The sequence below is a fragment of the Physeter macrocephalus genome, chromosome 21, assembly GCF_002837175.3.
Source record: "Physeter macrocephalus isolate SW-GA chromosome 21, ASM283717v5, whole genome shotgun sequence".
NCBI lineage: Eukaryota > Metazoa > Chordata > Mammalia > Artiodactyla > Physeteridae > Physeter > Physeter macrocephalus.
In genome coordinates, this window is record NC_041234.1 from 85,931,071 (window position 1) to 86,003,159 (window position 72,089).

The 72,089-nt window shown below is 43.9% G+C and overlaps 2 protein-coding genes across 2 annotated transcripts in view; both read right to left on the reverse strand.

Annotated features, from left to right (window-relative positions):
* Positions 1-8,238: 8,238 nt before the first annotated feature.
* On the reverse strand, positions 8,239-33,910 carry CAPN6 (calpain 6). The gene is made up of 13 exons (XM_007106405.2): positions 33,775-33,910; positions 26,844-27,023; positions 17,865-17,996; positions 16,613-16,821; positions 15,906-16,098; positions 15,203-15,396; positions 14,858-14,935; positions 14,572-14,758; positions 12,430-12,552; positions 12,087-12,289; positions 11,389-11,510; positions 10,676-10,812; positions 8,239-9,842 (listed from the first exon to the last, which is right to left on the reverse strand). The coding sequence occupies exons 2-13, from the start codon at positions 27,006-27,008 to the stop codon at positions 9,660-9,662; spliced, it is 1,926 nt and encodes a 641-aa protein (XP_007106467.1). The 5' UTR covers positions 27,009-27,023; positions 33,775-33,910; the 3' UTR covers positions 8,239-9,659.
* Positions 33,911-68,200: 34,290 nt separating this feature from the next.
* The window catches only part of DCX (doublecortin), a 111,590-nt gene continuing 107,701 nt past the window's right edge, over positions 68,201-72,089 (reverse strand). Inside the window, exon 6 of the mRNA XM_028482750.2 lies at positions 68,201-68,285. Within this exon, the coding sequence (XP_028338551.1) occupies positions 68,229-68,285 (57 nt within the window). The 3' untranslated portion in view covers positions 68,201-68,228. The remainder of the gene's footprint in view (positions 68,286-72,089) is intronic.

Consider the following 72,089-nt stretch of genomic DNA (forward strand, 5'->3'; position numbering starts at 1 on the left):
CTTTTGCACCATCGTGAAGTGGAAAAATTGTAAGTGGAAACATCATAAGTCAGGTGCCATCTGTATATGATTTTGAGTGTGAGAGTGTGTGTGCGTGTGTGTGCATTTGTGAATATATGTATATAAAATCTGACCACATTTACCACAACCAATCTGATCCAAGGCATCTTCATCTCTTGCTTGGATTGTTACAGTAGCCTCTTAACTGGTCTCCTTGCTTCTATGCTTGCCTAACTATAGTCTCAACGGGACATTCAACATAAATCAGAACTCTCCAATGGTTCCATATGCCTCTCAAAGTAAAGTCAAAGTCCTTATCATGACTTACAAGGCCCTCCACTGTGTGTACCCCCACCTTTTCATCCCCTTCTATTCTCCCCTTCACACGTTCTGCTCCAGGAACACTGGTTCCTTGCTAATTCCCAAACATTTCAGCCATGTGTTTGCCTCAGAGCCTCTGTGATGACTGTTCCTTCTTATTGGAAAACACTTCCCTCAGATAGCCACACATCTCATGTCTCACTTCCTTTAGGTCTTTGCTCAAATATTTCTTTTTCAGCGAGGTCTACCTGATTACCCCATTTCAACTGCGTTTCCCCCACCAGAATTCCTGATATGCTTTCCCTGGTCCTTTTCCTCATAATATCTAACAACTTCTTTCATGCTCTACCATTTCATCTATTTCTTCTATCTGTTGTCTGACTCTTCCCAGTTGAATGTAAGCTCCACCAGGGCAAATATTTTTTTTAATTCCGTGAGGCATCTCCAGGCACACAGCAGTCATTCTATAAGCCTTAGTTGACTCAGTGAATGTTGGCTGTTCCTTTCTTCTTGAAACCCTGTCTTGTCTTGGCTCTGTGACCTCTCTTTCCCGATCATTCTCTTACTTCTCTGTTCTCCACTTCTCCAGTTCCCTTTTCAGAGTCCAACTTCCAACCATCCTTCACATGTAGGTGTTTTCCCAGGATTCTTTCATGGTTTATTTTATTCACACCCAAGTCTCCTATCCCCACCTATATCATGATTTCCAAACTAATATCTCCAGCCCATATGTCTCCTCTACGCTTCAGATCCTAATTGTAAATACATCTACCTACTTGAAATCTCCACTAATGTGTCCCAAAGTTACTCGATACTCAAACTGTTGCAAACTGAATGCATTAGCTCATATTCATCATATCAGTGCCTCTCCCTGTGTTCTGTCTCCCATAATTACCCGAGTCAGAAATCTAGGCATAATCCTTGAGCTTCTCTTCATTTTTATGTACCCCTACTGTCTCCTCAGTTACCAAGTTCTTATGAGTCCTCCTATTAAATGTCTTTTAAACTATCCCTCACTCTTTACCCCCAGTATTTGGGGAATATTGCAGCAAAATAAACAAGGAAGGCCTGAAGGAACCAGTCTCCTAGTTTCCATTCTTGGCACTCTTCTGGTTCACACTGCTGCTAGTGTTTGTTCAGAAAAGAAAACCTGACCATGTCATGACCCTTCTTAAATCCTTTCCATGGACTCTCTGGCACCGTCAGCATCATAGACCCCTTGCTCTCCATTATATGCCCTTCATGTGGATCCTCATATCAAGTTCAAAAGCTTGTCTAATACTTTCTAAACAGAAGCCATTACCCCTGCTTATAGATCCATGGAGAGATGTGGGACTCACATAACAAAGTCACATCAATAAATCAAAATTAATGATCCCTATGACAGTAGGGAGTGGAAAAAAGATGCTGAAGAACATTGACTGTAGTTCGTGATTGCAAACTCTCCCTGTATGATGATCCCGTAGGAAAAGCATATAAGGCCAATGATATAATTAGTTCTGAGGCTGAGAACGCACAGACTGATAAAGAGGGGAGGGCATCTTTGTACTGGGCAACATTCAGAAGAAATCACACCGTGTTCTCTATTTCGTAGTGTTTGGATTTGCCCTTCCCATTGCTGCAAGCCAGCCTCCATCCAGGAAGGTAAGCTAATTCTCCTCTCTCCTTGATGCTCAAGAAGGTATAGTCCTTCAGGGAGAGCAGACTTGTGGTTGCCAAGGGGGTGGGGGTGGGGGGAGGGATAGAGTAGGAGGTTAGTGTTATCAGATGTAAGGTATTATATATGGAATGGATAAACAACAAGGTCCTACTGTATAGCACAGGGAAATACAGTCAATATCCTGTAATAAACCATAATGGAAAAGAATATTAAAAATAGAATGTGTATATGTATAACTGAATCACTTTGCTATACAGCAGAAATTAACACAACATTGTAAATCAGCTATACTTCAATTTAAAAATAAACAAATAAAAGAATTTTTTAAGAAAGAAGGCATGGTCCTTGGCCAATAACCTGGATGGGTTCAATATATTCAGAATCCTTGGAAATGGTCTTATAGTGGTCTAGAGCTAGACACAGAAATTTTCCATTACGGAGTAAAATGGGTTCTTTACCCAATTGTCACTGAGACCTTTAGCCCAAAGGTTTTACCAGGTGAGAGGTCTACACTAAAATCCAAAAGTATGAGTGTTGTTGGTTTGTCTATAAGTCCAGCCCTGGGACAAAAGGCAATGCCCATCTCTGGCCAGAGCTCCTCTGCAGAGATGTACTGTGCCAGAGTCCGGGTTAGCTGGGATAAGAACACTGGCACAGACTACAGACTTCCCTTGTGACCCTCGACACTGTAAGGAGAATGTGGGAGCAACTCAATAGCCTAGGAAGGTCCAGAGAAAGGAGGTGACACCCCTCTGCTAGGTCTGGGAAGCAGGGTTAAAAGGGGTTTGGACAGATGTTTTCATACTCTCAGTCGTCTCAGGGCATGGGAGCAGTGGGACTATCAGAGGCTCTGGAGTTAGAACAACCTTGTTTCAAATCCCACCTCTGCCACCTAATAGCCCTATGAGTTTGATCCAATTTCTTAACCTCCCCAGGCTTTCACTTCATCATCTGTAAAACTGGAATTGTCATACCCATGTAAAATGTCATTGGAAAGATCGAATGAGACCATGTTGTGGGAAAATGCAGGGCACTGGACTTGGCAAACAATATGCTCTTGATAAATGATAGTTTTCCTCTTCCCTTGGGAGGAAACAACAATATTGGAACTATACAACAGAGAGTCTACAAAACCAAGAATTCTCAGGGTCAGAACTGCCTCTTTTTGATATGCCCCAGTTCTAATAGCAAGGTCTTTGTTTCTGTTTCTAAAGGACCAGTTAGAAACAACACAAGAGGGAGATGGGGCACTTGCTGAGAGGGGGCCTTAAATGGGGTTAGTGCACCATTTTATAAACAAATAATATTAGTTTTACTTTTAACTAAAAAGTAATGCATGTCCCATGTTCATTTTGATGTTGTGAAATTAAATGCTATTTAACATTGTTAGATGGCAATATTACCCAATTTGATCTACACATTCAAAGCAATCCTTGACAAAATACCAGCTGGCTCTTTGCAGAAATTACAAGCTTACCCTAAAATTTATATGGAAGTGCAAGAGAGCCAGAATAGCCAACACAATTTTGAAATGGAAGTACAAAATTGGAGGTCTCCCATTCCTGATTTCAAAACTTAACTACAGAACTACAGTAGCCAAGACAGTCTAGTATTGGCATAAAGACAGACTTATAGATCAATGGAATAGAATTGAGAGCTCAGAAATAAACCCATACATTTGTGGTCAACTGGCTTTCAGTAAGAGTGCCAAAACTATACAATGGTGGAAAGAATAGTCTTTTCAAGAAATGGTGCTACGACAACTGGATATCCACACGCAAAAGGATGAATTTGGACCCTTGCTGTACATCAACATACAAAAGTTAACTCAAAATGGGTCAAAAATCTACATGAAATAGCTGACACTACAAAACTCTTAGACGAGGACATAGGCATAAATCTTGTGACATTCGGTTAGACAATGGTTCCTTAGATATCACACCAAAACTATAAACACCAAAAGATACAAAAATAGATACATTGGACATCACCAAAATTAAAAACTTTTTTGCTTCAAAGAACATCATCAAGAAATAGAAAAGACAACCCACAGAATGGGAGGAACTATTTGCAAATCACATATCTATTAAATGAATTAGATCCAGAATATATAAAGAGAAACTATAACTCAATAATAAAAAGACAACCCAATTAAAAATGGACAAAGGATTTGAATGGACATTTTTCAAAAAAAAAGGTGTACAAATGGCCAATAAGCACATAAAAAGATGCTCAACATTCTTAGCCATTAGAGAAATGCAAATCAAAACCACAATGAGATATTAACTTCACACCCACTAGGATGGAAATAATTAAGAAGACAGATAATAGCAAGTATTGGCAAGGATGTGGAGAAATTGGAACGTTTATACACTTCTGGTGGGAATGCAAAATGGTGCAGCTGCTTTAGAACACAATCTGTCAGTTACTCAAACAGTTAAGCATACAGTTAGTGTGTGATCAAGCAATTCCACTCATAGCTACATACCCAAGAGAATTGAAAATATATGTCCCCACAAAGACGTGTACACAAATGTTCACAGCAGCATTATTCACAATAGCCAAAAAGGGGAAGCAACCCAAATTTCCATCAACTGGAGAATGAATAAATAAAATGTGGTATGTCCATACGATGGAATATTATCTGGAGATAAAAAGAAATGAAGTACTGATCCATGCTACAGTATAGATGAACCTTGAAAATATTGTGCTAAATAAAAGAAGCCAAACACAAAAAGCCACACTTTGTATAACCCTATTTACATGAAATGTCCAGAATGGGCAAATCCATAGACACAGAAAGTAGATTAGTGGTTTCCTAAAGTGGAGGAGAAGGGGATTAGGAGGAAGTGGGGAGTACAGGGTTTCTTTTTGGAAGTGATGTAATTGTTCTAAAATTGATTGTGGTAACGGTTGCTCAACTCTGTAAATAAACCAAAACCCATTGAATTGTACACTTTAAATTGGTGAGTTGTATGATATGTGAATTATATTTTTACTAAAGCTGTTATAATAAAAAATGATACATGTCCATTATAGAAGCATGAGAAAATTCAGAAAAGCAAAAAAGAAACTCCATTCAAATTAAAAAATTTTTTTTCTGTTTCCCAGTTTTCCTCAGGATTGGTTAAGTCAAAAATGCCTATCCTGAAATATAAGACCTCTCATGATTCGTTCCGTTTACTGCTTGAACGTCATCTTTCATCATTCCCACATTGGCACCATATGTTCCAACCGTAACGAATTGTTTTTCTCCAAACATTCCATGCTCCCTTGCAAGTCCCTGCACTTGCACACGTCATTCTCATCGCCTGTCACTGTTGGTCCCTCCCTCCTTCATTTGGCCAATTGTATTCATCCGTCAGGTTTCAGCTTAGATATCACCTCTTCCAGAAAGCTTTCCCTGACCCCAGGGATTGGATGTACCTCCTTGGTGTCTAACAGTTCTCTGTGCTTATTTCTATCAAATCATTCACTCCATGTAGATTTCTTTAATTAAAATTAAATTATGAACAAAGCTTCCAAGATCTCTGGGGCAATATTAAAATGTCTAATAGTCATGTCACTAAAGGTCCAGAGGGAACAGAAAAAGGAATTGGTGCAGTAAGTAATTTTTGAATAAATAATTACTGAAAACTTCCCGAAGTTTGATCAAAGACATATATTTACACATTCAAGAACTCAGTGAACTCCAAACTGTATAAACAAAAGGAAAATCACTCCTAGACAGATAATAGTACTGCTGAACACTAAAGATAAAGAAAAATTTTGAAAGAAGATAGAGCAAAATGAAACACAATATATAAAAAACAAGAATTTGAATACTGTGGATTTCTCATATAGAAACCACAGAGGGCAAAAGAGAAAGGAATAATGTCTTTAAATCGCTTAAAGGGAAGAACTGCCAAACCTGAATTCTATATCCAGCAAAAATATTCTTCAGGAATGAAAGCAATATAAAGATATTCTCAGATAAAGAAAAACTAAGAGAATGCATCAACAGCTCTAAAAGAAATGCTAAAGGGAGTTCTTCGGGGTGAATATAAATGATACCAAAGAGAATCTTGGAACTTCAGGAATAAAGACGCAAAACAGAAATAGTAAATATAAAATACTATTTTCCTCCCCTTAAGTTCTTTAAAATATGTAGGACTGTTGAAAGAAAAAATTATAACATTGTCTGGAGGAATTTTTAATCTATTCAGATATAATACCTATGAAACTTTAGAAGCTTAGAAGGGGATGATAAAGTGGTTATAAGGCTCCACTTCTTAAAAATTTATTTATAGTAAAATTCAGTTGAGTTTTGAGAAATGCACACAGTCGTGTAACCAATGAGACAACTAAGATACACAATAGTTCCAAAATTATGAACCTAATCATTACTCCCCAAATGTTCCTCTGGTCACTTTGTATTTCTTTCCTCTCTCCCCTCCCCACCTCCCCAGCCAACCAATGAGAAGTTTTATGTCACTACAGAGTAGTTCGCATTTTCAAGGTTTTATGTGAACGGAACCAGGCAGGATGCACCCTTTTTTTTCTGCCTTCTTTCAGCCAGCATAATTATTTTGAGAGTCATTTATGTTGTTATCAAACAATACATATTGATACGTATTAGTGCACTGGATTCCTTTTGGGAAGACCAAGTCTACTGACACATTATATGTGTGCATACGTACATATACGCATGCGTATGTAAGTTGGAGAGGTAAAGATTCTGAGCGAAACATTTGGTATTTGTACAGTTCTTGGTACAATATTATGGATACACAGCTGGTACAGATGTAGGGAAGATGTTACCACTTTCTGGGGGACAGCATATTTTTATGGAAAAGTTCAAGGTTTAGGAGTCGAATAGACATTATTATCTGATTAATAATCGTTATATGATTACTAACAACCTTGTTACTTATTTATGTGTTACTTATCCTCTCTGATATGTGTGATAAATGTTATTTATCCTCTCTGTTATAAGTGTGATAAATGTTATTTATCCTCTCTGTTCCTTCATTTCCTTATTTTTGGAAAACAGAGATAATAACAACACTTCATATGGTTGTTATGTGAATTAAAATGAGATTACATATACAAAGCATTGAGCATAGAGTCTGACACACAGCAGACAATCAAAAACGTGTTAGTTCTTTTCTACCTTTTTTTTTTTAACATCTTTATTGGAGTAGAATTGCTTTACAATGTTGTGTTAGTTTCTGCTGTACAACAAAGTGAATCAGCTATATGTGTACATATATGCCCATATCCCTTCCCTCTTGCATCTCCCTCCCACCCTCCCTACCCCACCCCTCTAGGTGGTCACAAAGCACCGAGCTGATCTCCCCGTGCTATGCGGCTGCTTCCCACTAGCTATCGGTTTTACATTCGGTACTGTATATATGTCCATGCCACTCTCTCACTTCGTCCCAGCTTACCCTTCCCCCTCCCCGTGTCCTCAAGTCCATTCTCTACGTCTGTGTCTTTATTCTTATTTGGGGAAAAAAATTTCTCATCCTTGAAAAGTGGTAGAGCGTTTGAGCTTAATCATAATATCATAGTGCCACCTGGTGACCACATAGAACTATTACATTATCTGTATCAGAGACTTCATTTCTGAAAAAGTTCTACCACATCTAAATGCCTGTCTTTAAGATGTCATCTCTAGTGTGTTCTGGCTTAGTACCGCAGGGACAGGGAACGAGGGCTGCGCTTGAGGTCAGTTCTGCTGAGCTTGGAGATGCCTCCCCTGTCTGGGCATCCTGTCCTGTCAGGAGGAAGAGCTCAAGGAAAAAGGAGAAGAGTTTCCCTCCTAGCCTAACCCTAAAATGGGCAGATGACAAATTAAGTGTGGAAGCAAGTGAATGAAGTCTTCACATCCGTTCTGCTCTCAGGGATGTGGTGGGAGGGAGGATGGTACTGTCTCCTGTTGGAAGGCCTGCCCTTGAACGATCTGGCCACTGTAGCTTTGGTCTTGAGTCCAGTCTCACAGGGGTTTCAAAATCACGTAACCCCTGATATCACACAAATACCCCTAAATACCTCTCCATTCTACAAGCCCCTCCCCCACCTGGATGAATACAGCCAAGGCCTCTGCATCCATCAGACTTAAGCCTGGGCTCCGGTTGCAGGAAGTACCCCTCCTCCCACCCCCACCTCTAACCGCTCGCAAAGGAGTCTCAGCAGACGGCCACTCTTACCATCTCTCCTGTGCCACCAAAGCAAGTCAAGACAGGTCAATTTATTAAACGTGAACTTTATTGTGGTTTGGATTATGTAAGGCAGTGTGGTGAAGGCACTGCAGAAGTTAGACTGAAAAACATGGTAGGGAAAGGAGCGAGCTAAGAAAACTACACAAATTTTTAAATGATCGCGTGCTGGACTAGACTAAGTATACTACAACTATGTCATATTATTCATCATTGCAGAAGCGTTGAAATATTCCAGGAGGTGGAGCTTGGGGGATGGGGAAAGGCTTCATGGAGGAGGTGGCATTTATGCTGGGCCTTGAAGGGGGGATAGAATGTTGACAGAGGAGATGGAGGGAAGAACATTTCAGGATGACTGACTCTAGAGAAAATTCTATAGAAGGACTGAAAAAACAAGAGGGCAAACAAACACCCCCAGGGAGTGAACGTTCCCAACTGGGAGAAAAGCCTGAGGGGTCTCAAGCCCCCCAGATGGGGTCTTCAGTACCAATGATATTAGGAGGCACAGGACAACGGGCTTGTTTGTAAACCTAGCAGCAGCAGGAGGTTTCACATTTGCAGTCAGGGGCCCCAAACTGGCTGGACTATGCCTGGATGGAGTCTCTCGTCCTTTTATCCTGCGTGGTCCTTATTCATCCTTCCTCTTGCCCGCTGACTGCCTGAATGGTAGTTCGTGCGCGCCCACGTGCGCGTGTGTGAGTGTAGGTGTGTGTGGATGCGTGGGGGACCGAGGCTTTGTCTCCCACTGCAGCTTCTTCCACTTTTCCCTCTTGTGGCACACAGCTGGCTTCCACGGAGCTGGAGCTCAGGCCCTTCCCACTGTCTGAGCCTCACGGAACTCCAGCTCTTCATTAAGCACCTAGGAAGCTTCCTCAACATGAAGGTAAGACCTACCGTGGGGGGTGACTTGGGTCAGGGCAGGACTACACTTTCCAGAGGTGGTGGTTGGTGGTGGTGGTGATGGTGGTACTGGCGGTAAGGGCTGGGGATGTATAAACAGGCTCTGGCTGCTGGGTAAAAGGCTGCTGGGACACCTGTAGTGCTCAGTCAGGAGTTGGGATGTCAGGCTAGACCTGCTTGGCCTTGATCACCCCTCCCCCTCCCTCAACATGCCCTACAGGGGAGACATTTTGGGCACCTGAAAACAGCTACGACATCGGTAGGGTATCCAGGCTGTTGTCGTTGTCCTGCATGAATCTCACCCCCCGGAAGCCCCAGAGATCTTTCCTTGGCCAACATCTGTCTGATCTCCAGATAGGACTGTCACCTCCCCCTGTCCAGCTGCTGGAGGTATATAGGTTACGTAGCTACTTACGCTACTCGGATCGGGAGGTACGGGGAACTTAACAGAAGAAAGGAAAAGTTAATTACTGTGAATTTCTTTCTTTCAAAAGATTATGAATCCTAGATAAGATCTAGCATCTGACAGAAAATAAAAGGATGGGAAAGCTCTGTCAGGATTCCCTGGAGCTGGAGATTTAGAGCTCAGTGAGATCATCACTGGAAATAACCTTGAAGCTGATGTGGCCTTGTTTAACTTTGGCAGTTGGGCCACCCTTCTTACGCAGGTACAGGGACTTCAGATCACGGCAGTCACTGGGGTCAGCATCCAGAGTAACCTGCCCCAAGAACTGATCACAGAACTTTCGTCTGTTCCAGACCTGGAGAGACAAGTCAAGAAAGTGAAGATGAGCAACCCTCTGCAACATTGGACTTTGCCGAGTGGCATCTAGAACCTAATGCCGGGCTTTGAAAGGTCTGTTTAAAAACCAAGAGACTGGGGCTTCCCTGGTGGCGCAGTGGTTGCGCGACCGCCTGCCGATGCAGGGGAACCGGGTTCGCGCCCCGGTCTGGGAGGATCCCGCGTGCCGCGGAGCGGCTGGGCCCGTGAGCCATGGCCGCTGAGCCTGCACGTCCGGAGCCTGTGCTCCGCAACGGGAGAGGCCACGACAGAGGGAGGCCCGCATATCACAAAAAAAAAAAAAAAAAAAAAAAAAAAAAAGAGACTGTATTTCCTGATACCTCTCTGGCTAAGGGGAAAGTACCTCAAAGAGTAGAGACGAAAAGCCACCAGTCAGAGTTCAGAATCAACCTTAACCTGTGAGGTGGCCGCCGAAAGGCAGCTGGTCAGAAGCATTAAGTCAGAAAAACCGCCAAACCACAGTGCTCCATTCTGAGTAGCAGGGCGAGGGTCATGTGAACCGGCATATACTTCCCCACATGGGAATTTACAGTGCCTGTGTTAACGTGCGTATCTGCCAGCATGCGGGCTTCTGCCCACAATGAAAGAAACAGAGGAGAGGAGATTTAGGACGGAGATTCAGAAGGAAGCGAGTGATTGTGCCTGGTGGGACGTGTCTTCCCGTACAAAACAAACAAACAAAAGACCAGGATAAGCCTTGCTCTGTATCCTAGACATCTGTGAGGCACTTGGGATCATCCAGTATCTGGTACTGAATATGAGCTACCTGAGGGTCCCTGTTCACATCCTTACCTGCACTATAATAGGAATGTCAGTGGTCCTTCTGTAGAAAATGGCCTGGGTGTCAAAAATGGCATGAACAGTATTCTTTTGGACAGGAGAACGGACTTCCTCCTTTCCACACTTGATGACCAAATATGGGTTTACAGCTGGAACAAAGAAACATTTATTTTTAACACAGTGATTATTTTTAACACAGTGATTAACACTATCTCTCTAGAGAGTCAAGAAACTATCTCACTAAGTCTATTCTGAGACTTTTAGCGTAACACCTGGGTACTAGAATGACCTAGGACTTTGGTTCCTATTTCCCTTTTCTTTTCTACACTTTATATAGGGATATAGAAATGAATATTAGATAGGCCCTTGCCCAGAGACTTTTATATCCCATTTTCTCTTTTTTTAAATTGAAGTATAGTTGATTTACAACATGGTGTTAATTTCTGCTGTACAGCAAAGTGATGCAGTTATACACATATACATTCTTTTTAAAATATTCTTTTCCATTATGGTTTATCACAGGATATTGAATTATGTTCCCTGTGCTCTGGAGTAGGACCTTGTTGTTTATATATATCCCATCTTCCTACCACGGTTGACAGCCATTCTGACTCTTCTACACGGAAAACACCACTGGAGAGAATCATGTTTGACCATCTTTTGTAACCATATATGCAATAAATGAAACTGCATTTTGCTTTCCCAGACACCCCTGCAGTTCTTACTTTCATTGGCATACTTCTTCTCCAGGCCCTCGGCACAGTGCACCGTGATCTGGGTGACAACCTTCGGGTAGCCACGAGCCAGATTCCAGCAGGACATCTTGGGCATGTCCAGAGTCAGCTCCCTGGAACATCAAAAAGAAGACATGTCATCCATGATGAACGCCCTCTGATGAGGAGATAGGCTCGCCAAAGCAGACCCTGTTGTTGAAAAACATGAAATGCCAAGTGACCTAGCCCATTCCTCCTCAGACATGGCTTTATATTTTATGAGTATGTTTTCCTTTCCCCTTGCTTTAAGGCCCAGCAGATAAAGATCAGAGTAGGCAGGGCTGGGGTGAAAAGGTAGCTTTGGTGACCCAGCACTCAGCACATAATAGAGGAGCGGTGAGGAGTGCCAGCTGTTTAAGAGAAGAAAGAGTCAGCCAGAGAACAGAAGATAAAATATAAGTGGAAAAGCTTAGGCTATAGGCCTGTTCTCCTTAAATGGCAGCTCAAAGCACTGAAGCTCTGACCTCCACAGGGAACTTCTCACAACCCACACCACTTTGAGAAATCTTTCTCCTGCCATCACTGCAGTGAAATCGGACTTGAACAAGTTGTCCCTTTGAGTGTCCACCTAGGGGAAGAGGGCCAAGAGGGTTAGGACTGGAGGCAAAGCACAGAATGGGAGTTGGCAGGGCTGGCCAAGGCAACGGCACCTGAGCTGGACAGGCACTTCAGAGAAGATCCTCAAGAGAAACTCGCTGGTGCGGCCATGCTGGAACATAGTTGGGACAAGCACGTAGTTGCCCTTCTTCAGGTACTTGCTCAGAAACACGGTGCGTGTGTCAATATAAGTGGAGGTCCCCGCACGCTCCTGGATGTACAGGTGGTGGAGGCGGAATTTGCGGTTCATCTCCACCTGGAAATGCGAGAGAAGGAGATGCTATAGCTCTTCTACTTTCTTTATCCCTCGACCTTTCTTAATTCCCCTAACCTCAAGCCGTCCCAATTTTGACACTGTTTGCCATCGTTCTCTCTGCTCCAAAGGCCCATTCTTACCTTGAAGAGCTCAAAGCCGATGATGTAATTGTCGGGTCTTCCCATGCGGCGGTAAGTGCGCAGGTCCTTTTGCTGCAGAGACATGATGACCTTGTGCCCATCCTCGGGCACGGTGAAGATGTACTAAGGGAAAGAGGCCAGCAAGGAGCTTAGTTAGCGCTTCTGTTTCAGATGAGCCAGCTCAAATTTCAGGGAAGAAAACTCTACCTTGCGAAGCAGAGACTTGGGTTATGTTCTGGGCTTTGCCATTGACTTGCTAAATGCAGATCCTAATGTTTGCTTCTCCCTATGGCATTCAGCATGTGTTGAGAGAGCCAACTTCATACCTAGGCCTTTGATGCCAAAGAGGGTATGCTTTGTTTCAATAAGTTCTTGGTAGGATCTTGGGTTTTTAAAAACTGTCCCCTCGTGGGCTTCCCTGGTGGCACAGTGGTTAAGAATCCGCCTGCCAATACAGAGGACACGGGTTCGAGCCCTGGTCCGGGAAGATCCCACGTGCCGTGGAGCAGCTGGGCCCGTGAGCCATGGCCGCTGAGTAGCTTCACTTTCATATATATATATATTTTTTCTTTTTAAATTTTCACAACTACTGAGCCTGCGCTCTAGATCCCGCGAGCCACAACTACTGAGCCCACGTGCCACAACTACTGAAGCCCGCGTGCCTAGAGCCCGTGCTCCGCAACAAGAGAAGCCACCGCAGTGAGAGGCCCGCGCACCGCAACGAAGAGTAGCCCCTGCTCGCCGCAACTAGAGAAAGCCCGCACGCAGCAACGAAGACCCAACGCAGGCGAAAATAAATACATTAAATAAATAAATTTTTAAAAAATCTTATAAACTGTCCCCTGTTTTTAAAAGCTGTACACAGGAAAATTTGAGAATCAACAAAGACAGAAAGCATCCTTGCTTGACTTAACCTGACACTGCAGCATTCCCCTAGGCTAGCCTCCTATTGCCAGCCCAGATGTGTGACTTGTGGAAGGGGCCGGATCCATTTCCTTGGTGAATTGATGCTTTGCTCTCACCATTTTAAGGATGCTGCAGGCCTGTTCTAGAGACTTCCCAAACATCATCTGGGGCATCATGGTGCCATTGGGAAGTAAGACTAAAAGGCATCAGATTTCTCTCTCTCTCCCCCAACCCTCCCACGAAGAAACGGGAAACAGATGCAGAAACATGCGCTCACGAGGCCGCCGTCGGTTCATCCTGCACAGACACTTAAACAGTGAAGCCAAAAAGCCCATTTCCCCAGGTTGGTATATGTTCCTGATAGTTAAAGCGTCTCCAAGGCTGTAAATGAAGGGGGGTGGCAAGAGGAGTTTTCTTTTCTTTAGGGACAATTAAGGTGGAAGGAATGGAGAAAACTATGAGTTAAGTAAATCAGCCCACCAGCTTTAGTATCCTTCCAAATGGCTGGCCAATGAAGCTCATGGAAAGAAAAAACACACTCATGTGTAAGGCTGCAATATAGTCAGAAGTCTCGTCTCCGGTGGGTTAGCTCATCGGCACATTTGCAGATAAAACCATCAAGGTTATTATAGGTTCAGGCTTTGGATGTTTGGATTTTTTGCTTTGGGGTGTGCCTGGGCTTGACCTCTGATGTGTCATCTGGAATAGCATTGTAATGGGAGATGGATGGAACGGGGTCATTGACAGGGTAGCGATTCAAATCCTGAGAAGAATGACCTGCTATTCTAGATGAGAAAAGGGAGGCCTAATGATGGGGTTCAGAAGAATCACCTGCATGAGAAAGAGGACACATATAGTAAATGTGTACCCAAGAGAGCAATTAGGCAGTAAAGAAATGAGAAAGAATTGAGAAAACGTCAGGGAGAAGATCCTTTCTCTCTAACGTGGGACCATCACAAGGAAGCAGGGAGTGTCAAAGCATACCCAGCAATATGGTCAGGAGAGAGGCAGCCAGAGGAGGTGGCTTGGATTTGATAATGTCACCAAGTCACGTCTCTGCAAAGAGACACAGTCTGCTTTACAGGCATCTGAGCCAATCCCTATGCATCTTGGTTGATGAATATTACACAATAGCTGCAAATGGGAGAACTGATGCCAAAGAAATACTCCAGGGTGAGACCTGGCTTCCTACTGCCTTGATAACTCGAAGGCAAAGAAAAAGAATTTGATTTAAACCTGGGGATTCTGCAGGAAGGTATCACGGTTGTTATAGCAGCCTCCTGAACGGTTCATCAGGGGATCATCATCCACAGTCCAGCATCCCACCACCGATTCCAGCTCCTTGCGGCCAAAAATAGGGTTGTTCACATTGCGGCAGACATTCAGTTCATGGAAGTTGCGGCAAAAGTCCTCCAGGCTCATCCTGAATGGAAGGAAAGAAATGAAGATGATACTTAATACCTACCCCTGCAGTTCCATGTGGAAGCCCCAATTCCCTTTAGCACAGAAAACCTCTACTCACCAAAACTCTCCATCATCAGACATAACAAGCCCCAGGTTCTTGCGATCTGCTGCCGTCAGTTGCTGCCACTCTTCAGAACTAAAGGCAAATGATCAAAGGGATGAGCCATTATGTTTGCCATTGACTTCCATTTGCCATTGACAGTAAGCAGGATGCCAAAGGAACAGAATACATGAGGACTGGGACAGCTCTGCCTCACCACCAGCTAAGCCACAGGCCCCATGTCCGAGAAGGACCCACAGATGTCAACTAAGCATTGACAGCCCACTAGCAGTCTGGAGGGATGGGATTGGGAGAACGTACAGGGCTTTGGGGATGCAGCAATCAAAGCGGAAAGCCACTCACATCTCACTCCAGGGCCCACTCCATTCTTGTCTTCCCAAGGGGTTCCTCAGACGAATCATGTACAGCTTCTCAGTACTGAAGACCTCCACGAGTCTTTCTCCGAGACGGATCTTGCGAATATCAGTCATGGTGTACGTATGGCCCTTCAGTAGGCCCCAATCAGTTTCAACTTCTTGTTCCTCCTGACTGGGAAACTGAGAGCAAAGAAAGATACATAAGGGCACAAGAACTGGGAGATCCAAGGCTTGGCTCTTCCTCTTCCTTGATTGGTTTACGCGAGTATGGTTGAAACTAGTTCTCTTATGCAGATAGAAATTTGATCCTGCCACCTAACTTGACACAAAGCAAGCCAAGGAAAGGAAATAAAGAATTTAATATAACAACTCAAACAATTCAAATGACCCACGGTAGTACATTGATATGAAGAGCATTGAAATTCATTGGGCTATAACCGCCACACCCAGGAGCAGAGACTGTTTACATCAGCTCGGATGCTACATCGGCCTCCAGGGGGATGACTGGTACAAAAGGATAACAGGTTAAAGCTCCTTAGCCTCTGCGCCAGGGCTCAGTGCCTATTGTTAGCTTTCTGAGTTTCATAATGACTTGTCCTGGATCTCCAGGGTAAGGGTGATGTTCTCCACTAAATGTCATGGTCTCCTCTGCCAGAAGCGAGCGAAGAGTGGTTTTGGTGAGTACAAACCTCAATGGAGCAACAGATCAGACCTCCTTTGGTAAATGTTTTGTACAGTTCTCCAAACAGCTTGTACTTCTCCTCAACGAGCTCAGTGTATCTTCCCTTCTGCATGTCGACAGTTTCAGCCAACGTGCCAGTGAAGTCCACGATGATATCAGTAGTGGTCAGACCATCGAGGGCTTCATAACAGCCAAGCAGCCTGGGGGCAAATATGCAAAGTTATCTTTGTAAAAGTATTTTTCCAGGTCAAGGACATCTTGTTCCCCCAAGTTAAAACAGTCCTTGCCCAGCCAGCCTTTACGGGCTAGCTTTTCTCTAGGTAACAAAATGAGAGATATTTTGAGAATATTGTCAGATTTCTAGGTTTAGGCTATGTTGATCTAGGACGGTCCATGCAGAAACTTCTTTCTACAGGTAAATATTAGACGAGGAGAAAATCTGCGGCCATAATGCCATGTGATCTGTAGATCAGCAGCAGGAAGAGGGCACCTGGGAGCAGTAAGGGTTCAGTGGAAACTGGAACAGCTGATTTCTTTCTCATCTGCAATTATGGAGGGCCGTTCCCAGGTCCAAAGCAATGCCTTGGATCTGACTGATATCCTACCCAATTTAAAGCCCAAGGCTAAGCTGGGAGAGCATGAGTTCCCAAGGATGAATGTGACCTTCCTTTCCTTGTGTAGCCTGACCACTGACTAGCCAACCCCCCTACTTACTTGGCATAAGCTTTTTCCAACAAAGCATTCCAAAACTCATTCATGGAGGTGGAGAAGGAGAAAACGAGATCTCCATTGATGGTGGGCAGCAAGTCATCAACCACCACCTCGGTCCATTCTCCAAAATGCCAGAAACGGAAGCGAAATATCCCAGCATATTTATCTAGTTTTCGAGGGTCCCATTCCTGTTCCTTATGGTTGGGAATTGTCTGGAAATATAAGAACATTCAATCAACTGTTATTCACCAGACCATATCCAAATATTGAGATTACAGTCGACTTCTGGCAAATCCCATGTGGCAACAGGAAGCACAGCAAATACATTTGGTTTGGGTCTAGGTAGGAAGTCCCTGGTAGGGCATTTTTTTCTGCAATTTTTGCTCCCCGAGTTCAGTTTTGCCGAGGATAGTATTACCATGCTTGCCCCGAATACACACAGGGTGACTGGGGGCAGCAAGTTATGGGTTAAATTATTTATCACAGTTAATCTACAAACTCGATCATGAGAGACTGTCTACACAAACATATTCGTGGTTGCATATTTAACCACATAAACAAGGCATTTTAAAAAGCAAAATCAATCAAAACACAAGGCCCCCTGTGGTTTCAGTTGTTAAAGGTCCATCCTAGAGAGTTCGTGCAGATTCTATAGACTATAGATTTTATTCACACCTTGAATAAAATTCCATTTGGGAAAGTCTCCTTTTTAAATACAATTACACATTCATCTTCTAAAATTGTTATTTTCTGAAGAAAATGCTCTAATTTTTCCCAGGTCAACACTTCATTGCCTTGAACTCTGACTAAATGCCAAAGGAATTTTTGTACTCTTATAATTTATTAGAACCTTTTCAAGGATCTAGCTCCACCTTTCTCACCTTTTCTTTTGTTCATATCTGTCAGTGGCTTCCTGGCCCCCAGTGGCTTTTTACCCCAGTAGGTACTGAGAATGCAAGTATGCAGAGCTACTGAGTCAAAGCACTGCAAGTGGCAAAAGATCACCTAATATGTGTGACAAAGCAAATAGAGTAAAACGTTAATGGTAGAATCTAGGTGAGTTAATGGGTGTTGACTGTAAAATTCTTTCAACTTTCTGTATCTGTGAAAATTCTCATAATAAAATTGAGGGAAATCACCTTCAATCATTAATACTTCTGACTTCAGGAATTAAACAATCTGAGACAGGTACGAGCTGACTTTTCCTAAAGTTACTAAAGAAGACAAGAAGGTGGAAGCCGAGTGAGGTCGGTACCTTTGTCCAGTGAGACTCCTGAACAGCCAAACAGGAAAACGCAGAGACCATTGGCTTGTGCCCCAGTCTCCCTTGGGTCAGCTGGTGGCTGCTGACATTGCCCACAATCAGACGGGGGTCATCGCAGATGTCCTGTGGATACAACAGTTGGTTCTAAGAGTCTGGGAAGTGTTCCCCACGGGTCAGTGTGAGCTCAGCTAGGCAGGACAGACTTCACAGATGAGGTAAGGTGGAAAGATTACCAGGACTTCCCCAGGTAGGAGAAAGGAAAGGTTGGGGGGTTGTGGAAACAAACACAAAGCAGTAGCTCATCAAGACACAGGAAAAAGGGTCACGTGGGAAGGTGGCAGGAGAAATGGAAGGAGAGGATGCGACTGAGACAGGATGAGACGTGCTGGTGGGAGCCCTCAGACATAGCTATCATTGAGGTTTAGAGAGTTCTCACTGCAGCAGTGAGCTTGTAAAAAGGAGAATGAGGGATTGGCACATTACATTCTGATCCTATTTGTCAGGATGAGATTTTCTGAGGCGCCTGTGCTTAGATGGGTGATTGCACTTAAAAGACAAGGCCTGATAGAGGTGGACATTAATGCTTCTCCCTCTCCAGAAAAATGAGTTAGGAGACCTTATATATGAAGCCCTTTCCTAACAGAAAGCAAAGGCAACAGCGGTGTCCATGCAACAAGATTTCCCCACATCTCTGGATGAATACAGATGGCAGCAGCACTAATAGCAGGTGGTAATAGACCGCGTCTAGGAGCACTTCAACAGATACTCTTTTCCCACAGCGGATGTTCAGAACCTGGACAGAGTGGGGGAAGTATTTGTTTGAGGTGTATGCGTGTGTCTTTCCCCAACATATCATTAGCTGCGCCATTCCCACTGCAAGTAGGAAAATGAGGCCCAAATAATACAATTCCAGCACAATGTAATGGAGGAATTTTCAAAGTATAATCAATGCCTAAAGGAAGGATCCCCAAAATTTCCCTGGTGGTAGACAAAATAATTTGAATAGTGGTGGTAATGTTCACGCTGAAGCCTTAAGAATGACTAGAGTTAGCAGTTGGACAAGGGAGAGGTATGGAGGCATAAGGAGTAGAGAGACAGTCACGGACAGAGGTATAGTCACATACATGACACCATATAACTGAAGACACGTTTGCGTGACTCAGAGTATCAGCCCTTGCAGAGTTCAAAGGCAGGAAATACCAGTGAAGTCTTGGGTAGATGGAGACAGCTTCGTGGAGGAGGCCGTTGGCCAGTACCTTGACATTTTGCTTACCCAGCAGAAATAAATCTTAATCTCAAATGGAAAGAAAATCTAGACATATATCCTTTCAAAAATTATTAAATAGAGACAGCTATATTTTTCTGGTTCTCAAACTTCTTTTTTTTAATGGACATAATTCTCCTTGATGAAGGGTCTGGTCTACAGAATGAAACATTCCATATATTCTTTAAAAGCCAAAATAACTCTGGAAAGGAATAGGCATTCTGGGCAAGGACAAGTCCAAACTGAAGATTAATTGGTCATCCCTTTGCCAAAAGGAGAGAGTTAGGTGGGTTGTCATCAGCTTTGGTTTTCTGGTCTTTTTTTTTTTTTTTAGATGCATGTCTGGTGTCTCATTACTTTATTGTCTTAGAAGAAGACTTCTATCTTACTAAATTGTTTTCATGCATTGGGAGCTGCCTGTTTTTTCACTTATTGAACATAAAGCAGGTGTGTTGTGTAGATTCAATCCTGATATTCTTTCTCTTCTGATTGTTTCTTTACCCTTTCTAAGATGAGACGAAACACAGTTTTTCCTTTCTGAGTCAGGCGTTACCATTTTATTTGTAGCAAGATGTAAAGTTATACAGTGATTTCATGGACTTAGATGATGCATATAATAGTCTCCAAGCATGAAAAAACAATAAAGTGAACATCGATATGTGGAAAAGTGTGTTTTTAGATTATTAAGGCAAATTATTTGCTGGTTTTATGTAGCGTTATTAGTGGTTGGGGTTACATTATAGTGTCTTGATTTTCCACAAGGCTTTAATTCACAGCAGGGATCTAGGCTCAGCAAACACTTTTGGCATGTCAACTTCTCCTCAAGACCTAAAGGATCATGTAAATAAGCAAAAAGACATGGAAACAGAACTCAAATTGAGGAACTGGATAATTATTCTCCTGTCGACTAATGTGAATGGATTATATATATATATATATATATATATATAGTGTGTGTGTGTGTGTGTGTGTGTGTGTAAAGCTGTGTGTAATCATGGGAGAATATACATTTGGGCAAAAAAACCCACCTTATTTTCCATTTCCTCTCATAAACTGGCCCATGCCCCAGTTTTACTTCACCACTCTCCATACATGATGGATGGCTATTTAACAATGGGTTTTTAAAAATGAGTTAACAGTCCATAGACTGTCAAACCTGGAAGGAATTTAGAGACTATTTAGTCGACCTGTTTATTTTACAAATGAGGAAACAGGCTCAGAGAAGGGCAGTAACTTGCCTCTCCTGTCATTTAGCTAGTTAGTAGACCTAGGATTAAAGTTTTAGGTTCTTCACATACAGTTAGAGAAGGAATCTCTAGACATCAGCTGGTTCATCCTTTTGCCTTTAAGTTGATCAATGGTCACCATGCAAAGGATAATACTGTGAAGCTCTTCAGGGGGGGATGCAACTAATTCTCTCAGTCATCCATCCCAGTGTTTTATGTCTCTTTGCTTAACGCTCACCTAAAAGCTCTCGATCATTCTGGAAGACTGGCTTAACTCATGTCTTAGGCTTTTGGTTCTAGGCTAGATATCACCAATGTGCTTTAATCTTCTCAATTTCATCCACTAAATATGAATCAAACTCTTATACATAAGAGTTTGTCAGCATCATGATGTGAAGCATGGGAGAACATTTTTATTAAGCCACATTTTCTTTTTACCTCTTTAAGGAAGTGAAAGACTAGAAATAGCTAAGGAGGTAGAAAGGGTAAAGGATAATGAGCCAATGCAAATCTAACAGCCAAATGGACTTTTTGGTGACAAATTTGAAAACAATGAAATGGATAGTTATTGAATTTTCCCCTAGATTTAGACAACTGGCTATAATTCCTGCGGGGGTAAGGAAGCAAGGCTGGAGACATTTTCCTGTAAGTCAAAGCTGGGATGCAGAGTGCAGATGGGACATTTCAGCTCAAGCTCTGCTGAAATGGTAGGGAGTGGAGTTGGAGGAGAGGTCACAGCTCACACAGTCACATATTTGGGTGGCTTGAGAGGTAGGAAAGATTGCTGAACCTCTAATCGTTCCCAGCTGTGTTGGCCTAGTCGACGTGATCCTTGAACTGGGCTGTTTGTCAAGGCAAAATAATTTCTTAGGGGGAAAACACACAACTAGGAAGTCAAGCACCAAGAGTAAATCCAGGAATGGTCTCTGCAGACCTCCATCCCTGAGCCAAAGCCTTCTACTGATACAAGCAAAGCAGCGTCTCTAGGAAGTATGTTCTCTTAGCTGAGCATTGAGAGATCCTCCCATTGTCCTTACCTCATCTCCTTTCCCAGAGACCTCTGGGTGGGGTGGGATGGGGAGGGAAGCATACAGTTATAAGCCTTGGAGCCCCACGCATGTCACTCTATGTGGCTCTCTTCGCACCTACCACATCCACATATTTAGCAATTTTTTTTTTTACACAGGTGAAATTTGCTGACAATAAACATTGAGGTCCAGGGTAAACCTCAAGAACCACAGTAAAATGAAAGGCTGCCTAGAAAACCAGCAGCCAGAAGAGTGGAGGCATTTCAAAAGTGCTATGGGCAGTCTAGCAGTCCCATGGGGATGGGGACAGTGTGGACACTTACAAGTGAGGCCGGCCCTGCAGTAGGTACATTAGGACTAAGTCCAAGGCTCTTAAGTCGTCCCAGAAGGCCCAGGGCTGCCATTCAGGGCCCGAGGGCTTTATCAGCTAGCCCAAGCAACCATTATCTTATCCTTAGAAAACTGTATCATCTCCAGACACGGCATTTATAGGTGGACCTCGGCTCAGGGACCAACGTTGAACCACCTGCACAAGGAGTCAACTTTACCTGCTGGGGAGTTTTGCTTCTGCGTGACGATCTTGTCGTTGGTGAAACATTCTCTTCCTTCCTAACCCCTCCAAAGAAAACTCAATATGGAACCATAGAATAATATCTTAAGCCCAAGTTCCACTTCCAAACTGGACAAGCAAGTCACTACAGAATTATCTTCTTCTTTAAACCTTCAGACTTCTGCAAGGAGACTCCAGGTGTAAATCCCAAACTGCATTATTGGGAAAAATTTATATATCCGTGCAATGGAATACAGTTCAGCGATAAAAAGAAACAGATACATGCTACAACATGGATGATCCTTGAAAATCATGCTAATCTAAAGAAGTTAGCTTTTATGATTCCATTTTAAGTGAAATGTCCAGAATAGGCAAATCTAGACAGAAACTGAAAGTACGTTACTGGTTGCCTGCGACTGGGGGGAGGAGGGGTTTACTCCCTGCAAATGTGCACAAGGGATTGTATTGGGATGATGCAACTGGTCTAAAACTGGATTGTGGTGATGTTTGCACAACTCTGTAAATTTATTTTAAAAAAATCACTGCTTTGTATACTTAAAGCAGCTGAATTTTATGGTGTATAAATTGTACTTTGATAAAGCTGTTAGCGTTTTTTAAATTCAGAATCTAAAATAAATAGGACAGATGGCAAGAGTATTGGCCTATTCAACTCTTTTCGATTGTGTCAACAAAAAAAAAACACTTAGGACTATTCACGTGGAGGGACATGATCTGTGGGAAGAAAAAGAAATTCATGAACAGTCGAGGCCAAAACTACTCTACAGAGGTGTCCCATTCAGCTGGGTGTTGGAAATTTCTATTAGCACAAAGAGAGAAATATTTCCTCCTTTATCGGGGTCCCTCATATGCAATCTCCCTCTGCTTCTAATGTCCCCTCTCAACCGTTTCCTCCCATTCCTCCCACCTTTGCTTTAATCCAGAACTTCATCGGCCTCTTCTCACCCAAGGTAGTGACAAGACCTGGGCAAGGGCCATGGTAGTGGAGGCTGAACTCAAAACTTGACCAGGAGAGGTGCCAGATCTTGTGCAGGTGCCCTGGCTTCCTCCACTGCTGGCTGTGCAATCCCCAGAAGGCCTTGCTCCATTTTAGCAGGAGGATAGCTGTGTCTGACTCGAAGACACGATTGTAGCTGGGTATGAGTCAGTCAGGAAAAAAGCCAGAGGCGGGTAGGAGGGGAGAGCCGCTGGAGAAGAGATTTTCTGTGGGAATTTGGTGGCTAGATTTCAGCCTAAAAATCCTACCTGCTGTCTTAGAATCACACTGTAACTCAGGGGAACTCAGCTCTTAGAATCTGCTAAGACTTTATATGCTGAAGGTCCAGGAGGACAGGAAAGCCCAGGAGTACAGGTCTCAGGCAATATATCTGTGTACCCAGGAAGCTAGACCAGTAGCTGGGGTCATTGGACCAATGGAGGTGTTAAGGAGAAGGATCTTCCTCTGAAAGGTATGGGCAGATAAACTGGCACCGAACAATTGCAAAACACTCTCATAATCCCTGCCTATCTAAAGTGGCTGCTTAGGACGCAGCAGGGAAGTGGCAAGTGGGAAGAAGGGGAGCTCAATCCTGCCCTAGGATGGTGGCGCTTGACTGCAGTTGGTTGGTTTGATTAGCAGTGGTGTTTACAGACATGGAGGCTTTGCAACCCAGGAGGGAAAGAGACAGAAAATATCTGGTTAATCGTGCTTCTTCCATTTTAGAGACTTCAGAAACTAACCCTGTTTGAGTATGAGACGAGGTGGCATGCCAAGGGACAAGATGTCTGTAAGCTTCCCTGCAGGTGAGGATCTCAACCTTGCCAATGAGGCAGGTGAGTCCAACGACCCATCTGGTCTTCCTGAGCCAATTTAGAGAGGCCTAGGGCTGTCTCTTGGCTTTCCTGATGGGAGGCCAGAGAACTCTGACGTGGTTCTTGCCCCTAGGCTTGGCCTCCACTCTGGCTGGAGAGGAATCTCCGGCTTTTTGAAGAGACTCAGATGGTGGTCCAGAACCCTGTTTTTCCCCCTACTCCCCACAAGAGTCCCCCACCCCAACCGCTCCAATCCACCATGATCTCCTTTTCTTCAAAACCCTGTATGATTTACTGGCTATATGCCTGAAAATAGCATTTCCTTTGTGAAGCAGTAATTTCTTATTTAACTCTTCGATAGCTCAATATCCATCTCGTCAGCTGGAATGGGAGTCCCTCACCCCAGGCCTCATCTGTATCTTGCACAGAGGCTGGCATACAGTAAGCGCTCGATAAATGCTTCTCAACTGACTGTCTCTTTGGACCTAATCAAGACTAAGCTCAGAGTATGCTTTCAAATGGGAAAGTCTGGATCAATTAATGGGTGTACAGCATCAACACAGTGAGGGGGAATGTGAGAACTTACTGGAGGGAAGCTACCTATTTTACCAAAAGAGACATGAGCAAATCTATCTCCCTGACATGGCGGCATGGTAGAGTAAAAACTAATACATGCTTTGGATTCAAATCCCAGCTTGTTAGTAGTCTGACCCTGGGAAAATTCTTACCTTCTCTCTGAGACACAGTTTCCTCATCAATAAAATGAACATAGTATCTACCTTTATTTTTTACACCAGGAAAAAAGAATTACATCAAAGTGGTTTTTAAGATACCTACCTTACTAAGCTATAGCAAATTAGGATGAAATGAAAAAATGTACAGAAAACTCCAAACACAGTATCTGGGCCCATAGTAGGCATGCCCTAAATGCTTATGCCTTGTTCTACCCCATTCACTCTCTCTTTCTGACACTCCCTCACCTTGGAAGGGGTATTGCTTGCCTCAGAGGCAGGATGGATTACTGCAGTGGTTACTAAGTTTTTTTCCTCCCCTGCTAATTTACCTAGGACTCAATCCACAGAATCTGGAAGATGAAGGCAAAGGACAAAGGACTGAGCCAAGATGGGGGAGGGAGGATATGTCGAAAGACGGGCTAATACAGGAAGCACTGTTGGCTTGGTTCACATCAGGAAAATGGCTTCATGTTGGCTTGCGATTTTACTGCCCATCAGATCTCCTGCCACCTCGTCCAGGACCTCCCCCCCCATCCATTATTCCTTCTTTCTTCTGTGTCTTTAACCTCTCCTTCTTTACTATTTCCCCCTTAGCCTATAAATATGTTCAAGTCTGTCCTATTTGTAAAAGACACCCTCCCTCAATTTCCTATCTTCTTTTCAGCTCCTTCTGCCCTATTGATCTCCTTTCTTTCATAGCCAACCATCAAAAAAGAGTGGTGGCCCTCATTATCACCATCCATTCATAATAGTGGCTCCCAAACAGCATATTTCTATTTTCTCCGTGCATTTTGGGGAAAAAAATCTTACCTCTCTCCATACTGAATTAGTGGCTAGTGAATTCTGCTCATGTTTTCCAGATTTGTATTGCAGGTCAGTGATCTACAGGGACGTCAACAACTGGAGGCACAGAAACTCAACAGCAGTGTAATCTTCCTTCTGATGGAGAGAACTTCTCCAACTCTTATATTCTCAGTGGCTATCATACTTTATGGGCAAAAATGGAGACATGTCCCCTGAGTCACGTAGAAAACAAGAGCCTTGACGTGACCCATGTATCTTGGCACCTCCTGGTGGCAACCTACATAAACCGAAGTGGCTCTTGTAAGAACTCCCTTTAGGAGTTCAAGCTGTGGAAATTGTTCATTGAAGAAGGCAAACCTTGAGTTGCTGACTGAGATGGTTCCATAATAGCGCATAAAAAAAGGTACATCATGAAATAGGATCAGAAGGTCTTCAGGATATTGTGAAAGTCCAAGAATTTGCATTTCATAACAGCCCTTGGTGGCTTATATACCTGGTCACCCACCTTGGGAAGAAGCCCAGGTTGCATATCCTTCTATCTAGTCATACCCTTTAGATATAACCAGGTTACTATTTATTCTCCAGATTCCAACATCCTATCATTTTGTACATTGACCTCCCACTCATGCAGGACTTGTAAAGGGGTTCTGAGACTTGCTTTAGAGACACAATATACAGATGTTCCACAGAGAACCATAGTAACTATGAATAGGTGGTGAAAGAGCTACAATCCTACTTGGATCCCACTTTGCTAACTGTGGGAGAATACAGACGATGGTATCCAAAGAGCAGCAAAGAAGTCTCCCTCCCCCAATTCAAACTCCATCTTGTCCCTGTTGAGTTTATTTCATTTATGCTCACCATATAAGTTTTTCTCTTCAGTGGTCTGAGATTATCTTGAAGTTGCTGTCATAGGTAACTCAGTAAAGAAACAAGAGTATAGCTGCTTTCTGAGTTACCATATTTACTCAAATGAACTTCCAAAAGAAAACAAGCATGGTATATCTCTTTTTTGTTCTTTCTAAATTACTAAATCTGATAAAATGTGACTAAAATTCAAGATTCCTCAAGTTAGAGCCAGAAGCACAAATCCATAAAACTTCCCATTTTAAAGCTGTCTGCTGGGAATTTTTAGGGCAGTGAAAATACTCAGATACTATAATTATGGTTATATGTCATTATACATTTGTCCAAACCCATAGAATGTACAACACTAGGAGTGAACTCTAATGTAAATTATGAACTTAGTGTGATTATGATGTGTCAGTGTAAATTCACCAGTTGCAACAGAGGTACCACGCTGAGAGGGGGCATTTGATAATGGGAGATGCTCCGTATGTCTGGGAGCAGGGATTACATGGGAAACCTCTAAACCTTCCTCTTAATTTTGCTGTGCTCTAAAAATATAAAAAAGGATATTATGCTATAAAAAATAAATAAAGTTGTCTGCTAAACTGGTCTATACGCAGCGGGCTGTGTGAGTGAAGTAATGGACCAAGTAGATTTATGATGAAAGAGATCAAGAGGGAAACAGAAATTGAAACAACAAAGTTACCTGGGGACGTTTCCACACCACCTTCCCAGGAAGCAGTCGGTTGTAGAAAAGTGAATCATTCTCAGGCAAAAAGGTTGGATCACAGAAAAGTCTACCATCCCTGATGCATTCCTGCTTCAGTTCCTGGTACTTCTGGTTTTTGAAGAGCTTCAGAGGAGGACCCATAATGTCAAACTATGTCTAGAATGAGAAAATTGTTGTTATTGAAGGAAGAAGTTCTCAAGTCTTTTAAAGATTCCCTGAGATTAGACAAACAGTTGTCATCCCAGTGATTTATTCCCAGAGCTAGGCACCTCAGTTTTAGCTTTAAAGGAAAAGTCACCATTTTCAGGGAAGGAAGGGCCCAGGGTCTGCAGCAAATTAGTTTGGGGTTTGGGATAAGGCACCTAAACCATTTCTGGGTCTCAGTTTCCTCATCTGCCAAATGGGGTAATATGGGCCTTAACAATCTTATTGGAAAAATAGATAATAAACGTTTTAAGATTGCTAGTTAAACATGAGTCATTATAATTTAAAGGGCAATCTTCCATCTTCCACTGGCAGGGAGGAGTTCAAGCACAGAGCAATTCTAAATTTGAAGAGAAAGGGGGAAAATCGCTTTACTACATTCAGAATAATTTGGTGCCCTGAAGGGCCACAAACTTTGTGCTTGAGGGGAGAAGCAGACCCTTTCCCGTCTAACAAGCCCTTTTACACAATTCCTTCCCTTTTATCATTAAAGAGATTTTCGTTTTTATTACTGGCCAGGAAGACTAACGCAAGAAACAGAGCTCAGCAGATGGCCTCCAAAGACAAGGAAAGATAGAAAGATTGCGTCTTTCTTCTTCAAAGTCTAGTGTGCAAACATTTGCCCACCATAAAAGGCAGACTCCGAAATTCAGTTACACTAATTTGGTGGATTCTTATCCCGTGTCAATACACTGGTGCTTTCTTTTCTTAAAAAAAAAAAAAAAAAAAAAAACAACAACAGGGCTTCCCTGATGGCGCAGTGGTTGGGAGTCCGCCTGCCGATATGCGGGATGAGGGTTCGTGCCCCGGTCCGGGAGGATCCCGCATGCGCAGAGCGGCTGGGCCCGTGAGCCATGGCCGCTGAGCCTGCGCGTCCGGAGCCTGTGCTCCGCAATGGGAGGGGCCACGACAGTGAGAGGCCCGCGAGGCCAGCGTACAGAAAAAAAAAAAAAATACAAACAAAAAAAACAACAACAAAACAACTCTCACATGGCTATACAGAGAATTAATATAGTGGCTCTTCAGGCAATGTCTATCAGAGTGCCCCACACTCAAATGCCCCTGAAAACTGGTTTTTATGAGGATAATTTGAAAGGTAAATTTGATTTTAACCAGCTTTGGGGTGACAATAGGGTTTTCAATGACTTTGCTTGATTCACAAAGATAGATTTGTAATGATTTTAATGATCCTCTGATGACAGTCAATGGTAAACAGAAGGGGGTTGTAAAATCTATATGCACCAAGTATTTCAAAAATATATTTCAAGGATAACTGTGTCTATAGTCTATGATTACATGAGGGTTGAAACAAAAAATCTGGCTAAGGTCAGAGTGTCTGCTAAAAAGTGGACGAAATTTGAAAAAAAAAGGCTAATTAATTAGCACTTTAAAGAATATCTGTGTAGGTAACACAGCTCAAAACTCAGTTAATAATGAGGCAGTTGCTATTTTATAAAAAGTGTAATATTAATCAGAGCTCTCTACTATCTTACTTCCTGTTCCTTTAGTATTACATTGAAATGCCTTACTGGTAAAGAAGTCTCCCCATTTGAAAGCCATAAAAAAATTTAATTCGATGTTATTTGCAACCCACAATATATGTAAACAAACTTACCCTTTCTCTGAATCCAAGGAATAAGAAGCTGAAAATAACCAGTTTTTCCATAGCCTTGTTTATTGGCAATTGTTTTTCACATGGAAGGCTACAGGAAACTGCAAGTACTGAAATGCTTTCAGTCATCAGATTTAAGTCCGTCCACGGGTTTTAAATATTAACGTGTATTTCACTGTGTTTGAAGTCGTGGACGGTATCAATAATAGTTTTCCATTAAGCAGCATCAGAGCCAATCTGAATGTATGCCCAGGCTCTTTTCTGGGGCCTTTTACAAATGGACCCCAATTTTTACATGTGCTCAAACTTACAACAAACCCTACCGTGCCTCTTGCTTTTCCTGGAAGGTTGGGTGGATTGCCAGAGGCTGGGGACTGCAAATGGGGGATCGTCTGGGACAATCAGGATATTTAGTTTCCCAGAGCCCCCTAGTCCCTGAACGTTTTGGGTAAGTGAGCACTTCCTGTTCTTGGGAAGGCCCGCTGCTGCTGCCAGTCTACCTTGTTACCTAGTCAAATGGTGAGGCAGACAAGGAGCCTGCAAAGGGAATCCCTATTCTATAAAGAGGCCTGTCTACAGATAGAAACGGCATCAATTGAGAAGAGAATCAAGTTTGATTTTCAAAACCGGTATGATTCCAGTCGACTTTATCAGAGACAGAATGTACAGCTGGTGCAGATAATTCAAGCTTTCTGGGTGAGGGCACATGCATTTGGGGGGCACACAGAAAATAAGGAATAGCGAGCAATAGCCTCAACTTTGACAGGCATTAGTTAGAGTACAATTGCAGTGCCACGCCCCATCGGACTTGCAGAGTAGAATTGCCCCCAATTTCTGACTAGGTGGCAGAAAACTATATTCCATTTGCTGTGACCTTGGTTTCTTGTTGCCTCAATTTTCTCAACAGGGGAGTGCCCTCCTTACACTGTGGCTCTCCCTAATGAGATGGTTAGTGTACAGGTGTTTCGAATAAGTAGAAAGGACTCCATAAGTGCAAGATACACACTGTAAGCCCTCTCACTGCCTGGCACAGAGCTAGGTACCCAGCCATTGTTCAGGAAATATTTGTGGAATGGATGAATGTCTTATGTAGAAAATTAATGTTTGTGTGGCAATTTAATGTTTGAAGGGTGCATTTCAGCTCATGTTCTCTTCATGGCAGCCATGTTTTGTAGATGCTATCTGTGCCCTTCATTCTGTATCGGCAGCTCAGACAAGGGGCCGCTCGAAAATGGCGGAGCTGACTCAAAGCCTGGTCCGTGTAACACCCGACTTAGTGTACAGCTTTCTATCACACCGCACTGCTTCTTTTGCTCACTGCCTTCTTAAAGAAGGGCTTTTTTTTTTTTTTTTAGCTCAAATGAGGAAAACCCTCCAAAGCAAACATGATACCTAACTTTGAGGCATTCTGCCTAGAATTCATTGCCATGGTGGATATTGAAAAGGTTCTTTATTTCCATGGTTTGATGAGCATGGGAGAATCTGAACACTTCACTTCTCAGGGTTCATCAGTTAAGTCTCAGAAAACTTTTGGAAACTCAGAAATGTGTCTTGGGTTTGTCATCAACAACTTGCCCCATCAGGGCACAGGAGGGTGGAGAAAGGAATGTTCCTTCTTTGCTATCTTACTGTACCCAGCTGTGAAGACAAGAGAGCCTTTAGGTTAAAGACCACATATAGGAAAGTCGGTAAACAGAAGCAAAGCTGGGGTTTTGAGTATCAACCAAAGAAGGCCTCCAGCTAACAAAGGGAACATGCACATTTTAAAAGGGGAACCTTGTGTCCTGAGGGCTAGTATTATGGGTGGTTGGGTGAAAAAGAGCAGTGGAGTTTTGTATTGAGATAATGGTCTTAAGAAGTACTGTTTGAGTGGGGATCCTCCGTCCAGAGAGAATGAAGAAGGCCGTGTGAACCACAGCTAGTGGGAGGGGTGGCTCCAGGGTGTGGTGAGTTAGGAGTTGCCAGGGGAAGTTAAGGGAGCCTGCCACGTGGAACACGAGGCCACAGTTAGGAGAGGGAGCTTTTGCTACTCACCGGACTAGAAAGCTTGGGAGGCTGGACAAAGTCTTAAGAGGAAAATCACTTGTTCTTTACCTGTGGGTCAGCCTTAGAGTAGAAACCAGATTTTGCTCTTAAAAATGAAATCTGCCTCAGTTTACTCAAGAGAATTATGATCTGATAAGAGGAAATCCAGTCTGCGGTTTTACAACCTGCTTTCCATTGCGGTGAGTGGGAGGGCAGGGGACGGCATTTAATGGGGAGAGAGGGAGAGAACAGGGCCCCCGAGAGTGTTGCTCCTGGCTGGTTTCTCCTTTTCCCCAGTTTCCCCCTTGTGTTCTACTTGGGGCAAAATCGGAGGTCAAAGCAATTAGGCGTTTGCAGAGCAAAGTGAATACAGAAGACTTAACTCTGCCCTGGCATGAAGTAGCAGCCACTTTCACCACGATCGGGGGTCCCTATCCTCACCCCTGGGGGTGGTGTGATGAGAGAAATGGGGCTTTTGGAGAAGAAGAAGTAATAAAAATTCAGCATCCACATTCTACCCAGAGAAGAGTGCTTTCCATGTCTGCACAGGCAGAAGCATAGCCACACCTTAGAGAATGCATCTACCAAGGAACATATGGTTCTTCAGATTCAAGTTGTTGGCCAGATATTCTGAGGTCTGAAAGGGACCACAAAAGTCCTCTGATCCAGCCTTATATAGGACACATCTACTCTGCCCAGAGAGAAGACCCTGTTCAAAGAAATTCCAAGAAAAAAGAGTGCACAATTTCCTTTAATTCCATTGTTGCAGAACTCTCTCAAAAAATGAAAAGCGGGCTTCCCTGGTGGCGCAGTGGTTGAGAGTCCGCCTGCCGATGCAGGGGATACAGGTTCATGCCCTGGTCCGGGAAGATCCCAGATGCCGCGGAGCAGCTGGGCCCGTGAGCCATGGCCGCTGAGCCTGCGCGTCCGGAGCCTGTGCTCCGCAACGGGAGAGGCCACAGCAGTGAGAGGCCCGCGTACCGCAAAAAAAAAAAAAAAAAATGAAAAGCAATTCAAATTCATGAAAAGAGCACACATAGTCAGGAGATCCAGTCCCAAATACCATCATTTAGTGTAGATAACATCTCTGTCCCTCAGTTTCCCCATAAGAGCAATGGGAATAAAATGGCTGCCCCATATACACCTCAGGGTATTATTGGGGAGATCTAACAAAATTAGGAATGTGAACGTGCTTTTTAACTATTAAGGATAAGACCAATATAGGGCAGTAGTATTAGGAAGCGCTCGTTCTAAGCAAGTTAAATCCCTTTTCTGTCCTTAGTGAAAAATGAGGAGATTTGATCACATACTTTAAGTAAGACACACACAAACATTTGAAAGACCAATATAAAATGGCCCCTTTGCCATTCAGTACCTCCTCTCTCTTCCACCTCTCCATTTTGGGTGACTTGCCCCACTACCCCTTTTATTTTTCCCTCTTGGCTGGAATAAGCCCATCCTCTAAGTCTAATTTTATAGCCTTGCGAAAATCTAATTCCAATTTTTCTAGCATGTTACACTGGATGGACTCTTAGAGATAGATCACTTAGTCCAATTCCTTGCTTTTACAGGAAGGTGAAGGGACTTGTCCAAGGTTGCACAGTTAGTGACAGAGCTAGCACTAAAACCTGGACCTCCTCACTCGTTTTACCACAATTTTTTAAAAAAATGGGGGGGTGGAGCATGCCAACACAAAACCTCAAGAAATTGCTTTTGAAAATTCTTATTGTCCTCTTCTTACAAGAATGCACTTAGTAGTTTTCTTTTTGAATTGCTGTCAGAAGGTGAGATGATTTCAAATCAAGGCTAATCAAAGAAACACTGTTTGGGGGTCACAAAGGGGCTTTTTCTGCTTTTAATTTAGGGACTGAAAACTCCCAAGGATACAGAAAGCCTGCTTTTTAACCTATTCCTGACTACACAAGTGTTTAGACTTCTGCCTCGCCTGCTAAGGATAAATAAAGAATGCTATTCAAATCCAAAGTATTCATAAACGCACATGCGCGTTTGTGCGCACACACTCACATACACACAAACTGCAAGAGGAATGCAAGTTAATTAGCCGTCCCCCGTAGAATCTTTTCCTAAATTCCTTCAGACTATAAAATGTCCTTAATTTCACAACAAATATTAGCAAATGAGACATTAGTCAAATTTCAATAAAAACATTAATTACAAACCAGGATGCTTTATCCTGAAGCCAGAAGTGACTGTCAGGATGGCAGAATTTGTTTAATTTTCCTACGTGCTTGTCACCATATTTCAAGCTCCAAATCCTCAGAACCAATTTTTAATTGCAATGCTCCAATCCTTTTGCCACCCCGTTCTCAGCCCAGCCTGCTCTGGTCAAGTAGTCCAGCTAAGCCCCCAGAACAATGTAGTTGCGGTGGGGACGGAGAGAGCCCCCAACTGCAAACCTATGTTTACACCAATGCAAGAATCAGAGAAAAACAAAAACAGGCCGGCCAGGGGCTGATCATGAAATAGCCAAGATCAACCTGTCACCAGGACAGGAAGACCCCGGTTCTGCAGACAGGACAGACTCTGCTGCCATTCCCTCCTGTGCAACAGTGTACCACCCATGGACCCCGCTTCCAGGGCTTAAAGACCTTTTGCACACAGTGTGGCTCCAAGATTCTGCCTGCATTTCAATAATTTGCCCACAGTTATGGGTCAGCAGAAGCTAGAATAAAGCCCTGAAAATGGGGATTCTCCCCCCTCACACTCGCCTCCCAGGTTTGTCCTTCCTTACCAGGTATTTTAAGTAACAGAAGACCAAAAACGAAAACAAAAAACAAAACCTTAGCAGATATCACCAGAAAAGTCTCATGGCCAGACAACCACAATTGCTCCCTTAGACACCCCTCCAAAAATAAGCAATCCAAAATTCCATTAGTTTTGAAGTTTCCAAACTGCTATTACGCACACACATTCGATCCAGACAAACCATAAAATTATAGCTGCGGAGTTTACCTATAAAGTGCAAGTTTCTCCATTTCATTTAGACTCGAAGTTATCCAGCAAATAAAATTGCAGGATGAGTTTGCAAATGTCCTCTCTCCTCACCTGAGTTATCCAAGGAGCCTTGCTGCTGCTGCCGCCGCCGCCGCCGCCGCTGCTGTTAGCCAGGTAACCCCTACAAAGTCTGTTCAGTCAGTGCGGCTGAACAAAGATTCTGGCTTTCTTAACCTGAAAACTATTTGGGCTGTACCAAGCTCTGCTCACAGGGGGAGGTGCCTCGCAGAAAATTCAGGAGACTTTGCCCCGCCTAGCAGTCAGAAACTGATCCAGAGTCATGAGGAAAATCTGGAAAGCACCCCTACCAGATGTGCAGACGGGATGCCCACTCCAGACCCACCCACCAGCAAACTGAAAAACCCAGGAAAACACGTTCGAAAGCTCTTTCTGTTCCAAGGAGAAATAGGACTTTTCAGGGAGGGGTCTGAGAGATTTCTGACTTTTCTGTCCCAGGGTTAATAGTGCAGACCTGAGCATGACTCGAGAGAGGACATGGAGAGAAAACTCTTGAAGCACTGGCAGAGTTCTTGTGGGCTTGGCCCTGTACACGGATCTACGCTGGTGATAAGGACTTCAGCGAGTGGGTGGGAGTGAAAGAGGAGCCGGTGGGGCACGGGCAAGAAAAGGTTGCTTCGTGAAGCAACAGGTTACATCTGGCCAACGGCAAAGAGAAGGAAGCAGCAAGAGGAAAGTGAATGGAGTTTGATTGCACGGCAGCTGTAAGAAACCTAATTTCTAGCAATGGGGCTGTGAAGAGTCTGCCTGGCGATGTTAGGTGAAAAGCAGAACACATAACTGGGTGTGCACTGAACAGCCGACCAAGAGGCTTCAGCGAGATACTCAGACCCCTGGGAATACCATGCTGCACCCCCATCACGGTCCTGTGCCCTGAGACATTCCCTGGGACACAGTTCCAGGGACTAGATTCTCAAGTAGTTTTGTTTGTTGCAGTTTTCAGAAACGGTGAGGGCTCCCATTGTCTCATTCCCCAGCTCTCCCAACCAATGTGGTGGTAACCTTTGACCTGAAATTACCACCCTCTGCCCCATCCCTGAACCAAATCTGCTGCTGGCTAGTTGAGGAGAGAGAGGGAGAGCGAGTGAGAAGGAGAGAGAGAGAGACTTAGAAGGAAAAGAAGTGTGCTTGTGTGCTTGCCCTACTCACTGGCCCCAATATTTTCATGAAATAGATCTGAGCAGTTCTCTTCTCTCTGGTCTCTACGACCTCCTCCTTGGCACTTCACCACAACTCCCTGTGTGCCTTCTTGCCCTCTATGCCAAGATGGAAACTGAGCAACAGGTAGGGGGCGATACGAAACACCAGAACCCCTGGAGAATGAGGGCTCTCAATATTGGCACCTGATTTGGTTCCTGAGTGACAGATTTCTCAAGCAAGTATGCCCCATATTGTGGGATTTTGGCTTTGAAACCAAGGGAGGGTGTTTTGTCTGGGTTCATCAACCATCTTTTCCACGTCCATGACTTTCAAATGAGTTGGGCATCGTCAAATCTGAGAATTAGAAGAAACTTTAGAGGTTATATCTACCCTCCCGCTCAGTGCAGGAGTATCATCCCGATAATCTGGAAAGCTCATCCCTCTGTAAAGCAGCTTATTCCACGTTTGGACATCCCCTAATTGTTAAAAAAAAAAAAAAACGTATTCCTTAGGTTGAGCAAAAAGTTAGCTTTGCATAAACTATTTCTAATTCCTCTTTCACATGACAGATATCTCTCATGTCAGCCCACGTCTTTTGTCCTTCAGGCCAAATATCCTCAGTTCATTTAAATCATGCCTCATGGTACATGGTTTCCAGATCTTCTTCCATTCGGGTTGTCTGCTCAATGTGGAGCTTGTAGCTCAATTAAAACCCTGTTCTGGGGCTTCCCTGGTGGCGCAGGTGTTGGGAGTCCGCCTGCCGATGTAGGGGACGCTGGTTCGTGCCCCGGTTCGGGAGGATCCCACGTGCCGCGGAAGGATCCCACGTGCCGCGGAGAGGCTGGGCCCGTGAGCCATGGCCGCTGAGCCTGCGCGTCCGGAGCCTATGCTCCGCGACGGGAGAGGCCACAACAGTGAGACGCCCGCGTACCGCAAAAAAACAAAACAAAACAAAACAAAAAAAAAACCCTCTTCTGTTTCTTGCACGAACTACTATTATTTGCCTGATTCTGTGCTTATACAATGGACTTTTATTTTAGCCTGGATGCCGGGCTTTACATGCATCCTCGATAACCATCACCTTGTTTATTTTTCGTATTTATTTTTAAATTAAATTAAATTTTATTTTATTTTTTTGGCCGCGTGCCAGGGATCTTAGTTCCCCGGCGAGGGATCGAAACTGCGCCCCCTGCAGTGGAACCACAGAGTCTTAACCACTGGACCACCAGGGAAGTCCCACTTTATTTTTTTATCTCAATTTACCACCCTTATGATTTTTCTAGATCTTGAGTCTCTCATCTAAAATATCATATTCTTTATATCAATGTTTCTCAACCTTTTTTTTCCATTTTTATACCTCTAAGGAGCCTTCTAAGACATTTTTCTCTAATCTCTGCCTGTGAAATTTTAATAATACTGATATGCTGTGTATATGTTTATTTACTCTCTACAGGTCTGTGCTCTATATGTAAAAGGTTTATTTTCACTCCTCAACAAGCAATTTTGCCCTCTTGGGGGCGATATCGCCTCCATTGAAAGTGCATGCTCTGTATCACCAAGTTTCTTTTATCTGCGTGTTTGATCAACTCGACTAATAAAAATATTGAATGAGAGAGAGTCCAGGACAGAAGACTGCAGCATGACCTTAGAGCCCTCCCCTTATTAAACATCATTTTTAATAAGGTTGTTCAAACTTGAAGCAATCCATATAACTTCTGCTACCAACCAGCTCCAATTTTTCCACCTTCTCCACGAGGATAGCGTAAGACTTTTTCAAATGTCTCACTGAAATCCAGATACATTACACTACGGTATCCCCTTCATCTACCCTTTTAGATATCCATTCAGAAAAGGAAATGGGCTTAGTTAAGCATGACTTGCTTTTAGTGAGCCCATGCTTACCCCTAGTGATTTCCGCTCCCTTTCTAAGGCCTCAAGAATGATCTGCTTAATAGTGCATTCTATGCTTTTGCCAAAGACCAATGCCATGCTCACTGGTCCGCAGTTTCCAGGATATAGATTTTGCACCCTGCAACACCAGCCCCCTCCCCTTCAATAAAACTTGGAACAACGTTTGCCTGCCTCTTTGCGTCTCTCACCTATTCCCTTTGCCATAATTTCTCAAAGGTTTCTAAGACTGGCTCTGTGATCACATCTGCACATTCTCTCAGTAGCCTCGGATGTAATTTGTCCGGGCCTGGAAACTTGAACTCATTGAAGGCAACTAAGTACTCCCTTATTATCTCCTCATCTATCTTGGGCTTTAATTCTCTTTCCAGTTCAAAGATCATGCTCCTTGATGGAGAGGTTAAGTAACTTGCCCACAGTCACACACCTAGTAAATTGGCAGAGCTGGAATTTAAATCCAGCCATGTCTGACTTTAAAGTCTGGCTCTTAACCGGCATGCTATCTAGCTTCCAAGTATCAAATGAGTGGTATGGCCCACGAGTGCCATATGAGTTCCAAAGTGGGAGAGAGCTCTTCCAGCAAGAGTAGTCAGCACAGGCTTGGTAAAAGAGGTGAAATTTGAACTGCATCTTTAAGCATGAGTGGGATTCTAATAGGAAGAAAGGAGTGATGTGTGCATTTGTGGTAGGGCGATACAGGAGATTGAGGATAGCATCCCAGGCAGGGGAAATAATAAATAATCGCCACTTTGGGTCTGCCTCATAGTACATTTGGTTGATCATTATGAACACTGAGTGACCACAAGTGCTCAAGAGATAGCCAGGGTGTCCCTGCCTTCTCTCAGTAAGTAAGGATTCAAGCTCTGTTGCTTACTAGTTGTCGTATACCCTTGGGCAAGGAACCATCCTCTTGAGCCTTGCTTTTCGGCTCTATAAAATGGGAATAATAATGAGCCTACTTTAGAGGGCCGCTGTGAGGATCCAATCAGCTAGTTAACACATGTAAATTACTTAGAGCACTGCCTGGGGCACAACTGGGGCTCGATACATATTTATTCCTGTCATTGCGATTATTACTGTGATTCATTTGTTCATTCAACAAGCATTTACTGAGCTTCTACTATGTGCCAGATACTATGTTAGGTCCCGGGGATGTAACGGAGAGCAATAAGAAACATGATCTCAGCCCTCAATGAGTTAAAGATCAGCCGTTCATTTATTTTTGTGGAAGTTTTCAGCCTGTGCTATTTTTTTGTTTGTTTCACATTCCGGGTAAAGTGGTACAGTTGACTTATTCTTGAACAAGTTTTGACCTCCTTCAAAAGTTTGCGGGGATAGTTGTAAGAATCGTTTTGATTCAGTAGCCCAGGATTGGTAGAGCACGTTGGTGGCTACTCTGTCCAAGATGCTATAAGAGTCTGGTTAATTCCATCTCAACACACACCCAGGTCTTGGAGTCTGCCCTTTTGCATCCTCCAGCTGCATTCCTCCCCCGATCTCTTCTCCCATCTCGGGCATTTTCCACCCCTAGGTTGTAAAATCGACTTCCCCTATGGGGAAAATCCAGCTGCACCCGGTGTGGAGTGTGGTACGGCCGCGGTGTGGGGCAGCGTTTGGTTTTGGCCAGCTGACTGCAGTCCCTGCTTCTTTTGACTTTACAATCCCCCAAGGCCAATGAGAGTGTGAACAGAAGCCACGGGAGAAGTTGGACTGTCAGCTTCCAAAGCAAATAGCCTTGGGCCGGTGTGGGGTGCAGTTCAACCCCGACTTTGGGAGGGGGTAAATTGGATGTCTTCCCTGTTGGCCTGGTTAACACGAAAATAGTCTTCACTGGGCTGTCGGCAGAATTTCCTTTAATTAGGGGAAGCAACTCATTTTCCTTGTCAACTAAAGGGCTCTAGTTTCTTAATATTAGTCAAAGGAAAGCTCTGTCCCTAGTAATAGAAATGACTGGTTACAGTGGTTCCTAATCTTTGACTATATCACATCTGCACCCCTCTGTTTGGTTACCAAGGCCCTTCCTCCACCATGGGATGTCATTTTAGCCATTTCCTGTGATTGATTTCCCCACTACTCCTTGGTGCTGGTCTAGCTGGCCTTTGTGTTCCAAATCGCAAGGCTGGATGTTTTCAGGAACATCACCACCACTGATGGGTGCTGGGGTAGGGAACTCAGGGTTGGGAAGGTTGGGTGGGAATGATTCTTTGGATACAGTTGGCGTTCAAAACTTAAGCATACATTGTAGCTGAGCGTCAGCCCCGGAGAACTGAGCATTGGGTACCAGGTGAGGGTGGGTGAGGCCATAAGCAGAAGGCAAGACAAGAAGTCGGGAACTGAGGCGACCCAGAACTCAGGTCAGGAAGCATGGTTCAATCCTCCCCCTACCCCCATGTTTTTACTCAAGATGTCCCCCTACTGGGACTGTCCTTTCTCACTCCTCCATCCATCCAAGTCTGGCTTATCCTTTGATTCTCCAACCTTACTTTCTCCATGAAGCCTTCTTCCTCCCTCACTGAGCTCCAACCTCTCTGACCAGTCATCTCACTTTGAGTCACTGTCATATCCCACAGGGTTCTTCGTAATCATTCTCCAACTGTTTCCTGTGTGTACTTGGGTTTCCTCAAACCGCAAACCCCTCGAGGACGACAGCTCTGGCTTTTGCACTCCCCACAGCGTGAAGCACAGGGCAAGGCCCCAGGTAGATGTGCAGTGAATACTTGGCAATGGAGTCCAGAGACACTCAGAATGGAATTCAGTAGCAACTTAGCAAGACTCCCTGAGATGGACCCATCACACACTCACGGAAAGCGCTTAGAAAATCAAGCAGAACTCTCTTCTGGGATTTCAAAACTTGAGAAACAGGGGCAGTCTGAGGGGAATGATAGTATTGGGCTGGCCAAAAAGTTTGTTCAGTGTTTTCCATGAGATGGTCCAGAAAAACACGAACGAACTTTTTGGCCAACCCGATATCTCTTCGGCAAAGCTACATATCCATCAACTGCCCTTTGAGTGCCAGGGAAAGCTCATAGAAGTAGAACAGAAAGGGTGGAGGCGGCCTTGAGCTGTCATTGAGCCAGAGAGTGAAGGAAAGATTGGGAGGGGGTTAAAAACAAACAGAATTATGAAAGTTTTCCAACATGGGGGAAAGGACTCTTTTTCAATCCCAATAAAACGTCATTCATCTGGGCTCAACTAATCTAGGATTTTTGCAAAATTGGACTAAGGGAGACTGTAGCTTGTTATAGGCAGATCTTGAAAGAAAAGAGCTGCTAAACTAATTAAGCCTCCCCAATGTTGGGAGAGGGCGTGACGGACAGGACAGGGTCCTGTTTGACTTAGTTAAAAGAAGTCTCCCCAGTTCCCTCCTAGAGCTCTTTAGAAGTCTCATTAAGCTAATTATAAGTCCCAGTTGTACACTCATTCTTGTCCTATTTTCCCCTTGTGGTAAATACTTAGGAGTATTCAAACTGCATTATTAAAATTTAGTTTCAACTTTTCACTATTTTCGATTCATTCCCCCTCCTCAGCTGGTGTCAAGAAAGAAGGGACTCTGGAAAGCCCCAAAGTACTGGGAGCTTTCATGTGCTATCTCATTTAATCTGCACAAAAACAACTCTGCACAGAGGTTTTGTTTTTCCTGGTAAACAAAGATAAGGGAGATGCTGAGTGGAGGGTGGGGGGGTGATAGTGGTGGAGGTGATGGCTGTGGAGTGTTAAGTAACCAGCCCCAGGCCATGCAGAAAGGAAATAATGGAGCCCTGTTATTATAAAGAAAACAATTCTCCCAACTCCAAAGCCCTATAGTTTTCTCCTGGCCTGTGTTGCCTCTAAATTGAAAAAAAAAAAAAAAAAAAAACCATTGACTGATAGGAAATTCAAAGACTTGCCCTGACAAATCTTGCTTTAGTAACTCATTTAAAGTGGCCATGAATTCGTAAGAACACACGATCAAAAACAGAGGTGCTATTCGTAATAGCCGAAACCTGCAACCAGCCCAGATGTCCTAATTTTAGAACTGGAGAACAGATTAGTGTTTGCCACTGGTGGGGAAGAGGGTTGCAGGAGGGATGTGGGTGCAGTCATAAAGGGTAATACCACGAAAGATCCTTGAGGTGATGGCACTGTTCAGTATTTTGACTGTGGTGGAGAATACACGAACCCACGTGTGATAAAATTGTAGAGAACTAAATGCACACACAGATGGGTATAAGTGAAACAGGAAATCTGAATAAGATCTGTGAATTGTATCAACATCAATATCCTAGTTGTGATATAGTAGAGTTCTGCAAAATGTTATCATTAGAAAAAGCTGAGGAAAGGGTAAACAGACTCTCTCTGTACTATTTGTTAAAACTGCAGGAGACTCTACAACTATCTCAAACATTTCAATTTTAAAAACAAAAGGAGTGAAATCATACGGTATTTGCCTTTCTCCGTCTGACTTATTTCACTTAGCATAGTACCGTTAAAGTCCATCCATGTTGTTGCAAATGGTGAGAATTCATCTTTTTAATGGCTGAGTAGTATTCCACATCTTTTTTTAGCATCTTTATTGTAGTATAATTGCTTCACAGTGGTGTGTTAGTTTCTGCTTTATAACAAAGTGAATCAGTTATACATATACATATGCTCCCATATCTCCTCCCTCTTGCGTCTCCCTCCCTCCCTATCCCACCCCTCTAGGTGGTCACAAAGCACCGAGCTGATCTCCCTGTGCCATGCGGCTGCTTCCCACTAGCTATCTATTTTACGTTTGGTAGTGCATATATGTCCATGCCACTCTCTCACTTTGTCCCAGCTTACCCTTCCCCCACCCCATAGCCTCAAGGCCATTCTCTAGTAGGTCTGTGTCTTTATTCCCGTCTTACCCCTAGTTTCTTCATGACCTTTTTTTTTTTTAGATTCCATATATATGTGTTAGCATACAGTATTTGTTTTTCTCCTTCTGACTTACTTCACTCTGTATGACAGACTCTAGGTCCATCCACCTCACTACAAATAACTCAATTTCTTTTCTCTTTATGGCTGAGTAATATTCCATTGTATGTATGTGCCACCTCATCTTTATCCGCTCATCTGTCGATGGACACTTGGGTTGCTTCCATGTCCTGGCTACTGTAAATAGAGCTGCAATGAACATTGTGGTACATGACTCTTTTTGAGTTATGGTTTTCTCAGGGTATATGCCCAGTAGTCCCACATCTTCTTTATCCATTCACTCGTTGATGAGCACTTTGGTTGTTTCCATATCTTGGCTACTGTAAATAATGCTGCAATAAACAAGGGGGTGCATATATCTTTTCAAATTTGTGTCTTCATATTCTTTGGATATATACCCAGAAGTGGAATAACTGGATCAGATATGCTAGTTCTATTTTTAATTTTTCAGCAATCTCCATACTGTTTTCCATACTAGCTGTACCAATCTATTCCCACCAACAGTGTATGAGGGTTCCCTTTTCTCCACATCCTCTCCAGCATTCTAAAATTTCTTTCCTCTTTGATTATAGCCATTCTGACAGGTGTGAGGTGATATCTCATCGTGGTTTTGATTTGCATTTTCCTAATAATTAGAGCTGTTGAACATCTTTTCATGTGCCTGTTGGCCATCTGCATATATTATGCTAAGTGAAATAAGCATATATTACGCTAAGTGAAATAAGTCAGAGAAAGACAATGACCGTATGATTTCACTCTTAAGTGGAATTTTAGAAAGTAAAATAAATGAACAAACCAAAGCAAGCAAAAACAAACATATAGATACAGAGAACAGAATAGTGGTTCCCACAGGAGAAAGGGGTGAGGGGAGGGCTAAAGGAGTGAAGGGGGTCAACTGCATGGTGACGGATGGAAACTGAGTGGCGAGCACACTGTAGTGTATACAGAAGCAGAAATACAGTGTTGTACACATGAAACTTACATAACGTTATAAACAAATATTACCTCAATTTTTTTAAAAGGAGATTATGTGTAGTGGGGAGGTTTATATATGCATCAGATATATTCTGTCTAATCAGACAGAAACCACTTTTGAGAGATGGAGTGCCAGTGGTCTGGTAGAGCTGAGCAATGTAGCCAAGACTTGGAGGTGGCAGGGCTCTCGGCTCAGGGAGAAAGTTCACACAGGTCACTGAGCCTGACTGACTACAAAAGAATGGGAGTGTGGTGTGAAATTCACAGGAACAGATTTCATGCTTGGGGGCCTTTCATTCAAGCTCATAACTTTGCAGGTTCCTCTGCTCTTTTCTGGGAGACTGAACCCTGCTCCCAGAGAGGTGACTAGGATGGGCCTCAGCCCAAAACGGCTGCATCATCTGTGAGGCCCAGTGCAAAATGAAAATGCAGGGCCGCTTGTTCAAATTTATAAGTCATTTCACGATGGTGATGGCAGAGCATTAAGCCGGGCCCGGGACCTCTCGAAGCACAGGGCCCTGTGTGACTGCACAAGTCCTGGCCCCAGTTAACATTTCTGCTAAATCCCCACAGCTGCAATGTCTAGAGAATACGGACCAGCTCCCACTCCCCAGCCCCTCCCTGCTAGTCTGGATTAACTGGGATGACTGAGGTCTAAGTGGCCCTTTGGAACCTATTATTGTGAAGTCACAGTGCTGGGAACTTGTAAAATCCATGCTGACTGATCTAGAGCAAAAGAGGGAGGAGGGTGGAGTCCAGGGGGGGAAGGCGGGCTGGAAAACCCTGGGTGCCCATTGGCGAAGGGAAGCTGGTGGGTGAGAGGTAGATCAGGCTGGTGACCATTCCTGACATGTACGATGAAGGGAGCCCTAAACTAGGGCCTGGAGGCCTGGGCTCAAATGTCAGCTCTGCCACCCCTGGGCAAATTAACTGATCTCTGAGTGTGTCCGTTTCCTCATCGATAAAATGGAGATACCAACAATAGTACCTACCTCATTGGATTGTCATGAAGATCAAATGAAATCCTGGATGAAAGCACTGGGGAAACTCTCATGATGTATAGAAATGTAAGACATGTTTATTACACACACATCCCAAAACCTCTCCTCGCAGGTGGTGACTGACTTGCTCTAATGCCTAAAATGAGACATAAGGTTAAAATTCATGGCCCAGACTTCTGGTTTTGGCCAAAATAGAGGAATACCGTTCTCCCCTCCTTCCCTCCCAGGTCCTCCCTCCTAGAACTAAAAAACACTGGACCTCCCGCAACAAACAAACATAGGAAGACTGAAAGGTGAGAAGAAGGCAGGCAACCTAAGGACCTCAGGACTTGAGGAACAACACAGCCTTGAGTCCCCTGGATTTTCTTACTTCCTCCCCATATATTCCAGATAGGACTCTGCAGAAACCCCAACCCAAAACTTCCAACAGGCACCAACCAGAAAAAAGTTCTAAGGAAAGCCCGTTCCTCCTAGTCAAAGACCTAGGAAAAGGGTCATCTAATAATAGAACACCTCTGGGCGGGGGGCACTTCCCACTCTACTCCAACTAAACATCAATGGAACAATGGCACACCACTCCCCTGGGGTTTCAGTGGAGCTGAGTGGGGAGCTGATCTTCTATGCCCTGCTACCAGACTGGTCTAGCTGTGCTAAGTCTCCACACCCATCCTGCAGGGAGAAGACTGAACAAGGCAATGTGAGGCAGGGTTAGTTGGCCTCAGCAAGCAATTACAAATTCTTCTGAAACAAATGAAAAACATGGGAAATCCCAGGAAAGAAATAGAAAATGTAAAGAAGAACTAAAGGTAAATTATAGAACTGAAAAACACAATAACAGCAACAACAAAAATACTTACTGGATGGGCTCAATAGTAGAGTGGAGATAACAGGATAGAATCAGTGAATGTGAAGACAGATGACTAGAACTTACCCAATCTGAAAAGCAGAGAGAAAACAGACTGAAAAAAATGTGAACAGGGCCTCAGGGATCTGTGGGACAATAGCAGAAGAATTAATGTTTGTATCATTGGAATCCCAGAAGGAGAGAATAAAGAGTGTGGGGCTGAAAAAATATTTGAAGAAATAGTGGCTAACAATTTTCCAAATTTGTCAAAAGATATAAACCTACAAATTAAAGAAGCTGAGTGAACCCCAAACAGAATAAGCCTAAAAATATCCAAGACACATGATGATTAAACTTCTGAAAACTGGAAGTCATGGTCCAAAGGAGGGAGTAGGTTTGGAGGAATTCAGTACGGAAGATCTTCAGGGCTGTCAGTCTCCCCTTTCTGCCTCTTGCCAGGAAAGGAGAAATCTCAATTACTTCAAACCCTAGCTTCCTCTGGTCTCTATCCCCAGCCCCACTCATCAAATCTACCATTCAGTGATTCAACAAACATTTATGAGCACCTAATATTTGCCAGTCATTCACCTAACTGCTGGGGAGACAACAGTGAACCAGCCAGAGTCCCTGCCCTCATGCAACTACAATCTAATAGATGGAGACAGACACACAGAGAAGGTGTTGGGAAAGAGAGTAATTAAATAGAGCAGTAGCTATTTACATACACACTTTTCCCAGAAGAGGATCTGGGACATTCAGATTACTCATTCAATGTTTATTAAGCACTCAAGCACTCAACAGTATCTGAGAACCTGCTGGACCTTGAAGAGAGAGACCATAGTCATTCTTGTAGGACAGGATTTCTCATCTTTGGTACTATTGATATTAGGGACTGGGCAGTTCTTTGTTGTGGGGGCTGTTCGGTATGTTGTACCATGTTCAGCAATATTCCTGGCCCCCTACTGACCGGATGCCAGTAGCATCTTCCAAGTTATGACAACTAAAAATGTCCACAGACCTGGCCAAAGTTCTCGTAGGGGGCAAAACCAGCCCTGGCTGAGAACCAGTGCTGGAGGAAAAACTGACAAGTGGACAGATAGTTGATATAAAATATGTTCACTGCTAGCATAGAGGAAGCTCCCTCGGTTCCCATTGCTTACAGGATATGATTGAGATTCTTTAGCTTCAAAAACCAGGCCCTTCAGAGGGGGCCTCACTCTCCATCTCCAGCCATATTTCCTGTTGTGTGGCCAAAGCTTGCACTACACGGTGCTCTAATCATCCTCAGAACATGGCATGACTTTCCCTTTCCCCAGGTCTTTCCAAGTGCCCTCTTCTCTACCTTGAATACCTGACCCTGGCCAGCAACCTCAAATGGCACAGCACTCCTCTTAAATCTTTCTTCGAGGCGTCTACCCCACTTTGAGGACAGGGACTGTGTCAAGTTCATCTCTAGCCCCAGAGCCTGGCATAATGCTTGCTCCTTGAAGGAATGTAAGGATATGGAAAAGCGAGAAGATCTGACTGGCCCTAGTTCTCAGATTGCCTCCATGCTTCCTGGAAATGAAGCAGTCACATTCATACAACCAGGCTTGTTAAGGGTGAATATGTGTGGGATGTATTAACAATGATAGAGCATGGGAGGGGGATTCATGTGATGAGGAATTTGAATTGGGCCTTGAAGGCTAAGTATGGCTTTGATCAGATGAAGGGGAGGAAGGAATAGCTAAGGAATGGGGGTGGGAAAAGATAGTGGAGTTCAGCACACTCACTGGACTGTGAGAAACCCAAAGCCCAGAGAGTACAGGCCTGAGACCTGCCTCGTGGTGAACAAGAGGTCTTCTCCCACCTTGAGGTCTGGCTAAATCTTGGCTCCTTTAAGCAGGCAGCAAAGGGAGAGGGTTACAAGAGTGGCGGGAGTTCTGGACTAGTGGAAAACATGGGGAGTAACAGGTTTAGAGGATGAACACAAGCACGCTGCCCCCCAGATGAGCTGATATTCCAAGCACAGGAAGCAAATTCTTCCTTAGCACCTCTGCTTCAGCTGACTTGGGTGGAACATGTGTCATGCACAGTGTGCTTCCTGTATATCATCATGTTTAGTTTTCACAACAGTAAGATGGGTCTTTCTGCGGCAGAGCTGAGATTCAAATCCCAGCTTTAGGGTGGAAGGCCTGGCCGCTTCCATTGTGCCATAGTGCCATGGTTAGCTGGGCCCAAGTTTGGGGTCTGGAGGCAATCTTAGCGAACTTCTTCCTTCCTTCCTTCCCTTCCACCCTCTATAGAGCTCTAATTCTAAGTAAGACACCCTCTTCAGAAGAGCATACATACCCTCAGGAACAGGGCATGCACAAACACTTCCAAGATTGGTGAGGGAATTATACCCAGATACAAGGATTCCTCTGGAAGATTTCCAGGCTGGTACCTCAACCCTTTGGAGTCCCTTGCCCTAAGTGAAGCTCAACCGTGAGCTGTCAGACAAAGGCCTATGCCTGGGAGCTTTCTTCATGCCTTGGTGCCACTTGGCGGCTGTGCCCCAGCACAGGGACCATGGGAGACGTCAAGTCGGAGATGTCAGCAGTGGGTGACGTTGCTGCTTCCTCTGACAGAAAGATACTCAGCATAGTTTTTCCTATTTAACAGAATCCTACTTGGAGAGTGAAACTTCCTAAAGCTAGAGAACCATGGGAAGAAGGTCAGTAGCCAAGACACAAGAGCACTCAAAAGAGCCAAACACTTATAGTGAGGATATCAGTTTTTGAAGGCATCTAAGGTGCTTACTCCAAGTCTTGGTGAAGGTTCCTGTGGTCCTGAACTTAGAAATACCCTTCTGAAGGCTGACTTTTCATACAACTGAACCCATCAGCTCTTGGGAGGAGGCAAGTGTGGTGGGAATGAAAGGGGGCACCAGGGGCTTCCTAAGCGGCCGAGAGAAAATGTGATCTGGGGACTCTCTCGTCATGCGGGCCCACAGCAATGAGCTTCTTGCTTCCCTTGAGGTGAGGGGTAGTGCCTGTCCCTCAATAGGGAAGACCCTGAGGCTTCTGTAGTTTGTGACTTACAGAATGTGGGTGCAGGTGGTGGGGTGCATTTCTCCTTCCCTCTCCCCTTTCCAGAAGCTGAGGAGTGATTGCTGTCTACCAAGTGGTACTTTGTCCAGCTTGCCCTTCAACCAAGATAGCGCTTCCACTCTTCATCTCTTCATTTCCAAACAGCCCCTGCAGTCTGGCCTCCACCAGGAAGTCAGACCTCTTCGTTTCCCAACACTCCTACAGACATTCACTCTTCTCCTCCACCCCAGGGGCACTTTGCTTAAGCTGCGTATTTCTGCTTCTCTGTCAAAGCTTTTCCCTATAGAATCTTCAGCCTAAAGAAACAGGGACAAACCCTCCATCAGCCCTTACTGCCTCCTGGATCATGTCTAAGGCCCTGGAACAGAAGGGAGCAGCCCTGTGCCAGGTGCCTTACATGCATTATTTCATTCAATTTCTCCATTAGCCCAATGAGGTGAGTACTGTTCACTTCCCCATTTTACAGATGAGGAGACTGAGGTTCAAAGAAGTTGAATGATTCAACCATAATTACGCAAGCTAGTAAGTAGCAGGACCAGGATTTGAACCTACGTGCCTCATTCATCACACTTTTACTATAATTGTCTATTTTATTTTCTATATCCTCCAGTAGATTGTGCATTGTTAATTTTTGTTTTCATTTTGCAGAATTTAGAATTGTCTGGAACTTCTTCAGCAGTACATGAGACTTGGGCTGGGCCTGAAAGGATCATAGTGCTTTGAGAGAAAGTAGGCATTTGGGGAATGGGGTAGAGAGATCTGCAGCATTTCAGGCCCTGAGTCAGCCAGATGGAAATGTGGTGTGTGTTGGGGATGAGCTTCAGGAAAGAACAGCGAGGTGGATTGGCGGGGCTGGGTTTCAGAGTTCGTGTTGGCAAATAATGGGAGATCAGACTGGGGATAGCCTAAATCTGGAGGAGGGAGGAGGTTACGTGAGTTCCCCAAGCTGGTATTTGTAGACACAGGAGGCTGCCCCGCCAAATATAGTTGTAGACAGTCATGGATTAGTTGCCTGGGGCAGCTGGGAAGGCTGCCACTGAGAATGGGTATAATAGAAATTTCTTTCGTACCAAGCTCCTCTGGAATGGAGACAGTGAGCAAGGGCCCACCTAGGGCAAGATGGTGTGCCACGGGTCTCCTCACCCGCACCTTTCGCCCTCCTCCCTTCTCTCTCTCTCTCTCTCTCTCTCTCTCTCTCTCTCTCTTTTATTTTTTGGCAACACCGTGTAGGCTTGTGGGATCTTAGTTCCCAGACCAGGGATCGAACTCAGGTCCAGAGCAATGAAAGCCGAAGTCTTAACTGCTGGACCACCAGGGAATTTCCCTCACCATCCTTTCTCTTTGGATGGCAATAGAGCCATCCTGCCTTCTCCACGCAGAACTCTCACCTTCTATCACTGGCAAAGTCTCACCCAGGACCGCCTTCTCTACGCAGCATCTTTTCCTCTTACTTTCCTCCATCCAAAAACCATATCGTTTTTTTTCTTCTGGGCTCTATCATGTTACAAGCGTAAATCTGATAGGAAAATGCACAGTAGATGTTAACGGTTGGTAATGTCTTAATAACGTTTTAATTTGAATGGGAGCTTACAATGTTTTGCCGGAAGCAGGGGTTATCAGGGGACTTCGGGCTGAGAGAAAAGGGCGATGGGGATGGGGTAAGGATGGGGGTAGAGGTGGGAATTTGAGAAGGGGGTATTTGGGTGACCTTTGCATAAGGATAGTCCTGGTTATTTCTTAAATATTTGAAAAGAGGCTCTCCTCATTCCCCTCCCTGCCCCCTCCACGTTCTGCCCACCTTGTTCCTGCATTCCAGTATCCTGCCAGGAATAACTGTATTAATTAAAACAACCCTTAGATGCAGAGAAAATGTCCAATTTGGTTTGGGGATAGGAACTCTTCCTGAGTTGTCAAGGACCCCACAGAACTGAAGCTGCTGCTATGAGAGCTCATGTTCACAGCTCCCTTGGACACTAAATTTAACAGATGGGACACTTCAATTCAGGCCACAGTTGTCAAAAACCACAGTTTAAATCAGTCACAGACAACTGTTTCATTCCCCACACTTGCCTGGGTGTAACAACTGCAGGAATACCTCTGCTTAAATTACACCCAGTGACACCACAGGGAGAGACATGTCTCGGCCGCATTCATTCTCTGTCCTTTCTGAGCTTCTTTTATAGCAGGGGTCAGTGCCCTTTCCAAAATGGGGTGACAGGGTTCTGAACCATGCTCTTTTATCGGCCCGGTACATGTTGGTGTATCTATTCAATCATGCCAAGGTGGGAGGGTGATGAGGTAGGAGGGAGAGGACAGAGCTATACTGAGTGTTGCAGAAGGGAGTGTTTAGCCAAGGATTAGCCAGAGACATGGCAGCCCCGGGTGATGACTTACAAAAATAAATGGTGAGGAGCGGTTCTACCTGTGGCCTGTGACCTGTATGCCTGTAATAACCAGTCTATGCTTCATCACCGGGTGTCCAGCCGCAGGGTACCAGCTCCTGCATTATGGAATCCATTCATGCATGCATCCACCCAGGCACTTATTGAGGGACTGCTGTGTGCCATATGGTGTGCCAGGCACTGGGAACACAGACATGAATAAGATAGTGTCTGCCCTTAAGGAGCTCACAGTCTAGTTCCCCAGAGTTCAACTATTTACTCAGCCTAGAATTCACTGTCGTTCATTCCACCAGCACTTGCTGGCGCCTGACAGTGCGCTGCGCTGGTTGGTGGAGATGTAGAGTTACAGAGAAAAATAGGACCAAGTTGTTGACCTCAAGAGGATTCCAGTATAGTAGCGTAGACAGACACATAGATGTGTCCATTTGTATTCCATGTGGGAAGGGACGTTTGGCTTAGCTGACGCCCTCTGACCAAAGATCCTCAATCCAGGGGGAGCATGACTTAGAACTGGGGAGCAGAGGATCTGGGGGAGGCACACTTTGTCTGACACTTGTCCTGTCACAGTACCAGACATCTAGGTAGGGGCTTGGTAAACATTTGTTATTTTTGTTTGGGGAACAATGTCTTTCAGTCACTCCCTTTGCATGGGGAAAAAAGAACACGAAACCCTTAAGCTAGTGAAATAAAGCAGGGAGGCCTCCTGATGAACAGATTCTGTTCGACTTGTGGTTCATGGGATCTGGAGCTGCTTCAGCTGATAGTCATCCTGTCAGAGCTTCCACTACCTTGTACTGGCAGTTCTCAATCTGGAGGTCTCTAAAGGGAGTAACTGGTGTTCTTAAGCTATTTTTTAAAATATTTTTTTAAAAGTCTAATAGAAATGGCACATTCAGCCAAGACAAAGCCACAGAGAGCTAAGTACAATATCATGTTGCTTTGCTTTTGACTGAAATTATGTTAGCTTGGTGTGGTTATCTCACGCGGATCAGAAGCACTGAGTGAGTAAAAACTTGGGAAAATGAATTATTCCATAATAAGTGTAGCTTTGCTAGATAAAAATTTTTCCAATGTGAGGCCCACAGGGGAAAAAGTAATAAAAGGGATCCTTGGTGGTGAAAAGGTTGGAAATCACTGGCCTCTACGTCTGGATGCCAAAGTTTGGCTGCAGATTCAAAGCCTATGACCACAGAATCCTGGGATTATTGGCATCTGACACCCCTGATGTGGTTCCTGTTGGAAAAGCAAACATGCTCCCTGCCCAGCTTTCTAAAGTGTTGTACATTAACCAGCTTACAAAGCACCATTCACGGGTGGACAGGGTTTTTTTGGATCGTGGTTTACTGTGTTTTCGTACCTGCAGTGAAAGAACATTTCAGAGGAAACATAGGCTTGCCTGAAATCTACAAAGCCATGCTATTGCTGGACAAGCGCAGAGCTCCTTGTAGCTTACAGGGCTGGAACAAGCTGTCCACACCTTTCTCCTCATCAACAGCCTTCATCCAGTACCTCTGAGAACACACATTCCATGAACACACTGGAAACAGGCTAAGAACATCCATCGGGTGTAAGCGAAAGAGGAGGGACTCTGCAGGCTGGGGAGGGAGGGAGGAGATTTGGAAGTGGCCTGGTCAGAGAATCATTCCCACTCTTCCCATTGTCTGAAAAAGTTTTCTGGAAGAGGCTCAGAAAAACAGGGGAAAGTGGAGCTGAGGTTTCTACAGAGAGAAGGAACTCCCCGAAATATCGATTCCAGCCCACATTTAATATTTTTTAAAGACTGTAATTGTGATAAAATATACTTAACATAATATTTACCATCTTAATCATTTTTAAGTACAGTGGCCCTTGAACAACACAGGGGTTAAGGGGTGCTGACCCTCCGGGCAGTTGAAAATCCACCCTCCATATCTACAGTTCTGCACTCACAGATTCAACCAACTGAGAATCATAATACTATCATATGTATCTATTGAAAAAAAATCCATGTATTAAGTAGACCTGACAGTTCAAACCCATGTTGTTCAAGGGTTAACTGCATAGGGTTCAGTAGTATTAAGTATATTTGCATTGCTCTGAAACAGATATCCAGAAATTTTTATCTTTGCATGACTGCAATTCTAGACCTATTAAACAACTCCCCTTTTCTCCTGCCCCCAGCCCCTTGTAACCACCATTCTACCTTCTGTTTCTATGAATATGACTATTTTAGATATTTCATAGAGATGAAGCATACAGCATTTGCCTTTTCATGACTGGCTTCTTTCACTTAGCATAATGCCCTCCAGGTTCATCCATATTGTAGCATATGTCAGAATTTTCTTCTTTTTGAAGGCTGAATAATATTCCATTCTATGTTTATGCCACATTTTGTTTATCCATTTGTCTGTCTGTGGACACTTGGGTTGCTTCCACCTTTTGGCTCTTCTGAATAATGCTGCTATGAACATAGGCATGCAAATATCTCACTGAGACCCTGCTTTCAATTCTTGCGGATATATACTCATAAATTAATGAATTTTAATGAATCATATGGTAATCCTATTTTTAATTTTTTGAGGAACTGCCATACTGTTTTCCATAGTGGTTGCAGCATTCCCAGCAGCAATGCACAAGGGTTCCACTTTCTCCACATCATTGCCAACACTTGTTATTTTCTGGGTGTTTTTTTTAATAGCCGTCATCCTAATGGGTGTGAAGGGGTATCTTATTGTGGTTTTGATGAATGATTAGTGATGTTGAGTATCTTTTCATGTGCTTCCTGGCCATTTGTGTATCTTCTTTGGAGAAATGTGTCCTCAAGTCCTTTGCCTATATTTTAATTGGGTTATTTGGTTGTTGTTGAAGTGTAAGAGTTCTTTATGTATCCCGCATATTAATCCCATATGATTTGCAAATATTTTCTCCCATGCCATATGTTGCCTTTTCACTTTGCTGACTGTGCCCTTTGATACTCCAGCCCACATTTTTAAAAACAAGGAAAATATGATAAAATGAAGAAAGAACCCAGCAGGAATGATGCCTGCGGGGCCGCATTAGGTGATTTCTCCAAGTCCTTTGAACTCTGTGTTCTTGAATTCCAGTCTTCCTGGTGATGTTCCTCCCAAGCTCTTTGTACACTGCTTTGTTTTTACCCCATTAGCTCCAGACTGCTTCTAGAGAGAATGTGCCCCATTCTAAGTACCATCTGCCTTTAACACCCCATAACTTTCTTGCTGCTTCCTCCATGCCTGTGCGATGTGCCTTTTCATCCTGCAGCATCTTCAGCCTTGGGTGTTGTAATACAGCATCCTCAAATACACTTGCAACCTCTCTGCCATCCCAGGCAGAGATGAGTTTAAACTCTGCTTTTGTGCCAGCCATAGTGGTGGGACTGAGTGTAGAGGCCATTTGATGTAGGTATCAAAATTTCTCTGAGAAACAGGGTCTAATGGAAAGACCATCAGACCATCACTTCCTGGCTGTGTGACTATTGACAGGTCACTTCACCTCTCTGAGCCCCCATTTCCTATCTGTAAGCATGAGGATAGCACCCCGACCCTGCTGGGATTTGATGAGTCTTGTTCGGGATAAAGCATGTGCGGTGCCGAGCTCAGTTCCTGGCGCATCTCGGGAGAGCTGGGCCGTTGGTAGTTTCTCCTTCTGGGCCCAGACCCTTCAGCCAGAAGGAAGCTCACCCAGCCAGGGCCCGGTCCACACAGAGGCTGCACAGCGCTGAGGGGCGGGAACAGAAGTCCCTCATCCGCCCCTGGCCTCTGGTAGCCCTGTGCCCCAAAGAGAGCCCGGGCTGCGTGAGAGGCTGCCACTGCCCAGCAGGAGGCCCCCAAATATCCCTCCTTCGGTGACACCTTTCAGTGGCCCTCAGCTCTCCCTGGCCTGGAGTTCTTCCTATCCTCTGACTCACTTCCCTCTAACCAGAAATAAAACCTTTTCTCCCTCACCTTCCCACAGATTTCATCCTTTACCAGGCCCTGTAGATTCCCCGTCCTGCTCCTCTGCACTGCCATTCCCCTTGTCCAAGCTGTTATCAGTTCTCTCCTGGATCAAGGACGTCAATGCCCCGGGCAAATGCTCTCCTTATCTCCTGTTCCTGTGTCCCTCCAGTCCAGTCTCCACAGGGCAGCAGCAGAAATTATCTATCTACAACTTTTATCTGCTCATCTCACTCTCCTGCTTAAAACTTTTAAATACCTCCCTGGGTGCTCTTCAAAGGGGAAGTTCAAACTGCTTAACGTAGCCTACAGGCCCCTGTGTTCTGGCCTCTGTCTGCCTCTGGCCTCATTGCGCATGGCCTCTCCTCCATCACCCTCCACAGTGCAACCATATTGGATTTCTTTCGGTTGCTCCAACTAACTTTTCTCACGGCTTTCACATATTCTTTCCCCTAACCTGGAACATTCTTCCTCCCTCTGGCTTTTAATCATCTGTAAGTTTCCGTTAGGACGTCACTTTCTCTGGGAAGGCTCTCCTAACTCGTCCTCAGGCTGAATTAGTTGCCCTATATGATTCCCCTGACGTTTTGCCTTTTCTCCCGTCACACTGTGTTATAATTACTGTCTCCCTTAGCTAGACTTGGAGCTCTGTGAGGTCAGGGGCCATGTCTGTTTACCCCCTAGGGCCCAATACAGTGACCAGCATGAAGCATGTTGTATGTTTGTCAGATGAATGAATCCTGATTTCCCTTTGCAACGCGGTCTTCATCCACTCACTCCCCTGCCCTCTACCCCCCTCCACCTCACTGAAGGACTTTCTGATCCCCAGATACATTGGACGTGGATCAGACCCTTTGCCTTTGTGCATACAGGTCTTTCTGGCTGGAAGGCCCCTGCCCTCCGCGCCCCCCCTCCCAACCCTGCTTCACCAAACAAACTCCAACTTGTTGAAGCCTCGGCTCAAGTTTCATCTCAGTGAAGCCTGTGCCTGAAGGGGACCATTAAAATAAAGATTTACTCTAGGCAGGGTAATTCTTAGCTCATTCTTCATCATTAATGCTTTATTATTCTAACTCCAATATCTAGCAGCCTTCATTAGCCCACCCCAGCAGCCAGACAGCCCCTCCTCTGGGCTCTCCCATCTCCTGGAAGCACCTCCATTATGGCACTTGCCCAACGGTTTGGGTGATGGTTTTTTGTTTGCTTGGCTAGTTGGTTGGTTTAATTTAGTTTAGCTTAGTTTTTTGTTTTTTTTTTTTTCTCCCCTGGAGGAGGTAGGAGGACATTGTGTGACCTTAACCCTCCTGGCTCCTTGTAAGGGGACCTTGGCTCATTTCTTCAATTAAAATGAGACATAAATTCTGTCCCCTCCCCCATCCTTTGTCCCCTCCCTGCTAGTGTGTCCACTCATTACTGGGACAAACCAGGGCTGCTTCCCTTTCAGGAGGCATCATTTTTCCAATTAGCCCTTGATTGGAAACAGTACCATTACAGCTGGGCTGCTTTTAGTGACTGCTGGTGATAGGCAGCCTGGCCATATGGAAAGACCACTGGCCCAGGAGTCCCCAGTGCTAGCCCATCTCTGCCTCTACCCAAGTGTCTGAATGTGGGTAACTTCCTCTCCTTCCCTGGGCCTCAGTTTCCTCCTCTTCTGAACGATGAGGAGTTTGAATGTAATGTTTTGCTACTTAAAGTACGATCCGTGCACCAGGAGCATGGAGCATCCGTGGGTAACATGTTAGAAATGCAGAATCTGTGCCCCACCCCAAACCTTGTAAATCAGAATCTTCTTTTTAACAAGATCCTCAGGTGATTCAATCCACAGTAAAGTTTGGGAAGCGTTGGGAACTTTGCAGATGAGAGAATCACTGAGGCTCTTGTTAAACATAGTTTCCCTGGCCACTGTCCTGGAGCCCTCATCAAGTAGGACTGGGATGGGGTCCCAGAACTTGTATTTGTGACAAGCACCCCATGTTACTCACATCCCTGAGGAAGTTTGGGCTACATTGGACAAATGGTTTATAAGGGCCCTTCCACCTTTGACATTCTGCAATTCTGTATGCAACTGGTTCACTACCGAGGATAGTAAATAGTGGTACATAATGCAGACCCCTAGGACTTACCCTTCTTTAAATTGGGTAAAGTATTTTTAGAAGCCTCTAGGGTTGTGCAGGTGGGGGGTGGAGGGAAGGAAGAGGGGTTATAACAACTTAAGCGAAGTCTTCTTGATTGGAGAAAATCAGTAGCCTCCGGGGTTCAAAGAGAAGTTACCTGCTTACTCAAGACTGTCCCCTTGAAGCAGTCAGCCTTGATACAATCAGACTACCTGAAAGACCCTCTTGGAGCATTGAAAAGGCAGGATTAGAGGTAGACGGGGCAGCGTCTCTCTCACACTGGCGATGGGATCGAGGAGACGGGGCCAGAAAAGTTGACAAGGAAACCTAGGGAAAAGCCTCTCCCGGAAGAGAGTCACATTTTCCAAACCCTCACTGCGGATGTGTGTCCTGACAAGGGATGTTTTCCCATTTGTTGAGTGTATTTATATAAAAACTTTAAGAAACGTCTAAAAACGAAATCACATTTAGCTATATGTTTAACAAATCACCTTTATTTGGAAAAAGAAAAAAATTACCTAAGATCAGGACGGCCCTGGAAAGTCCAGGATAGGAAGTTGCCAGTTTTTCTCCATGTTTGGATTTGTTTTTCTTATAAATATGCCTTAAGTTCCGTTGCTGGTAGGTTTTGGCTACATCTGAGATTTAGACAGGTGGAGAGAATGTGGAAGGGCATTCAGAGGGTATTTTTCTGGGCAGAGAAAGAAGGGTAGATTGTGTCAGCAAGAGTGAAGTGTGAATGAGCATGGCACGGCCAGGGCCCGAGTCAGGGGAGGAGGCTGCTGAACTGTCCAGAGCAGAGGACCAAGTCTGGGCACAGCGGAAACTAGGACAGAATTGCTCAAGTCGGGGCTTTCCCTTTTTCACATTATCCCATATACCCAGTCCCGCCACCAGATCCTGATGCTTCTATATCAGTAGCTCCCTCCTCTCTACCTCCACTGCTCTGGCCTTAATTCAGGCTCTTTTCATGTGCCCACCTGGACTCTTGCAACAGTTGCAAAGACCCAATTCTCAAGATGTCTTTATATATGCAAGCTTTTTCTCAAGCGTGAAAAGGCCGTCTTTCTTCAGAAAACTGAATATAAAGAGATTTTATCAAAGTTAACAGCCTATTGAGTCTTAGTTGTACTGGGCAAGATGCAAACTGCTGTAATTCAAACGGCCCATGAGCTCCTATAGGCTACTTAGATCCTCACCGAGTCCTGGTGAAAAGGAAGTGGAATTCACAAGAGCAGGGGTTCTCAAACTAGAGAGGTTCTCAGAATTCTCCAGAGAGCTTATAAAAACAGGAATCGTGGGGCTTCCCTGGTGGCACGGTGGTTGAGAGTCCGCCTGCCGATGCAGGGGACGCGGGTTCGTGCCCCGGTCCGGGAGGATCCCACAGGCCGCGGAGCGGCTGGGCGCATGGCCGCTGGGCCTGCGCGTCCGGAGCCTGTGCTCTGCAACGGGAGAGGCCACATCAGTGAGAGGCCCGCATACTGCAAAAAAAACCCACAAAAAACAGGAATCGCTGGGTCCTACTCCCCCAGTTTCTGATCCGGTGTAGGTGGTGTACGACCTGAGGATTTGCATTTCTGGCAAGTGCCTGGGTGGTGCTGATGTTCTGTGAGCACCTTGAAGGTAGAAACCCTGCTTTATCTCTATATCCCCATGGCCTTTGCATAGGGTCTGGAGTGTGGGAGGCTTTCAGTAGCCACTGTTGAAAGAAGGAAACCGTAAGAGAGAGAGAGTGTAGTACTCCCAGGAAGAACTTCCTTCAAATACCAAACACCTTTTTTCTTTCGACTTAGCTCATACTGGTTTCTCCATTTCTCCACTCTTTTAGTCTAAACCAGTGGTTGCCAAACTTCTAGAGTTCACAGATCATCCAAATCTAAGAAGAAAAGAAATATCGATTTGATTTGAGCCTCTCCTAGGTTTACTCACCTTTTAGTTTGCCTTGTTAGGACATGAAAAGACAAACACACACGTGTCTTCTACCATGACCAACATTTCATAAAAGAAAGAACATTTTAATAACAAAAATGTTAAAAGGCTATGATCGCAAAACAAAAAAATAGTCCTTTAAATGGAGTACATTTCTTTCTATGAAAAACCACACGGTATTTCCTTAGTTTTCTCTTTCCACCATAATCTGGTGAACGTTTTATTACAGATTACCATTGGGTGCTGTACCAGCATTTGGGAACCACTGGTCTAAACCCACCCAAACTATAATTCCTCCCAGAACCCTGTGTACGGGGCCTATAACCTTGCCACCTCAGGTAATTTTTGGTTCTCAGGGAGGGCCATTTCTCAGGCTATTCCGTCTGCTTGGAATGCTTGCTGCCCTCCTGGAAAGCCCTTAATCTGTTCTCAAATCCTGCCATTCCGTGATGTTTTCCTGACCTTCATCATCCTGGGACATTAACTGTCCCACACTTGGTGAAAGTTTCCATAGCACTCGCTCATCTGCACTGGGCTCACTTATTAACAGGTCTAGGCTAGAACTCCTGGAGTCCTAAGACCAAGACCTCGATCTCGCAGATACCTTGGCAGGGAACCTGGAACGTAGTTATTTCTCCAGAGATGTTTTGATAAAAACCATGAAAAGGAGCTGGACCTGATCTGATGGGCAATAGACAACGATCATAAGTTCCTGTTCAGAGGAGTGACACAATCAAAATGATTCTTTAGAAAGATTTTACTCGCAGTGGAGACCAGGATAGACCAAGGTGGGAGAAAGTGACATCATGAGAAATCAGTGATGAGAAGGGCCTGATGATATTGGGGATGAAGACTGGCCTGGCCAGTCTTATTGTTGTGTCTAACTTTTCTTTGGATTAGGAACACTAAGTAGTCCTCCCCATGTACTTTCATTGTCTCCACCAGAGTGATGGTCACGGGGCTAGTTGACAAAATACTGTATGGAGGAAGCATCCTCAATCATCTTAGTCCTTGCAAATACCTAGGCTGCTGGCATCTTTGCTTCTCCAGACACAGGTCAGATGGGAGCTGTAGGGTTGGCCCGCACGGTGAAGTTGGGCAAACTGTTTTCCAGGATCTCCGCCTCCTCTTTCTGTGCCCTTTCCTCCCTCCCTCTCCATCAACCTCTTCACAAGCTCAGTACCTTGTGTTCCGTTAATAAAACCCTAACTGAGAAAAATATTCCATTTGTCACTTATGCCTGAGGGTGAATAAGATACGTAGGTGTTCCCTCTCCCAGAGAGTAGCTGCACATCAACCTACGGAGGAAGAAGAGCTATACTGTCCAAGGAATTGCAGGCAGCAGGTAGAGGTATTTTCAAGGAACCCACATGGAGTCTTTCCTGGGCCTCTGAAATCACAGTACTAGAAGTGACCACCTGTGCCGCTGGCACAGACTGACCTTGGCCAAAGCATGGTAAGCATAAAGAGTTCATTTGATTCCTGCTCAACTCTGGAAGGCAGATCTGAGATCTTATATGTTGCAAATGTGCTGTGCTGTCAGTCATGGTGTCTCCATCATACATTGATCCTCAGCTTCCTCATCTATGAAATTAAGGGGTCAGATAAAATATAAAATAATGTCTAAGTTTTTCTGCCAGCTTGGACATTTTGTGGTTATATGATCATCAGTTCAATGCTTTAAAAAACAGAGAGAGAGAGAGATCATCTATGAAATTAAGGGGTCAGATAAAATATAAAATAATGTCTAAGTTTTTCTGCCAGCTTGGACATTTTGTGGTTATATGATCATCAGTTCAATGCTTTAAAAAAAAGAGAGAGAGAGAGAGAGAGAATGTCAGCCAGAAATATTGAAATCAAATTTTATTTTTGGAAAATGACATTACACACATCTTGCAAATGTACACAGAAATGAGAATGAAATGAAGAACAGAGCTTGAGAGCCAAAATGATTGCAAGAGCAGCTCTGTGGCTGCCCGGTATTGAACGCTGTGAATCCGCAGCATTCACAGTTCACAACACGTTACACACATGGGGAACTTCTCTAGACTTTGAAGTCCTCTGACCAAAGAAAGCCCTCATCAAATTGCGGAGGGAGGAAGAGGGATATTAACAGGCACAGGAGATGAAAAGGGTCTGCTCCAGCTGGTTTACATGGGCCTCGCCAAACCTACCAGTCCAAGTGGGAACAGCAAACCATAAAGGAGGATGCCTTCTTGGAACACTGCTTTTGAATCACAGCCTAAGAGCGGGCTAGGCATTGCATGGGAAACCAACAGCAATGCATATAAACCCACGTCCTTGTCTTTTCTGGCTATAACTATTCTAAAGGGGCAGCTAAAAATCCCTAAATATCTATTGTCTTTCTCTGTTTTCCTTTTCTGTTTTAAAAATAATTATTGGTCGTTGGTCAAGCAGAGCCTTCTGAGGGCCTCTGAGTATTTCAAAACTTCTGCAAGGATAAGAGACATCTTTGTCCACTGTCTTTAGATTATATGTGATTCTGAGAACTATTCAATTCTGCAGTGTCATCAGATGGCCAAAGAGGCTCCCAAGTTGCCACTGATTTTTATGCAAAGGGGAGCTGAGTCTTTGATCACAATGCCAATCCTTGGGAAATGGTCAATAACTACTGAGAGCATGTTGAGAAATAGCTTCCCCCCGCTTTTTGGTTTGTTTGTTCTTTGCTGACTTGACTTGGCAAAAATTACTGGCCCCTAAATCAGTTATTTACAACCATAAGACACCTGGGAGCAGGGGGAGGGAGAAAGCAAGGGAGGGAAGAGGAACCACAAGGAAGAATATATTCTTTTCAGAGGTTAAAATGAGTTATTTAAGAAATGTGATGTACAATACCATGCATTTACTCTCCAAAGCTAGTCACTAGCAAGCTAATGCCTCTAACACTACAACCACCAATTACAGCTGTTTTGCTACAGTAACTGAGTTCTAACTACAGCTATAGGGCAGAAAGGGTGGGCTGTTTCCATTTAAAACTTTCTCCCTTTGAAAATGGCCATAAAAGCGTTTTCTGTACAAGTTTAATGGCACAAAAAGGTGACCGAAAACGTTTTAAAGAACTTACCACACATGAGAAATGCGAAATTCAATCAAAACATGCATTAGTTGTGTACAAGTCATAAGGGGTCATTGGCTTCAAGCTGCAATGTATTACAGGACCGTATGTTGGAGACATTTTGGTATAACCTCTTACTTGCTCAAATCCCTTTAAGAGAACTTATAAAGAAACGGCATTGGAAAGGGCATTCCATATGGCATCGCTAGGCAGTGACATTCCCAAGGGCTGTGCCCCCTGTTGAATAAATTGGAACCTACGAGATGGCTTCTTTAGTTCCATTAATTACTCTTATATGGACTGCCTGCACGGGATCGTGAACAGTTGGTGTCAATAGTAAATGTTTAGGTGGATTTAGTAACAGAAGGAAAAATACAGTTCAGTTATGTGACTATTTCCTTTTATATTATGGAATTGCTAAATACCCTTAACATTTAAACCAACCCCAATTGCCTATCAGTTTAACCTAAAAAAATTCAATATTTGGCAAGCCTTATGTTTATAAGGTTATTATAGAGAGCTTATTGTGTAACAGTAAAACTTTAAACAAATTATTCCCCTACCCAACACCAAATGACAGGAGAAATTACCTGTGGTTTCTCACTATATTGTATTGCAGCTTTTAAAGTTATGAGCAAATTAAACAAAATCAATTCATAGTATTTAGCTGATATGAATCCATAGGTGGATTCTTCTGTTCAGCTGATTATTTCTCTGAGCACATTTCACTGCTCCACAAAATGGTGGACTAAAAGGAACCACAAAGTGTTCTGTACGATGCTTGGAAGGCAAAGACCCAAAGATACATAAGTTATAGGGAAACTGCTTGTAAGGATCTGCTTCGGGGAATTACAACTGAAAATATTGAAGAAAGGGCCAGGATCGGATTGATTCCCACCGACAAACTTCTAACGGGACTCAGGTAGGATCAGGGCTCGTTGAGTCTGGAAATAACCTCTCATCACCAAGGCAAAATCACAGGGCTAAGAAGAGGCATATCTTATCCAACCTAGATAAGGAGGAAGGAAAAAATTAAAAAGGGAGAGAATAAAAGAGAGAAGAATGGCAGAGGACAAAGGAGAGATGTTTGTACTATGGAAAGAGAGCGTGATAAAACAGAGTATAAAACTGAGAGCAAATATGGTGAAGTAGAGAGAGAAAGAAAAGATTTAAGAGATACACAGGGGAGGTAAGGTAGAGAGCAGCAAAAAGCCATTGATTTCCTCAGGTTATTAACCCATAAATGGAAAGTTCCAGTGCCTCTAAGTCTTTGTCTTAGTTTACGAGATGTTTGCTCTGACTTCTGTTGTGCCATCTGTCCTCTCCCAACTAGTCTAGTCTGTCCTCCTCATCTGGAGCAGGAAGATGCCTTAATTCCCAATGAGAATTCCATACTCCCCTAGCCCCGGGCATCCAATGTAAGACAAGATTGCTTCTGATTCCAGAAGATGTTGAAGCCTATAAACTAAGGAATAAAAAGTTAGGCAGTTAGAAGGGGTAGGGGCTCAAGAGTCTTGTCATATGATAACCAGTGTCGCACTGCCTAGGCCACCGTGGGAGGCCTGCTTGGATCCTTAACAGAAAACAAGCAGGAAGAAACACCAAGAGGCTGAGTATAAAGACCACACTAGATCTTTGAGGATGGAGATAAGCTTGGGGACCAGGGTGGGAGAGACAGAAGAGGAAGTCACCCTCTCCTGAAGAGACAGGAGGAGCAAAATTCTTTAGCCAGACATACTGAAAGACCAGCTGATGGAGAAGGAGCCTTCTGGTCTCTGAAAAGAAAAAGTGGAGGGGGCTAGGAGAAGCTGCCAAGTCTCAGTCCATGGTAGGTTGCCCGTGCTATCATTGCCAGTGAAGCTAAGCTACTTAGAAAAAAATGCTCTGTGCATTTTCCTCCCTGAGGATGGATCTTGGCTGCTGTATGGCAAGAACCTCCAGCCTTGTATCTCCTAGGGAAGTGACTTCTGCTAGCCAGAGGAAGAATAAAACTGGGAATTCATTTTTAAGAAATGATTTGTGTTCTCTTGGTCCATGATCATAGTGCTTAGGGCTGACTAAGGGTAATCCATTGAGGGTTAACAGCACTGGACTGGGTCTGGGCCACCAAAAGCCAGAGAAAATGTTGGGGATGTATCTCCAGCCAAAAGGTAGGCGAGAGGAATCAAGGCAGTATTCTTGCTCCAGGTGGTCACAACTATAAAGAAGAGGAAACCCTGCATGGAATCATAGAACAGTAGATGAGGCTACATATGGGGTCTCCTTCTTGGGCAGAGGCAGAAGTGTGACAGCCTCAAAGTTTCATACCAGGAGAGAGACCTAGGAAGTCCAGCAATTGCAAGGCTCCGTGGCTACACAGGAGGTCTCAGGTCACTTCTGGCATATCAACGGCTAGGCCTTTATTCTATCTAGTTTCCTGGTACTAAAACATAGGATTCTAACCCCTCCCCAGTCCCAGATGAGCTTCAAAACAGTGATGGTTTACTTAGGAAGCCAGCCTAGGCCTCAAAGCCAAATCTCTTAATGCAATGAAGACAATACATGAGTGAGGCCTGGTCTTAGAAATCCAAGTGGTCCCACGTGTCCAAGGACAAGTTCTAATGTTTTTTTTTTTTTAAAAGAAATATCCATGCTTTTTATTCCCATGGCAAACTGGACCGTGAAGGAGGTCACTCAAACCCCACTGTCCCAGTGCATCAGTCTGGGGAAGTCTCTAGGCATAGATGTTTTGGAGGTGCACTGAGCTTGGGGAACATTCTCATCAGTGTGCTGGAGCTCATCTTGGAGAATTGGGCATGCTTGTGCCCTTGTCCAAGAGAGATGCATTTTTTAAAAAAGATAAGCTATTTAGAAAAAAACCTGAGGGGGACTGGGGACACATCCATCCAGCGTACTGAAGGGACTAAGAAGTAGACACAATTTTGTCCAAGGCAAGCACTGGATTGCTGGTCTAAGACTTGGGTTGGGTGATTCAAAGAAGGATCTAGAGGCTCAGACCCCTTCTTCTTGTCTTCTTCTGATAGCAACACATCTCCTTTAAGGTTCCTTGGTTACTTCTGATGGAGGAGGAAAAGCAGGAAGGAGAGAGAATTTCCTGAGGCGTGGGGTAAGCCCAGAAGGAGGTCTTTCGGAACTGAACTAATGAATACCTAGTTCCCAGGAAGAACCTTGCTGTGAGGAAAACTACATCTTCAGACCTTGTTGCCCTGGTTTCTGCCATGGAAGGCCACAGGAGCAGTGTACACAAGAAGATAAGTATGGTGTGTACGGCACATAGCTTGCTATTTTAGTGCAAACACAAGGAGTCAATGTTTAACATCAGCCAGGGTACATTTTAGTCACAAAGCCCCTTGCTTATACCTGGAAGTCGTCCCCATCAGGGCAGGATGGCTATGGGGACGTTGTGGATGAGGGCAACTATGGCAAGGTCAGGTTATCTTCTCTAGCTTGTCTCACTCCCATATTTTAGAAGAAATCATTGCCAGTGAATGGTAGCCACACTCATTTAACAAAAATACTTAGAAGTCATCTCAGAAAGTCAGGATGAACAAAGCTATTATTCTTGCCTCCCTCTCTCCCTCCCTTCCTCCCTCCCTTCCTTCTTTCCCCTGCTCTAGGAACAAGAAACATTTCTCTCAGCCTACGAAGACCAACCAGTATGAGATGAGATGAAGTGAGCTGACAGGGGACACCAGTCTTCCCCCATCCCATTTGAACAGGGAAGGAGCTCCGGGGGCTGTTCTGAGGGCTCCTCAAGGTAGGGCAGTGATCCCCTGAGTTGGAGAGACAAGGTCAGCAACCCCACTGTTCCTGTTGGTCCTCAATGCCTCCTTCTCTTTGGGGACATCTGCAGTCCATGTGGAGGGGAACCATGTGAATATAGGGAGAAAGAGGCGTATTAGGTTGCTGGGTGGATTTCTCACTGAGATCAGGGCAGCAGCATATGGCTCCAAGATGCAACATGACCCTGGGAAAGAATTCTCAGGAGGCGAGTGGAAGGCAATACAGTTCAGTGGGAAAAGGCCTTGGAATAAGAGCCAGGAGATGTGGGTTCTAATCCTAGCTCTGCCCCTAGCCAGCTGTGTGACCTTGGGGAAATTACTTTACCTCTGCATCTCCGTTCCTGGCCTGAAAATGAGGAATTTGGAGTAGATGATATGATCTTAAGGTTCCTTCCAGCTAGAAAACTCTATGATTCAATCTAGGCTAACACTAAAGTCCTTAAGGACACAAAGCAGTCATGCTAATGGCTATCCTTTCCAAAACAGTGAAGAGAAAAGGAACTTTTCTCTCAGTTTACCCCTAGTTAACACTACTTACGAAGTTGTTCAGCCCAGCCCCATATATACATTTTCCCTTTCTTTGTCCCTATTTCTACTTCTGTAAGGAAGAAAAATCAGGAGGTAGGAACAAGCAACAGATGGGTTGTGTGTGTGTCTGTGTGTGTGTCCTAGAGGGAGGGAGATTGGGGCGTGGTGGCAAATCCTTGCGGAGCAACGTGCTACTTGCTGACTGTGCAGAAGGTAACACAGTGGGACTTCCGTAGTAAAACTGGATTGGATAAAATTGAGAACCAATGACAGGGGTGAAGCTGCTCAGTAACAACCAGATTTCTTTTTGCCTTGAAACTGGGCCAATTTAAAATGCAGTTGTTAAAGGCTTGAATTGTGAACTATACCAAACTCCCCTAAAGTGGCAGTACAGAAACATTTCCTTATAATTGATTTTTTTAAAGGTAGAAATTCTATTATTATTATAGAAGATTATTATTATAGAAGACAATAACAGGAACTCTTTGATTTTTATAGAAGGTTGAAAGAGCATTCTGAAGAAAAGATGGCCACTGAATATTTTCTAATGGTACATATGCCACAAGCAAGGGAACGCTCAGAGGTGTAGCATAGGGCATGGACATGAGGAAATCTGAGTTTCTCCTCTGGTCCTGCCCTTTACCAGTAGGTCATTTGGCTGCCCCAGCCTGCATTTCATCTTAAATCGAAGGAATTGGACTAAATGAGATCTGGGGAAAGATTGTGGGTGAAATCTTTGGGGAATCGGGCCTGCAGTTTAGAAACAGACCTCCTACCACTCTCTACATCCTCCAACCAAAGTACCAATTTTTCCCAATTAACTACAAATTGCTCTGGCAGGCACTAAGCAAACCTTGAACTTCTAGAAAGAAGTAGGGGGTAAGTACATGGGCTTCTTAATGGTTTCTAACAGCCTACAAATAAAGGAGGGGGGGCAAAAAGAGATTCTCATAATTTTGGGTTCTTCAATGACCAGTTTTACCAGGAATCAGTACTACCAACATCTGGACTTTCCTTGAACCAAAACTGTTTTATGTAGCTGACGACACCTGAAGCTTGTCTAGGGGCATCTGATCTACCCCTTCCATCACGAGTTTCCTCCTACCCAGTGTACATCAGCAATGCCACCAAGTTGTCGCTGATCCATGTTGGGGTGTCCTGTAGTATCTCCTAATTATGAAGCAGCTGCACACACACACACACACACACACACACACACACACACAGCAAGCTCATTCTAGTTAAAAGTGGAGGAACAAATGCAAGTCATTCAATAGCCAAACAGCAGCTTGGCTTCAAATGCTGCACCTTTCCAACTATCTGAACAATTACAAAGAAATAAGGACATCTTCATATCCGCTAAAAGCAAACACAGAATTGGCATGCATGGCTTTCACTTAATTTAGTTGCCTTTGCCATTATGGGCTATGATTACAGACAAAAAGCAGTGTTATGAACCTGTACCTCAAAGACTGAGAACTATTTCAAATGATCAGTCCTTAGCAACGAGAAATCCTTTCTAGTGTTAAAGACAAGTGAAAGGACTCTCTGTCTTCAGTATGAAATATCAGGATTCTAGATAAAAAAAGAGCTGCTTAAAATATGCCATAACATTTCATTTAAAATATAATCAGAATGTCTGGTCCACATTGAAATTATTAATGTAAGCATACTGTTAAAAAGTTATCAAAAGACTGATTCTATTGAATTGGCCTCTGCTATTCATTTTGTTTTTTTCCTGGAGGTTTCTGTTTGGCAGTGACAGCATGATTTCTAAACTACGCTATTCTTCTGCATTTTTTTTTGGTAAATTTTCTGCATGTGTTTTTTAGACAAAAGAAAAATCACCAGTTTATAAAAAAAGGAGCCTGAAGAGTTTGCTCCTGAAATATAGACACGAGGTTTTATAAAAAGGATATTGGTTTCTTGCTATAAAAAGCGACCGAAAGGTGTCAGACCTGAAAACAAATTCTCACAGTGTTTTCAGTGTTAGCTGTTGACAAGGCATTCAATAGAACAGAGATAGATGGATACCGTACGGTTTGTGTTAGACAGCCTCCTAGAGGAATCAGGTATATGGAAGCCGCTCACCCCCAACTTTTATTAATTGCTTATTGATTCTAAATTGCCCCAGTGGAGATGTTGACAAGGAATTCACTGTGCTGTATAAACACTACTGAAATGTCTACAGTGTTTTCCAATTTTGCCTGGTTTCTTTAAGGTAGCCCTGCACCGGGGTCCTAAGCATCTGGTGTCAGAATGACAAGTTGCTGGCGTTTCTCCCCCTTGACAGCCAGAATTGGCGCTAAACAACAAACTGGGGGTTCAATCAGGAGTGAAGAGCCAGGCTGGGGAGCTGCCTTGCCGTCTTCCCAGGATCCTCCAGCATTCTTGAGATGGGCAGACAAGGGGCACTTGTATTTGTCACTCTTGGATTTGCCAATGAGTTTTCTTCCCCCACACACACATCTTAAGTGCCATGTATGTAAACAGCTCTCTACAGAAGGAAGACTGTCATGTATGAGCAAAGCGAGACGGGGAAAAATAACGCAGGCGCCTAAGTATTCAATAGAAAGGTCATGGACTAGCACATTTTGCATCCTTGGAAAGTTACCCCAAAGGATGGTTATCAACCTATCTCTTATAATTGGTAACTGTGGATCAGTGGCCCAGAAGAGAAATCACAGGAAAATAAACCCAACATATTACAGTGTGTTTTTAAAAGTAACAACAACAACAAAATAAAAACCTGAAAGCACCAATAGCCCTGTTGGACACTTGAACAGAAGTACCCTATTGTAACGGTAAGCTTGGATTCGTACTCTGGACTCTGAACATTCTCCTCCTTCACATGGAATCGCCAAGTGAGTCTGAGTCATCCAAGGACAGAGGCAGGTACAGGTCCTGTGAGAAGATAAGAGATAAAGTTAACTCTCCTCTTCTTAACATCTTGGGCTCTGCAATGGGCAAGATTATATGGATGCTTTTTACAAAACTAATATTTTCTCTAATTTTTATTTTGAAATAATTATAGATTCACAGGAAGTTGAAGTACAGGGAGGTAGCCTTGTACAATGTACCCTTCATTCAATTTCCCCCAGTGGTAACATCTGCAGTTTTCCATGCATTCGTGTGTGTGTGTGTGTGTGTGTGTGTGTGTGTGTGTGTGTGTGTGTAGTGTAGTCCTATGGGACTTTACCACATGTGTATATTTGTGTGACCATCATCACAGTCGAGATACAGAACTGTAGCCTCACTAAAGGGCTCCCTTGTACTACCCCTTTATAGCTACATCCACCCCTACCCCATCCCTAAGCCTTGGCAACCAATATTCTGTTTTCCACCTCTACCATTTTGTCATTTCAGATGTTATACAAATGGAATCATACAGTATGTAACTTTTGGGGATTGGCCTTTCCCATCAGCATAATTCCCCGAAGATTCATCAAGTTGCTGCCTTTGACAGTAGTTCACTCCTTCATATTGCCGAGCAATAGTCCATAGTGTGGATGTAACACAGTTTGTTTAACCATTCGTCGGTTGAAGGGCATGTGGGATGATTCCAGTTTTAGGCTATTACAAATAACACAGCTATAAACATCCGTGTACAGGTTTTTGGGTTAACACAGTTTTCACTTCTCTGGGATAAATGCTCAAGAGTACAACTTCTAAGTTGTGTATTATTGCATGTTTAGTTTTGTAAGGACTGCCATATGTTTTCCAGAGTGACTGTACCATTTAGATTCTCACCAGAAAAGTATTAGTGATCCAGTTTATTCACATCCTCACCAGTATTTGGTGTTTTCACTACTTTTTATTTTAGCCAGTCTTGTGGGTTTGTAGTGATACCTCATTGTGGTTTTAATTTGCATTTCTCTGATGACTATGACGTTAAACATCTTTTCATGTGCATAGTTGACATCTATAATTCCTCCTCAGTTCAACTGAAGAAACAATTCCTCAGAAATGTTTCTTCATGTCTTTTATTCATTTACTAATTGGATTTTTCTTATTGTTGAGTTTTAACGGTTATTTTCATATTCTATATATGGCTTTGGTTAGATATGTGGCTTGCAGTCTGTAGCTTGTCTTTTCATAACTTTTGCATGGTCTTTGACAGAGCAAAAGTTTTTAATTTTGATGAGGTCCAATTTATCATTTTTTTCTTTTATGGGTTGCACTTTTGTTGTCAAATCTAAGAACTCTTGGCCTAGCCAAAGATCAGAAGATTTCCTCCTATGTTTCCTTTCTAAATGCTTTACATTTACATCTATAATCCATTTTTGAGTTAATTTTTACGTTAAGATATGAGGTTTGGGTTAGGGGTCATTTTTTTTGCCTAGGGACATCTAATTGCTCCAGCACCATTTATTGAAAAAGCTATCTTTCTTCCACTGATTGACTTTTGTACCTTTGTCAAAAATCAGTTGTGGATGTATATCAGTCGTGGGTTCATTTCAGGCCCCCAGAGAGCTGCCAGGCCCTGAACAAATGGCTAACCCAGAAAATGTACCCCATCACCTAAGTCCAATTTATTTCTTAATGCTTCCATTTCCCACCAGGAATTAGGATTCATGGCTCCAATACCGCCCCAAACCTTGTCTATGTCTTGGGGAGATGGGATGATATGGCATTGGTTTTTTTCCCACCGTTCCCAGAGCTCTATTTGGAGATCCTTGTGATTACTCCTGGACTTACTTCACCCATTGTCTAAATCAGAGCTTTTCAAATCTCTCTCTCCATCTCTCTCGCTTCTCTTTTAAATTCTCTATTCAAATGAAATTCTTCTTGGAAGCCAAATATATGAAATAAATAAAAGTGTAGTTGTTTTGGTTGAACCAGACATGGGGGAGGCAGAATCTCACCCATCCCCAAATGAAACACAGTTTGAAAACCAGTTTTCATTTACATTATCAGCAAAATACTAAAGGAAACTGGAAATTTTAGGGTCAAGTCTCTGGATATTTAAGAGACTCTCTTTGGTAATGGAAACAGAGAACTTCAGTAGCGGATAGCCCAAGAAAATTAGAGAATGCAGCTTCTCCTTGAGGTAAAGGAAAAAGTGAAGATGAGGAAGGAGGAGAAGAATGGGGAGGAGAGGGACGTACTTGTATTTCTAAGAATGCTTTTTGCTGAGAATGCTTTTTGCTGAGAAAGAAGGGGCAGGAGGTCTGTTAGGCTGCTTAGAATGGAAAGAGAAGTAAAGTGTATTCAGAAACTTGAGGTCTTAGTCCTGGTCAAGTAGTACTGTGACACTGAATAAGTCTTTGAGTCTTGGTTTCTTCATCAAGAAAATACAGAATGTACAATCTGTAAGGTCTCTACCAGCTCTGAGGACTCTCAAAGAAAGACTGATTCATTAAAAACACAACAAAGGCAACTATAGCAAATAGATTCACTTCTCACCAACCCACAATCCCTACACTGTAAATCAGGGGTTGGAAAACTTGCTCTGTAAGGGGATAGATAGTAAATATTTTAGGCTCTCTTTGCTGGTCACATATGGTCTCTGTCACACAGTTTGTTTGTTTGGGTTTTGTTTCTTTTACAACGCTTTAAAGATGTAAGAAACATTTTTTACATCGGGGGGGGGCCATCCAAAACAACCAGGCCATACACATGATTTGGTACTCTTGCTCTACACTACCAAACAACATTTCTTAGAAAACTGATAAACAGGTAGGAAGTACAACACTGAGGAAACAATAGGAGGGCAATAAAAAACACACATAAAATTGAATTGAGGCAAAGTGGCATACAATGGAGTTGCATCTCTGAAGGCATTCAGTTCGCCACAAATTGAGTAAAGTGAAAACTGAACATAGATAGTCAAAGTATCTTTGAGCTCTAGACTTCAAGAATAGTGGAGAAAGACTCTGAAAATCTACTCCTACATAAATGCAGTAACACTGTAAAAAATTGTCAAAATCAACTTTTTCAGAACTCTGGAAATTAACCAAAGGCTTGCAACAATCCAAAAAATGTTTATTCGAGAAAAATGGCCTAATCTCAGTAAGAATACTGAAATTTGGGGTGCTTTAACTTGCCCTATTTCTATTCTCCCTCTCCCCAGCTCCAGGGTATCTCTGAAAACCAACAGCCTCACAACTACAGTATCTGAAAAAAACCTAGCAGCCACTGGAGGATGCAGAATGGGCTTGGAGCTCCCCCAAATGCCCTATTCCCAGAGAACTGTCACTATTTGACTTGTCTGGTAGCTCCCACTTGTGGGGCTCTTCTTTATTTGACCTGACTCAGAGCATACTCACTGTGAACAGCCTTTTCAGGAGCATTAATCAGCCGCAATTGTTTAAAATCACAGCTGCCTAACGCGGGGGAAACAGTTGGGGCAAATGAAGCTGCTCAAAACCTTAAAAGGAAAAGCTGGAGAATTCATTCCATAGGGGACTTTGAAAAGTTCTGAAAATATTCCCAGGAATCTCTAAAGCCAGGCACGTGTTCAGGACTGGGTATATTCTCAGAAAAGACATGAGAAGTTCCTAATCTCTCACCTCTGGTTGGCCTTGAGGCCCTGCGCAAACAGCAAGTGTAGGCTGAGGCAAGCTGTCTGACAGAGCATTGAAATCAGGCTCCAACACACACACACAAACACACACGCACACGCACATGCGCGCGCACACACACACACACACACACACACACACGCACACACAGCCCTTAAGCAAAGGCTGGGAGACTTATTGGATC

Coding starts and splice junctions, on each gene's coding strand:
- CAPN6 (XM_007106405.2), bottom strand. CDS start 27,008: ATGGGTCCTCCTCTGAAGCTCTTCAAAAACCAGAAGTACCAGGAACTG. Junction 14,759..14,857: donor TCTGATGATGGAGAGTTTTG/GTGAGTAGAGGT, acceptor CCTTCCATTCAG/GATGAGCCTGGAGGACTTTT. Junction 12,290..12,429: donor TCGGCTTTGAGCTCTTCAAG/GTAAGAATGGGC, acceptor TCGCATTTCCAG/GTGGAGATGAACCGCAAATT.